Source organism: Balaenoptera musculus, chromosome 10, assembly GCF_009873245.2.
Source record: "Balaenoptera musculus isolate JJ_BM4_2016_0621 chromosome 10, mBalMus1.pri.v3, whole genome shotgun sequence".
NCBI lineage: Eukaryota > Metazoa > Chordata > Mammalia > Artiodactyla > Balaenopteridae > Balaenoptera > Balaenoptera musculus.
The window spans coordinates 16641083-16713171 of record NC_045794.1 but is presented as its reverse complement, the minus strand read 5'-3'; the positions used below and the strand labels follow the sequence as shown (position 1 = coordinate 16713171).

The window sequence follows — 72089 nt, the reverse complement described above, 5'->3', positions numbered from 1 at the left end:
TCATAGCACTCCAAATCAAATGATCTCTACTTAAAAGATATACAACTAAAACAAAACAGCATGGAAAAGGAAAACAGAAAACAATGGGTGTCAGTGCATTAGGAAGCATCAAGAAAAATGAGACAAACAGCTATATTAATTTGAACAAAGTAAAATAGAAAGTAGATTTTTTTAAACATGGACAAAAGAGGATCATGAAAATAATAAGAGGTAAAACTCATAAAATGTATCAAAATACATAAAGAAAAATCCTTGGCATTTAGTGATAATTTGACATAGGCATTATTTAACACACAGTCCTCAGCCCTTAACCAATTATATAGAATACGTATGATGATATAAAAAAATTAGAATAATAGAATTCAGAATTTTATATATATCAAATTTTGTAAACCTTTCAACAGAAAGTTAACCAGTGCACATGACTCTTCAAAAACAATATATACCTTGTGAAAAAACTTAGATAAATTCTGAAGTGTCAAAAATATGCTACCTATAGTCTCTCTCTGCAAAAGAATAAAACTAGATATTTACAGAAGAAATAGTAAAGAAGGATCCTAACTATTTAACAATTCAAAACCATCCTCTTAAATATTGGACCAAAAAAAATCTACAATTATAAACAATTTAGGAACTAATGATAATGAATGACCTATATCCAAAATTCACAGGAGATGGTCAAGGCAATGCTCAAAGGTAATTTTATATTTTAAAATAAAAATTTTAAATAGTTTTAAATGAATTATTTGTCCTTTATCATATGATCTTAAATTCATGTATTTGGGAAAAATCCATAGAAGTCTAGGGAAAGAAAATATTAATAATTTTGAGCCTTTGGACTATGATGCTGAAAAAGAAAAAATATCTACCTTTTTATTTATTAAAAAATACTGGCTGCTTAATTTATGTTTGGCATTTTTCTATACATAAAATAGTGAACAAGTCACAGGTCTTGTCCTCAAGAAATTTAGTCAGTAGAGAATGAAGTCATTAGATAATTAGAATACAGGAAATACTAGGAGTTCTTTGATAGTAGTAAGTACAATACAAGGGGCCAGGGAGTAGGTAGCTGCACCATCTACAAGCCATAAGGTGACAGTGAAGGTCTTATGAGGGACCGGATACACAAACGAAGTCCTGAGAGTAAAAGGCATTATCCATCAGGGAGAGGAGTGTGGTCAGCACAGAGAGAAGCATGTGGAAGGAGAGAGAACAGAGTGCATTTAGAGAACTGAAAATATTCAACACTGATAGACAGCAAATGATGAAATGTGGTCTTGGAGAGGTGAGCCTGGACCCTATCCTGGAAAACCTCATAGGAAATGTTAGGGAATTTCAACTTCATCCTGAGAAGGGATGAAAGTAGGGGTGTGACATAAGAAGAGGTACATTTTAGAAATATGGCAGGGTGGGGGTATGGCATGCTATCCTCTTCTTTCTAGGGTGAAACCTATGCCACACTAGGAGCAGAGGGGCTCAGGAATCTTAGTTAGTAGAGCCAGGCATAGATGGGAGATGAAGTCAAGCAAGGAAATGAACACTGAAAACCCAAAATGATGTACAGGGAGCCAGAAACTGAATACTAACAAATACTGACTTCTTAAAAAACAGAAGATCCAAAAGTGAAGGACAAAGTAAAAGCAGCCAGAGAGAAGGGCACAAAGGAAGGATACCAAACTAAACGAGAGTGGAGGTGCAATACTAGAAAATTAACAGAGACATTATAAACTATCAGAACTGAGGAAAATTGGCAAAGCCTCCACTGGTAATCTTAGGGAGAATAATTTCAGTAGAGAGTTGCACCACAGTTCTACTGGATTTTCTTTAAGGTCAATTGGCAAGCTACCTTTTACAAACTGGCCATTCAGTCCTACTATGTAACTTTAATTCTCCAGTCAGTTAAAAACGCATATTATACTCCCATTCCCAAGATGCCTAGGTAGGCTGAATGCGAATGCTTAGAATCCAGGTTGTGATTCCTTGGAATCACAGAGCAGTGGTTACTCTACATAAGGACTTTCAACAAAACAAAACAAAAGCTTTATGGGAAGCTTCAGAGTAATCTCGCAAGTGGATCATTAATTTTAATAATACTTGAAGCTTTTAGTAAAATAATGTTAATTTCCTTAATGTCATTTCCAGCAATGATGGTGACATCATATCAAATTATAACCAAAGCAGTATATGTTAGAAGTGAGAGGCTTAGATCCAAAATGTGAATGATGGGAATGTATGAAATTGCAGCATAAAGTTCTTAGGGGGTGTGATTAGTGAAACATCACTTTCTCTCCACAGATTAGGAAATCTCTTCCCAGCGCCACTGAGCCCTTCTGATTCCATCAATTTGGTTACGGATTATTTCCCAACATCCATCGATGGCAACCACTGATATGTTTCTCCATGGTATTTTAAAAGTAATCTTAAGGATAAAGTGGAATGAAAATGAGTCATCTGTTCTTGCTGTAACAATTGGCCAATTCAAAATGTTAAGTTCCAGCTCTGTCATTATGAATATCACATAAAATAAACCAACTGCCAAAACTGATTATGTTGATACACTCATAGATGAAGTTAAAATTTGCAGAATTTCAGTAAATTGAAGTTCTAGGATTACATATGCATCTAATTAGCTTTTCAGTCATTTATTCAATCAATCATACCCAAATACTTATTGAGCATCTACTATGTGCCAGGTCCTGTTCCAGGCGCAGGGAGTAGAGTGAACAAAACAGACAAAATCATATTCTCAGTGATCATCGTAGTGTTGCTTTCTCTAAGTATTCATTTCTGAAATAAGAAAAATTCATTACACGTGACATTTTGAAGAGGTGTATGTTCTTTGAAAGCTTTGGAAACACATTTGTGATATATTTTTTCCCTTTTCCCCAAATCCATTTAAAATATTTCATCTCTCTCTGAGAAAAAAATGAAATAATGTTTCTTTTTTGAAGGCAAAGAAAAAGCATCTTTAATAAAATTTGTTTATTGCTTATGAGAAAGAATTCTAATAACAGCACAGAATCTTTTTAAAAAACCTTTTTCAAAATTATAATTTTAAATTTGGACTCTGTCAGCCAAATACTTGATTCACCAGCCACCTGAATATTGGAAAACTCAATAATCTCCAGATGTGTCTCAATTACACCAAGAATAAGACGAAGTACACGTCAACTTTTGCAACTTTCGCAACTTTCATAGCTCCCTCCTAATGCTTTTGTTCTGCTTACATATTTTGGAGAATTATTCATCCTTTTGCATATTCATGAGTGGTGTCATATAAAGATATGGCAGAATTGAGAGCTTTCATAACGTTTTCACTTATTCACAAAACATTATCACTTATAAATTCAAACAGTATGCATAATGATAAACGCATAAACTTCTGTGCTTTTCTTCTTTAAATTCCGCAGCTACTTCATTAAATTTCCTGCAATTTCATGACTCTGTTACAGGCCAGGTCATATATTTTATTGTAATTTTTTTTTTTTTTAATTTTTTAAATTTATTTATTTATTTTTAGCTGTGTTGGATCTTCGCTTCTGTGCGAGGGCTTTCTCTAGTTGCGGCGAGCGGGGGCCACTCTTCATCGCGGTGCGCGGGCCTCTCACTATCACGGCCTCTCTTGTTGCAGAGCACAGGCTCCAGACGCGCAGGCTCAGTAGTTGTGGCTCACGGGCCTAGTTGCTCCGCGGCATGTGGGATCTTCCCAGACCAGGGCTCGAACCCGTGTTCCCTGCATTGGCAGGCAGATTCTCAACCACTGCGCCACCAGGGAAGCCCATTTTATTGTAGTTTGCTGCAGAAAATTTTTACACTCTATGTAAGTTGATCCCCGTCATTTTTTCTACTTTGATGAAATTTAGGAGCTTTTAAATTAGGATATATTTTGACATTTTCAGTGGGTCTCATATAGACTTAAATTGTTCTTTTCTTACAGCTTTCTCATAATATATTATTAAATAAGTTGAGGAAGTGATCTCATTTACCGTGTTGATTTTTTTTCATTTAGTATCGACTATATTCCCCCCGTGGTAGGAATCTACTTGTAATTCATATATTGAAATATTTCTTGTCTTTCATTCTAATGTAATCAATCAATCATCTGATAACTCAACAAACATGTATTTAACCCTTACTTTGTTGGAGGCACTCTTCTAGTTTCCAAGAATATAACAGTGAACAAAATAATTCCTGCCCTCATACAGCTATTATGCCTTCCTAAGAGTAAGCGATTTTTTACGAAATGTATTCTTTTAAAGATAAAATTTAGTTGCACTCTTTTATTCAACCTCTTCTGAGTAAAGTTTCGGTCATTTATGAGCACAGTTTTCCCACAAAATATACTTTAAAATCACAATAATTTAAAATATATTTCATATCTTTCTTGTATTTTATTTTTCCAGGGCTCTCTTTTCAATTTTTCTTTCCAACACCTTGTGTTATAAATGTCTCTTCTTATAGCTAAACTGTGTGGTAAAATCATTGGCACAAACAGCAGAATGCTCTATAGTTTTACCATTGAAAATACGAATATCAATGTTTTTAAATACTCAGTCTTGTACCTTTATGTTTGAGATAATTTGGGTTGATAATCTTGTGGCTGAGATTGCAAGTTGTCCCAAACATACATTTCCCCCCCTCTTCCTTCATAGTTGAAGCTTGCCCTTTTGGGGTTCTTCTTTTTTACTGGCTGGACCATAGACTAGACACTGAAGCTTAATCAACCATATGTGACCATGAAGTGGAAGCCATATAGTGACTATGGCCCAGCAGCAAGAGAGAAGGCATTTGGATCCCTAATGATTATGCAGGTATCATGCCAGCCCTGGGCAGGTAGCACTGAGATTCTATTTGCCTGAAAGAGAAAACCCCTGTGTTGCTTACAACATTGTCATTTGCAAATTTCTATCAGTTGCAGACAAATCTAGTCCTCTGTGATGCATAGTCCATAATGTATTTTCATAAATTTAACAGTCTTTGCTAGATCCTATATAATTCTGACCACCCTGATTATTTACTGAAGATGATGAAAATTTCAGCTATGTCACCTGACTGTTACTGACAACAGCATGATTCCCCAGTTCAACACCTAGAGATTTTTGTGAAAAATGAACACACAACCTTTTTTGACATCATTTTCACATAATCATAGATACCTAGAAGAAAAAAAAAACAACCAAATGAACCATGTGCAAAATAGCAAATGACTGGTGATAATAAAAATATTCGTATGAATAAAGGCAAAATTAGGAAAGTGAAACAACAGACAAATATGTTGGTACAGGCGGCTACCACCAAGCAGGCAGGGAAAAGATGCAACTAGAGTGTTTGATTAGTTAAGTCACATTAAGTTGCCCACAACCTTTACTTATTTTTATCAAATAGGATGTTGAGAAAATGTTCACTTCGTAAAAATTGTGACTCAGAGTTAAATTTTGCCTCCCCTCACTTTTCTGGGAAATCAGGATTCACATATTCCCCACTCTTCCTTCTTTCCCCCTTCTGATTGATGCTGTCTTAGGCATGAAATTGTACAAGGGGTTCATCTTCATTTTCTAACCAAGAGCTTGTACATTAAATACTAGATCCATCATGTGTCATGCAACTCTCACATGATGCTGATTATTTTTCCAAATTCCAGGGATTTACAACCACTGCTTAATTGCTTGAGAGCATTTTTAATCCAGGGTGGTTAACATTACTTCAACGGCGACATCATTTAATTGGCAACACTGTAGGATTACAAGCAAAAGCAAGCCTTGCACCAGAGACATCAAGTCTACCAAAAAAATAAATAAAAGAGAATGAAACCATCAAGTTTTAAAAGCTGATGTGAAAAGTGCCTTATTTAATTCAAATAAACTACGATAAAATAATCCTTTAAAACATGTAAATTAAGAGCCAAGCACCTAAAAGTGAAGATAACATCTAGCTGAGAGAGATTGTTTATATTCTGTTGGATGGTGGGATTAAATAACACGAAGACTCAAAATATACCTATGTATAAAGAGTTTGGTTCCCAAAACAATTTTGAAATATTTACACCATCTCTAAGGGAATGGCTGGAATATGAACAAAATACCTTATTTAAAAGAGCTTCAAAGAGTATATCTATTGTTGCAATTAATTTATTACCTGACATGTTGAAGAAATTACAAATGTAGAAGTCTATGGTACTAGATAAGTCTAGACCAGAAATTATATTACAATTTTTGATTATCAATAAACAAAACTGTTTAAGAGATTCACATGGGGGAAAAAAATGCTTTTAGTTTGGATGCAACTGAGCAAAAGTACAGCCCAAACTTTTTTTTAGCAAGACAAAACAGAAGTTCAAGTTACATATTAAATCTTGATTTTGACTCAAAATTTTAGGAGGTTTTAATAGACTACTAAAACAGCATAGCAAGTGTCATACCCTGATACCACATTAACTAACAATATGATCAGAAACCCATTTATTCCATAAATGCAAAGTATTAAAATTTTACTGACTTTATTTTAGCTTTCACTACTTTCATTAACTTTATTTTTTTTAATTGTGCACAATTCAGTACACAGAGTTATGTATGGAATTGCTTATTGGTAGTATGGTATTGTGAAAAGTGGTTAGTCAGACTGTCCTGGGTTCAAATCAAGGTCTTTGCCATCTGTATGATTTCGAACAAATTGTTCATCTCCACTTGCCTTAATTTTTTTAAATAAGAAGAATAATAATATTTCCTTCATAAAGTCATGCGAGGAGGAGCTTATAAGGCTCAGAGTCTCAAATGAGAAGTGGGCACAAAAGTCAACTCTACCCTCACTTACTCTCACTTGCTTACTTTCTTTTATGTCTTTGAGCAGCAGCCCAAGGAAGAAAAAACAAGAAGACACATTTCTGGATGAATTGCTAACTTCTTCCCTCTCTTTATCCACCAGTGTTCTTGATACACTGCAAGGAAACTTAAGGAATTTGAAAAACCTTATTTTCCATGTCAGAAGCTATTACATCATCTTACTTGCAACAACATGTGCTAATCTTCTCCAGGTGTGATGAATTCTTGGGCCAACTAGAAGAAACGTCATAGGCTTGGAAAGCTAGAAAAGAACGCATATTTAAGTTTTTCAAAGTATTACCTCCATCACAACAATAAAGAAGGAAATGCAGAGTGATTGAGTTGGAAGGACAGGAGGTAATATGGCTATGCTTTTGAAAGGATACTCAGTCAAACAATGGGGAGGAAATGGTATTATCTGGATCCAAAGCCCTTGCCAAGCAGACCTTGGCAGACACGGTGAATCAGTCCCTTATTAGATCTGTCCGTCTCAGCTGCACCCTGTGCTTTAGAGTTTAGATACATCTACTCCTCCCACAGTCACAATGAAAAAAATCTATAAAAAGAGGCTATTTAACAATTAGATTCCCTGGGATGTGCCCATGAATAATCTCCTTCAATTCTTCACAGTTTCCTCCCAATACATTGGAAGAGTGTCTACATCTAAGTTACAGTTTTTTAATTTTAAAAATTAATTACATATTAGGTTCTGCATTACTATGAGCTTCACTACTCTTTATGGAGAATTAACATCTAGTTCAAAACAGCAGCCTCACTGATTTAACCTCCAATGGCCCTATATGATTGATAGGAGACTCGTTTACACCAATACTTTCTTATTCTGTTTGAGGAATATCAAAGGTTTATGAATTCAATTTAGAAAATTTTGATCTCTAACCATACTTTTTAAACACCTTCCCAAAATCAATTAGCTCATTTTCAATTAACTAAACCCATGAAACCAGGAGAAACATTAATGTTGATCATATCCCAAGAAGCTGATACACTTCAAGAAGCTGATTTTTGGCTTCCATGTGTCTTCTCTTATAACACTAATCTCTACCCTGCTGTTCTAAATATTAATGCTCATATTTAAAGGTAGAGGCACATACGTCTTAAAATGTATTTTAAAATTTAACCTGTGAAATCAATGTTTTAAAGATTATATTATGTCACAGTAAAATGTTTCTTTTGCCCATGGAGCAGTTCCAATATGACACTAAGGACATTTAGCATTTGAGCAAACCAAGTCTTGTAAAGAATGCTAATATTGTCTTCAAGCTTCCTGGAAAGCATAGTGTGTTCTGGCTCCCTTTTCAGACACAAGTGATAGATTCTTAAGCATTATTCTTAGAGAAATGACTTTTCTTGGCTCCCTTTTTGATCCCAGCTCTGGAGAGATAAAGATGCATCTTACCCTAGTATACACTGGGTCATACCTTTACCAGATCGCAAAGCCCAGGTAAGACCCATATGTGTCCCAGTGTGTTACCGTCCACCAAAAAAACCAGCTATCACCCCCTCCACCCTCAATGTGCTTCTTCTGAGGGAATAAAAAGAAGGTGAGATGGTAAGGGTGGCCACTGCTGAATGCTTTAAGTGGGCAAGTGACCTTCAACAGGTTAGAGTAGCATAAAAAAGAAACACTGGATTAGCACTGAAAGGAGAAGAAAACCTAAATTCTCCCAACAACATTTATTCCCTAGCTATGTGACTCCTCTAGTCTCAATTTGTTCTTATGCAAGGATAGAAAGCCAAATCATCACTGGTGACATCCTAAAAGCTAGCAGAGGGTAAAATGAGAACATCTAGAAGGGCAATGATTTAGACCGGGCAGGGGAATGGACTTTTAAGAAGTCTTTACTCCAGAGACATAGGACTCAGTTGAGTGATGAAGATGTTGGAACAGACAGAAGAGATGGTATATGTGCAGAGTTATTGTGAGGATTAACAAGGTGATATCCAAAACAATTATCCCCAGTGCTTGGTGCTCAACATCAATTCTTTCTCTCCTTAATCCAACAAGACAGAGTTTGCTTTTGATAAACGTGCTACCAACCTCATTCTTAGCACACAAAAGAGCACCTTAGAATTATGGAAAAGGATGGTCAGGGCCAGCTTCATGGGCATATAATCTGTGCTGTTGAACAGAACCCCACACTCACAAGGGTCCTGAGCTTGGTTTAATGTTCTGCTGTCGCCGTCTTGAAATTCTTAATAATTTTGAACAAGGTACCCCACATTTTCATTTTGCACTGGGTCCCACAAATTATGTAGTCAGTCCTGGGTACGGTATCAGACAATCCAGATTTGTGTTGACCAGACTGATTGACATCCTGGTTTTCTTACTTCCTGACTTCATGAACTTCTTGAGTTTCTTTTTCTATAGCTTTAAAATGGAAATATCGATGAAACCTATGCGTTTGTGGGGATCAAATGAATTATGACTGGAAAACTAATTTTTATTCTGTAAAGTATTGCAGAAATCAGTAGGCAATCGGTTAGCTACTGAGACCCTTGTGTATAAAGTTACTATTTTGAATGACTTTAAATATCTGGAAATTAGTACATGACTACTGCTCTTGCCTCTCTCTTTTTTCTTTTTCTTCCTTCTCCTTGTTTCCTTTTCAGTTGATCTCACACTATATGCCAAATACTTCACATAGTGCTGAAAATGTAGGTCCAGGAAGACAGAGGTCCTTCCCTCAACAAGTCTGTACTTATACAGAGGAAAAAGAAACATAAACTAACAATGACAGTGAATTGTAATAGGTATATCATAGAGATACAATGAGAATAGTGATTCAGATAAGGGAAGTGATGTGGGTAGAGATGGCTCAGGGAAGTCTTTCCCAAAAGAGTTGACACTAAGAGAGGGGAAGGATTCAGATGCAGGAAGGAGGCACTGGGAGAAAGAGAAAATGCATGTGCAGTCATAAAAGCTTGAAACACATGTTGATTATGGAGAAGCAAAAGTAGTCCTATAAATCTGGGCAAAAGATGTACATGGAGAAGTGGAGGATGCCAAACAAGACAGACAAAGGCTGGAGGCAAAGATATGAAGGGATAAACCAGAATTTTAACTTCATCCTGAACTTTCCTTGAAAATTATAGGAAGGTAATGAAAGTAGAGAAATGATATGGTCAGATATATGCCTTAGGAAGATGTGTAAAGATGAATGATAATGGAACCTGAAGGGAAAACCTTTCCTAGAATAGCTCATATCTTGGGCAAAGGTAAGAATTATATGTGGAAGCACAGCCGACTCTGCTGATGCTCGACAGTGGAAATTCAGAGCAAGCTTCAGGCCCTCACGGAAGATTTTATTGAACAACTGTTCCAGCGCAGGTACTCTGTTATATCCAGAGAATATAGAGATAACTAAGAGGCTCCCTCTTCTCAAGAAAGGCAGAAAGCAATGTAGCGAGTACAGTGAGGGTGCTATACACATGATATTGAGAACAGATGAGGTGCCCCTAACCTTCCTAGGGACATAGGTAGTCTTTCCCGAAGACCTGACACGAAGTTTCAGAGGAATCTTCTGAACTGAGATTTACAGGATCAAAGGGGTTAATCAGACATGGCATAAGGTTAAATTAGAGGAAGAAAATGTTCTAAGCAAAGGAAGTAACGTATGAGAAGTGAGAATTTACACTGACCGTGTACAGCCTCGTCTAGGGGGGAGGTGATAAGGTACTGAGCCAGGACACCGACTACAGGGACAGAAAACAAAAAGAAAAGCCCGATCTATGAAATGTTTAGGAAGTATTGGCAGCACTCGGTTGTTATTTGGATGTGTGCAGTGGCGGGAGGAGGGATGCAGTACTACTCACAACACTTCTGACACCAAAAGTGTGCTCTTTTTTTCCCCCACACCAATCAATGCTTCAACTCTCTGAACACCAGCTGGGGGTCCTATAAGTTACTTGTGACACCTGGAGATAGTGCAGACCCCTCAGGTTAAAGGCTCAGTCCCACGAGGCTGTCCCCCACTTTAGACACCAGTCACGAGTCCAAGCTTCCGATCCTTCTGACCACCCAGCTATAAATCAAGGGTTCCCACGACCCCCTCCCAACATTTGATGATTTGCTCACAGAACTCAGGAGAAGTTTACTTATTATTACAACTCAGGAACAGGCAAATAAAAGAGATGCATGGGCAAGGTATGGGAGCAAGGACACAGAGCCTTCAGGCTCTCTGGGAACACCCCACCCTCTCAGCACCACAAGAGGTTCACCAAACTGAAAGCTCTCTGAATCCTGTTGTCTAGGGGCATTACGGAAGTTCCATTACGTAGGCATAATCAGTTACATCATTGGCGGTAGGTGATTAACTCTATCTCTAACCCCTCTCCCCTCTCAGAGGTTGGAGAGGAAGTGGGGATGCTGAAAGTTCCAATCTTCTAATCATGTGGTTGGTTCCTCCGGCAACCAGCCCCCATCCTGACGCTATCCAGCGGTCCACCAAGAGTCACTGCACTAGCATAAACTCAGGTGTGGCTGAAAGGAGCTTGTTATGAATAACAAAGATGCTCCTCTCACTGCTCTCAGGAAATTCCAAGAGTTTCAAGAGCCCCGTCTGTACCAGGAACCAGGGAAAAAGACCAAATATGTCCTTATTATATCGCAGTATCACAGGGCAGGGTGGGGAGGAGATTTCTTTTCCATCTTGCCTTTTTCACTCCCTAATGCCAACAACCACAAATAATTTCCCAACCTATTAGTTTAGGTAAGTTCTTTTCCTCCCCAGGTTGTACTTTAGGCAGAGGAACTATGATTTAAATGTATAATCACTACAAATTTACATATCTATAGTCACATTTATCTTGAAATCCCAGCATAACCTTAGTTGTTCAAGGGTAGCTCTAGGGAATTCCCCGGTGGTCCAGTGGTTAAGACTCCACCTTCCAATACAGCGGGCACGGGTTCCATCCCTGGCTGGGGAACTAAGACCCCACATGCCACATGGTGAGACCCAAAAAAAAAAAAAAAAAAAAAAGAAAGGTAGCTCTAGACATAATCGTGGACAAACACATCCTTTTGTCAAACAACTCCTTACTATTAACTTGAGACATCATATGTAAGGCATGAAGGCATCTCCTTTCTCACAACAATTTCAAGGGGTTCCACTGTGGAATCGCAGAACTTCAGGGCTGGAAAGCATCTTGTTATAAAACCCAAATATTGGGACACTCTGCAATTTAAGCTGTATCCACATTTTCATGAGACCGATAGGCTAAAGAGCAAGGGTCACTTGCTTTGACAAGTTTATCTTCAATTCCTGGTTCTGAGAAATAAGATTTTGAGAAGCTGGGAACAAAAATACGTGACTACTGATTTCACAGCTCCCTGCGCTTTCAAATTCGCTTTCCTACTTTGTCAAACAACTGTCAAATCAAGGTTGATTTTTTTTTCCTCCTCATTTAAATGTCTCTCATGCTTTCTGATATGAGAATCATGCTAAAATGAAATTAGTCACTGTTTGTTCTCATTTTGCCTAGCTTTTTTGACAGGAAAGAATAATATCGCCTAAAAGGAATACACACTCAAATGGGTGAAGTGGGAATATATGAGTCATGGGGAATGAAACTGTTCTATCAGAAACAATAAGAATGACTGCTATATAGTTTATTAACTAGAAAGTTACAGATTATCTTATGAAATTTCATTTTTAATATTGAGAACATTCAATGGGGGGATGACATAATATTTAAAAGCCCTAACTCCAGAGGTAGAATCGGTGTAGTTTAAAAAAAATATTCAACAAAACATAATTTATCAACTGTACATGGGACAAACCAAAACCTCCTTTTCTCTTCTAGAAAATGAGTTACTTGACTGGAAAATGATTGCTTAGAACATTCCTTCTTTTAGAATCCAAAGGAATCTGTAAGTATAGAAAGTCACATGGACTTATTCAACCTAGAATACATGTACACACACAAACACACACACACTCACTCCACTCATATAGACACCCATGTCATACCAAATTTAAAGCCTTTACCATTTGGAGCAAGGAAGAAGAAGGAAAAGGCTTTACATGTTGAAACAAAAGGAAAATGACAAGTCATTTTTTGGTATTTGATAAGCTAATCATAGATTTCTGACATAAACTCACGATTATAAATGCAAGGTATCTTTCTAATGCATCATACCAGATATGCCGTAAATTCTGAAACATGAGATCAACCAATGACTAAGGTCTGAATAAAAACCATGGCTGAATACATGGGATGACAGCTGAAGAACAGACTCCTGTGAATAAATAATAGTTAAATGTCACGTGTTTAGTTACGTTAATGTTGTAGTTTACTTACTTTCCAAAATTACATTCATTCAATGAATATGTGAAGACCCTACTACATGCTAGAATTATTATTCTGTTTGTAGCAAGTTTAGGGTCATAAATAGGTGCTGAGAAATAATCTCTTCCCTAAGAGATTTGGTTTCACTCACTACTGATTTTGTGCTATTATCTGTTGTTTTCAAAATTGATAAATGTTTACCACATTCAGTAACATTTTCCAGACTTCCAGACAGATGAATTCATAGCATACACATTCACTTCCTCTGGAAAACACAATTCGAGCTTTTATTTCCAGAGAATATAGAGTAAGTTTATTTTTAAGGAGAATTAATGAAATAAGAAAACGATTGCTTCATCCAGGAGTCTAGACTCAAAGCCACGATAATCTAGAGAACTTCAGGGACGTATGTCTTTTTCCACAGGGACCTGTTCCAATTAAAATGAATCTACTCTCCTGTAAAGCTCTCTATCCAGATACCACCAAATTAATGAGAAATCCACTACCTGCTCTGGCCTCATCAAACAGTCTTTCAGGACAAATTCCTCTATGTTCGCTGTTTTATATGTTGACTTTGTAATGAATTTTTGTACAGATATTTTAAAATAATAGTCATTTCTTTTTACCTGTTCTACTATAGTTTACTGGAAAAGAGGAAAATTATGTTAAGAATGTAATTTCCTGGTTTCCTTGTCTTGTTCATTGTGGGTATCTATGTTTTGTTCATCTGCCTTGTCCTCACTTGAGGGCAAGGAACATATTTATAGTTTTATGTTGCACTATAACTAAAATATCTTTTAAAACCATAATTCATTTGTTTACTACTCCTCTGGGATTATATAGATTTATTTAGATATGTTTATATTACACGTATCTACTAATATTAATGTAGACATTAGTGATTTTATAGTGTGTCAAATAGCTACTTAATTAAGGCTTCCAAAGATTGACAATATGGAATTGGAATTCTCTAAATTTGTGTCTACAGAGATTGCTGGTGAAATTAGATTGTGACATATACTAACTAGTGTTAAAGACTCAACAAAAGAATCTTGTTAATGTTAATTCTTTCTCAATTATTCAATGTTTTATTAAGTAACTTGATTACTGTATCTATTCCTAAAGAGGCTATTTGATCCCTCTCCCAATTTGACTTGATTTCCTCAACAACTTGTCCAAAGTCACACAGCCAAGGACAACCTAGAAGTGGGCTTGAATCTGTATATCTAAAAAGCTTGCACTTTCACACTGGGCAGAATTACATCAATGCTTTGTTCTCCCATCTCCAGTCATGACCTGCTTCTTTTTCTATATTTTAAACATAAGTGAATAGCAATCTAATCTACCAAGTCACCCAAGTCAGAAATCAGGAAGCCATCTGGGGATGCTCCCTCTTCCTCAGAGACCATTTATAATTAGTCCCAAAGATCAGTAGAGTTTGCTTCTTTAACATTCCTGGTACCTGACCCTTTCTTCTCCCTCTACTGCCTTAGATAAATTCCTTATCTAAATTAAAGTTCTCCTCTCTCTCTCACCTACTCCCCACTACCAAACCTCCCTATCATAAACAAATGATCTGTAAGGCAAAACTAACTTCCCAGACAACACACACACACATACACCACACCATAAAATTCAAGGTAAAGTTCAATTTCATTGGTATGCCATACATTGTTCTCTATGACCCAATCCCTGCCTATCTCCCCCTGGCTTTTTCCAACATATTACACCCTATTCTTTATTCTCCAATCATATTAAATCACTCCTTTTTTCCCTGAGTATGTCAAGGGTTTTTATGTTTCTGAAACTGTGTTCAGCTACTCCAATTATCTGAATGTGCTTTGCTTCCCCAAATCTTTTCAGGTCAAATAGTGCTTCCTGTGTGAAGCCTTCTGTGAGTCTCCCTTTTGGGGACATTGTGATTGACTGCACAACATTAATCTCACCCCAAATTATTGGCTTAAATTAGTATCATCTCATTGCTGTATTCTATATGGCTTCAGGATAATGTATGACACAACTCCAGCCGAATTTAGTTTCCCTGTTATTTTACAAGATTAACATCTTTTACAAAGCTTTAATTTCCTGAATGGCAATAAACCTATGACATTCATTTTTGTAGTGGCCATATATGTAACTCTTATATGGTAGGTACAAGACCATATATGTAATTATTTATAATAGGCACTGTCATTTAGTAAGCAGAATCATATTTGTATTTGACATATGATAGACTGTCATGTAGAAGACTCAATCATAGTTGCAACTGCCATATAGTATGCACTTAATGTTCACATAGTAAATTGGTATTTGAATAGCAGTATTTACATGATAATTTGTACAAAGGTGTGAATTAATCTTAACATTTTTTAGCATAATGCACTTTCACCATGCTATTATCATAGTTAGTGTTTTCACTTAGTGACTTTATCCAGTGTTTTCAGATTCTTAACATTTTTTACAGTAAACTTACCATTTTTCAGACAGCACCATCCTTAAAAAGATCTCCTCCATCCATGCCATTATACTATTTTCTACTTTCATGAAATTCAATTACTAAATCAGATTGTATCATGTTTGCTTCAATGTATCAGTACTTTTGATAGCTTTACTGAAGTATAATTGATATATTAAAAACTACACATATTTAATGTATACAGTTTGATGATTTTAGAAATAAGTATACAACCACGATATCATCACCATAATCAAGGTAATAAACATATCCATCACCTTCCAAAGTTTCTTGTGTCCTTTGTTTTTGTTTTGCCTTTGTTTTTGTGTGGTAAGAACACTCAACGTGAGATCTGAACATGAGGGTACTCTTAACAAATTTTTAACTGCACAATATTGTGTTGTTAACTACAGGTACTACGTTAAACAGCAGATCTCTAAACCATATTCATCTTGTGTAACTCCATAACTTTATACTCATGGAGTAACTACTCCTCATTTCCCCTTCCCCCCATCTCCAATCACCATTCTATTTTTTGTCTCTATAAGTTTGACTATGGTTGGTTTTTTTTTTTTAATTTAACAATTTATTTAAACTAAAACAAATAAAACAAAACAAACACGGTTCATCCATTTCTCCCACCCTCTCCTACCTCAGCTGACAACCAATCTGTTCTCTGTACCTATGAGCTTGTTGTTTTTCTTTTAGATTACACATATAAAAAAATCATACAGTATTTGTCTCTGTCCGACTTATTTCACCTAGCATAATGCCCTCAAAGTCCATCCATGGTGTCTCAAATGGTACGATTGCATTCTTTCTATGGCTGAATAATATTCCATTATATATATGTGTGTGTGTGTGTGTGTGTGTGTGTGTGTGTGTGTGTGTGTGTATGCAACATATCTTCTTATCTTCTTTACCCATTCATCTATTGATGAACAATTTAGGTTGTTTCCACATTTTGGCTACTGTAAATAATGCTGCAATAAACACGGGGGTGCATATGTCTTTTCAAGTTAGTCTTTTTGTTTTCTTCAGATAAATACCCAGAAGCAGAATTTCTGGATCATATGGTGGTTCTATTTTTAATTTTTTGAGGAAGCTTTATATTGTTTTCCATAGTGGCTACACAAATTTTCATGCCCAGCAACAGTGCACAAGTGTTTCCTTTTCTCCACATCCTCACCAAAACTTACTATTTCTTGTCTTTCTGATAACAGGTAACATAAAACATAAAATGTGGTGTGGGAAAATAAAAATGTTAAGCTATAAAATGGGATTAAACTTGTTATCAACTTAAAATAGACTGTTATAAATTTTTATATGTAAGTCTTATGGGAGGGACTTCCCTGGTGGTGCAGTGGTTAAGAACCTGCCTACCAATGCAGGGGACACAGGTTTGAGCCCTGGTCCTGGAAGATCCCACATGCTGTGGAGCAACTAAGCCCATGCGCCACAACTACTGAGCCCACATGCCACAACTAATGAAGTCCATGTCCCTAGAGCCCATGCTCCACAATAAAGAGAAGCTACTGCAATGAGAAGCCCACGCACTGCAATGAACAGTACCCCTGCTTGCCACAACTAGAGAAAGCCTGCATGCAGTAATGAAGACCCAACACAGCCAAAAATAAATAAATAAATAAATTTATATTAAAAAAATCATTCCTAACAAATATTAAAAAAAAAACCTTATGGGAACCAAAAAACAAAATGTATGGTAAATATACAAAAGATAAGGAGAAAGAAATATAAGCATACCACTAAAGAAAGTCATCAAACCACAAAGGTAGAGAGCAAGAGAAGAATAAAAGAACAGAGTGGAACTATAAAAAATAGCCAGAAAACAATTAACAAAATGGCAATAAACACATACTATCAATAATTAAATGTAAAGATATTGAATTCTTCCATCAAAAGACATAGAGTGGGGGCTTCCCTGGTGGTGCAGGGGTTGAGAATCTGCCTGCCAATGCAGGGGACACGGGTTCGAGCCCTGGTCTGGGAAGATCCCACATGCCACAGAGCAACTAGGCCCGTGAGCCACAACTACTGAGCCTGCGCGTCTGGAGCCTGTGCTCCGCAACAAGAGAGGCCGCGATAGTGAGAGGCCCACGCACCGCGATGAAGACTGGCCCCTGCTTGCTGCAACTAGAGGAAGCCCTTGCACAGAAACGAAGACCCAACGCAGCCAAAAATTAAAAAAAAAAAAGACATAGAGTGGCTGAGTTGATAAAAAAAAAAAGACAAATCTATATGCTGCTTACAAGAGACTCACTTTAGATGTAAACACACACAGACTTAAAATGAAGGGATGGAAAAAGATATTCCATGCAAACGTAAACCAAAAGAAAGCCAGAGTAACGATATTTATATCAGACAAAATAGACCTTAAAACAAAGACTGTAATAAGAGACAAGGAAGGGCATTACATAATGACGAGGGGGTCAATCTCATAAAAGGACATAACATTTGTAAATATTTACTCACCCTACAAAGGAGCACTTAAATATATAAAGCAAATATTAACAGACCTAAAGGGAGAAATTGACAGCAATACAATTATACGGGATTTAAATATCCCACTTATATCAATGAATAGCTCATCCAGACATTGAATCAATAAGAAAACATTGGACTTAAATGACACATTAAACAACATGGGCTTACCAGATTTTTACAGAACATTCCATCCAAAAGCAACAGAATACACATTCTTCTCAAGTGTACATGGGACATTTTCCAAGATAGATCATATGTTAGGCCACAAAACAAGTCCACAAATTTAAGAGGGTTTTAATCCTCTTAAATCATATCAAGCACATTTTCCAACCACAATGGTATGAAACTAGAAATTAATGACACAATGAAAACTGGAAAATTACATATGTAATATGTATAGATTAAACAACAACAAATATGTATAGATTAAACAACATACTAATGAACAACCAATGGGTCAAAGAAGAAATCAAAAGAAAAATTTAAATGTATCTTGAGAAAAATAAAAATGAATATGTAACATACCAAAGTTTATAGGATGCAGCAAAAGCATTTCTAAGAAGGACATTCATAGCGATAAGTACATACTCCAAGAGACAAGCCTCAAATAAACAACCTAACTTTATACCTCAAGGAACTAGAAAAAAAGTAAAAGCAAAGTTTGAAGTTAGTAGAAGAAAGGAAATAACAAAGATCAGCACAGAAATAAGTGAAACAGAGACTAAAAAGACAACAGAAAAGATTGATGAAACTAAGAGCTGGTTCTTTGAAAAGATAAACAAAATTAATAAACATTTAGCCAGACTCATCAAGAAAAAAAGAGGGAGGACTCAAATAAATAGAATCAGAAATGAAAGAGATGTTACAACTGACACCACAGAAATACAAAGGATCATTAAAGACTACTATGAACAATTATATGCCAACAAATTGGACAAACTAGAAGAAATGGATAAATCCCTAGAAACATACAATCTACAAAGACTTAATCATGGTGAAATATAAAATCTGAACAAATTGATTACTAGTAATGATGTCATATCAGTAGTCAAAACCTCCCAAGAAACAAAAGTCTATAAGTTTGACTATTTTAAACACTTCATATAAGTGGAATCATGCAGTATTTTTCTTTCTGTGACTGATTTATTAGTTCAATTAGCATAATGATAAATTGAAACCCTGTTCACTCTTGGTGGAAATGTAAACTGGTGCAGTCACTACAGAAAACAGTATGGAAGATGGTAAAAAAAATAAAAACAGAACTGTCCTATGATCCATCAATTACAATTTGGGCATATAACCAAAAGAATTGAAATCAGGATCTCAAAGAGATATCTGCACTCACATGTTGATTGCAACATTTTTTAGAATATAAGATATGAAAACAACCCAAATGTCTATTGACAGATGAATGTGTAAAGAAAATGTGATACATACATACAATGGAATATTATGCAGCCTTCAAAAAGAATAAATTCCTACCATTTGCAACAACAGGGATGGACCTAGAACACATTATACTTCAGTTTATTCTTAAAAAGTTGATTTGACACTATGCTGCCCCATTTCAGTTATGTGGAATTCTAGCTACTGCAGTACCTACCTAGCACTAGTGGTATTGCTCTAAACATTCATTCATTCAAATGATAGTTTTTGTGCACCCACTATTTACTTGACAGGCATCATGGGTATGTGTGTGTGTGTGTGTGTGTGTGTGTATATATATATATATATATATATATAGAGAGAGAGAGAGAGAGAGAGAGAGAGGTCATTTTGGTTCTCAAATTTCTTACAGTATAAAAGATAAGAAAGAAATAGAACAGTTTGGCATTAGTAAAACCATATAAATGTTGGAGGTCGATATACTTAGATTCAAACCTTGGTCTTAACTTCTTAACCACCAGATCTTGAGCACATTACATCAGGTCTGTGAGATTCTCAGTCTCTCCAACTGTAATCTGGGGTGAATGCTAGGGTTACTATAAGATTGTATGTCTGTGAAAAGTACTTTGCATTGTACCTGACCCTTAGAAAGAAATCAGTAAGAGGTAACATTACAATAGAAATATTTACAGGCAGTCATGTGACACAAGAAGAAGATGGTCAAGGGAAGAAATAAGAGGCTTTATGGAGGGAGTGTTATGGTAAAGTAGTGGACTTTTCCAGGAAAGGAAGGGAAAAACTCAGGTGGAGAAAGCAACATGAGCAGAGGCATAGATACTCACATGAGTGGGGAGCAGACAACAATTTGGTGTGGCCAGCATTTATGCCAGCAGATTGGCTAAGTTCTAGTACCTTATTGTTGGGCATTTATATGTGTCACCTAATGAAAAGTAGATAAGGTTTATGCATAATTAAGGAAGTTAACAGTGACCTTTACCTAATGCCCAGGCCTCAAATACACAGAAAATATGGAAGGCTATCATCTCTCTTAAGATGTGCCACGTGATATAGAGTTCTGTGTCATATTAACCAATATACCTTTTTTTAGACATCTAGAGAAAGTGCTGACTTGCTTGGTTTATTTATTTATTTTTTTCTATTTCTTGCTCAGTCAGTCTCCAGTCTTGTCCTCTCAAATTCATTCTCTACTGCAGCTAAAGTGGCCAGCCAATCTAAATTACAAACATGGTATGTTGACCACACTATTTAAAACCCTTTAATGGCTTCTCATGATTTTAAAAATATGAAATTTAAACTTCCTAGCAAAAATGTCCTCCATGGCATATTTGTTACATCTCTCTCCAGCCATAAAGTTTTTGCCTTTTCTTGCTTTTGCACTTTGCAATAAAGGACCAAACTGGGCTCTGGCAGTTCAAGATGGCGGAAGAGGAAGAGCCTAAATTTACCTCCTCCCATGGATATAACAAATATATAGCTACATATGGATCAGTTCCCTCTGAAAGCAATCTGAGAGTTAGCTGAACACCTACTCCACTACAGAGGATAAAAAGGACCACATCAATATGGGTAAGAGAGACAGAGAAATGCTCTTGCCAAAAATCCCACCCCCAATGTGGCAGCACACAATAGGGAGGGATCTCACCAGACAGGTACTTTTCTCGGGGGAGCAATGGATTTACACCCCAACCTCTGGGATCTGCACCAGAGAAATAAGTGCCTAAAATTTCTGGCTTAGAAAACCAATGAGGCTGACATCCAAGTGCTATAGGAAACGGAAGACTCTCCTCTTAAAGGGCTCACACGTGGTCCCACTTGCCCCAAGACCCAGAGAAATAGAAGCAGTTGAAAAGTGCTAAGACTACACAGGAAAAAGAGTCATTTGCAAATCTAAAAGCGTTGGCTGGAAGATCGGGGTAAGATAACAACACTTCCCGGAGACAGAGGTGCTGGTTGGTGCCACTTTTGCTCCCAGGAGGCGGGGAGGGGGTCCAGGAGTGATTGTGACACTATCTGGCCCCCTTGCTGAAGCTGGAGGACTCCAGCAGTTGCAGCATTCCCCTGCTCCCTGACTAGGGTGAATGGGTGTGAACAGTCACAACATTCCCCTACTCCATAGCCAAAGTCTCTGTGCAAGTGCAGGTGGCTGCAACACTACCCCATCTCCTGGCTGGGACTGGCAAGTGTGAGTGGTTGCAGTATTAATCCTCTCCCAACCTAAAGCCAACTCAACACTCCCCTGTCCCGTGGCTGGGGCTAGTGAACGTAAGCAGCCACAGCATTCTCCTGTTCCTGGCTTAAAGCCAACACATGCACACAGACAAAACACTCTCCTTCTCCATTGCTGAAGCCCACGGGTACACACATTGAAGTCATTTTCCTGCTGCCTTTCTGAAGCAAGAGAGCAAGTCCCACCCACTCTCCAGCTACCTAGTTAAAGCCAGTTGGTAAGCCCAATCCTCAGGGGACACCCCTTGATTGCCTGGCCCTGGTGGCCAAGGGGGCTGGTGTTCCTGACCTCTATGGGAATGCAACAATGGGAAAGAAAGTTCTTGGTAGGCCACCACCCCCAGGGCACTGCACAGACAATAGACTGAAGCACAACCCCAGTCTTCCTATGAAAATGGCCTATTTACTTATCCTGAAGCTTTATCCTGAGAGACAGGCTACAGGTTTCCTACACATCTAGAGGCTGAGGAGGCACTTCCAGGAAGATAAGCAGGAAGGCACCAACCATTCAAACCCACTTGATCTCACTATACCTTGACGAGACTTCCCAGAAAAAAGCTTATAATCAGGAGCCCCAATTTTTGCAGCTATTGTCTAGGGGACATCTTGAGATCTCTTGATTGGTAGGCCATCAGGAATTAGGATTGTGGCTCCACAGAACTACATATATATATATATATATATATATGCATACTTTAAAAGTTGATGCCTGAGGGCCTGGCTTCCAATCACCCTGAAACTAGGTGCAAAATGAGATTCCTCTCCTTGGAACACTGACAGATCTGGGCACACTCTCAACAACAAGGACATATCAAGAATAAATAAGGTTATACAGACAACCACAAAGACTCTAGAGACAAAGTGCTAGGGCAGGGTTGAATGAAAAGGATCATCACCTACACAAGGCCACTCCTTCAAGACTGAGAGAGATAACAGTTTTGCCTAGTATATAGAAACAAACAGAGAGAGCCAAGCAAAATGAGGAAACAAAGAAAAATGTACCAAATGAAAGAGCAAGAGAGAACGTCAGGAAAAGACCTTAATGACATGGAGATAAGTAATCTACCTGATAAAGAATTAAAAGTAATGGTCATAACAATGTTCATCAAATTCAGAAGAAGCATGAGTGAACACACTATGAACTTCAACAAAAAATCAGAAAATATAAGAAAGAACCAATCAGAGCTGAAGAATATAATGACTGAAATGAAAAATACACTAAAGGGAATTAAAAGCATATTAGATGATACATAAGAATGAATCACCAATCTAGAAGGCAGATTAGTGGAAATCACACAATCACAAAAGAAAAAAAATAGAATTGAAAAAAATTAGGATAGTTTAAATAAGAGACCAGTAGGACAACATCAAGCATATTAACATTCACATTATAGAGATCTCAGAAGGAGAAGAAAGAAAGACAGGAAAAGAGAGGGAGGGAGGGAGGGAGAGAGAGAGAAAGAAGGAAAGAAGGAAGGAACGAAGGAAGGAAGGAAGGGAGAAAAAGAGGAAGAAAGGAGGAAGGAAGAAAGGGGCAGAAAAATTATTTGAAGAAATAATGTCTGAAAACTTATCTAACCTGAGAAAGGGGACAGACATCCCAGTCCAGAAGCACAGAAAGTCTCAAACAAGATGAACCCAAAGAGATCCACAGTAATATACATTATAATTAAAATGTCAAAAGTTAAAGACAGAGAAATTTAAAAGCAGCAAGAGAAAAACAACTAATTATGTATAAGGGAACCTCCATAAGCCTATAACCAGATTTTTCAGTAGAAACTTTGCAGGCCAGCAGGAGTGGCATGACATATTCAAAGTGCTGAAAGGAAAAAACTTACAACCAAGAATACTCTATCCAGCAAGGTTATCATTCAGAATTGAAGGAAAGATAAAAGAGTTTCCCAGAAAAGCAAAAAACAAAAGGAATTCATCACCACTAAACCAGTATTACAAGAAGCGTTAAAGAGACTTCTTTAAGTAGAAACAAAAGGCCATAACTAGAAATAAGAAAATATAAAAGAAAAAATCTCACTGATAAAGGCAAATATATAGTAAAGGTATTGAATCAACTAACTATAAAACTATTATAAACGTTAAAAGACAAAAGTAGTAAAATCAGCTATAACTATGAGTGGTTAAAGAATACACAAAATGAAAAGGTGTAAAATATGACATAAAAACATAAAATATGGGGGAGAGTAAAAATAGAGTGCTTTTAGAATGCATTTGAACATAAGCAACTATCAACTTAAAATAGACTGCTTTATATAGAGATTATTAAATATGAACCTCATGGTAACCACAAACCAAAAACATAATAGAGACAAAAAATTAAGAGAAAGGAATCCAAACATAATGCTAAAGGAAAACATCAAACTGTAAGGGAATAAAACAAGAGAAGAAGAAAGGAACAGAGAAGAATTACAAAAACAACCAAAAAACAATTAACAAAATGGTGATAAGCACATACCTATCAATAATTACTTCAAATGGAATTGGACTAAATTCTCCAATCAAAAGGCAGAGAGGCTGAATGAATTAAAAAAAAACAAGACCCTCTTATAGGCTATGTATAGGAGACTCACTTCAGATCTAAAGACACATACAAGTTGAAAGTGAAGAGATGGAAAAAGATATCCCATGCAATGTACATGAAAAGCAAGCTGGGTTAGTAATACTTATATCAGATAAAATGAACTTTAAAACACAATGTAACGAAAGACAAAGAAGGGCATTTCCTAATGTCAATCCAACAAGAGGATATAACATTTGTAAATATTTATGTGACAACAAAAAACTACCTAAATATGTAAGCAAATATTAACAGACATAAAGGGAAAATTGACAATAAAACAATAGTAGGGGACCTTAACACTACACTTACATCAATGGATAGATCATCCAGAAAGAAATTCAACAAGGGAAAATTGGCCTTAAATGAACGTTAGATCAGATGAACTTAATAGATGTATACAAAATATCCCATCCCAAATCTGCCAAATATACATTTTTTACAAGTGCACATGGAACATTCTCCAGGGTAGATCACATGTTAGGTCACAAAACAAGTTTCAATAATTTAAGAAGATTGAAATCATATCAAGCAGCTTTCATGACAACAGTGGTATGAAGCTAGAAATCAATTACAAGAAGAAAACTGGAAAAAACACAAAGAGGTGGATTAACCTCTATTAAATAACCAATTGATCAATGAAGAAATCAAACAGGAAATGAACAAAAACCTTAAGACAAATGAATATGGAAATACACCATTCCAAAATCTGTGGGACACAGCAAAAGTGTTCTAAGAGGGAAATTCATAGTGATACAAGTCTACCCCTGGAAAAATCTCAAATAAACAACCTAACTTTATACCTAAAGGAACTAGAATAAGAAGAATAAACAAAATCCAAAGGTAGTAGAAGAAAAGAAATGATAAAGTTCAAAGTGTTCAACTGACACCACAGAAACACAGAGACTCATAAGAGACTACTACAAACAATATACACCAACAAATTGGACAACCTAGAAGACATGGATAAATTCCTAGAAACACACAACCTTCCAAGACTGAATCATAAACAAATAGAAAATCTGAATATACTTATTACTACTAATAAAATTGAATCATTAAACAATAATTAAACAATTCCCAACAAACAAATCTCAAGGACCAAACAGCTTCACATTTGAATTCTACCAAACATTTAAAGAAGAGTTAATACCTATTATTCTCAATTCCAGAAAATTGAAGAAGGAAATCTTCCAAACTAATTTTACAAGGCCAGCATTATCCTGATACCAAAACCAGACAAAGACACAACCAAAAAAAGAAAATTACAGGCCAATATCCCCGATCAACATAGACGCAAAAATATTTTTAAAAATATTAGAAAATCAAATTCAAAAATACATTAAAAGGATCACAAACCTGTTCGAGTGGGATTTATTACAGTGATGCAAGGATGATTCAACATGTGTGTAAGTCAATCAAAGTGTTATCCCACATTAACAAAAGATAAAAATCATATGATCAGCTCAATAAACACAGAAAAAGCATTTGACTAAAATCAATATCCACTTATGATAAAAACTCTCAAAAAAGTGGGTATAGAGTGAATGGACCTCAACATAGTTAAAGCCATATATGACAAAGCCACAGCTAACATCATACTCAACAGTGAAAAGCTGAAAGCTTTTCCTCTAAGATCAGGAAAAAGACAAGGATGCCCACTATAATCACTTTTATTCCACATAGTATTGTAAATCCTAGCCAGAGCAATCAGGCAGGAAAAAGAAATAAAATGAATCCAAATTTGAAAAGAAGAAATAAAACTATCAGTATTTGAAGGTGACATGATACTATAGAGAGAAACCCCCAAAACTCCACCATAAACCTATTAGAACTACTAAATGAATTCAGTAAAATTGCAGGATACAAAATTAATATACAGCAACCAGTTGTGTTTCTATACACTGTCATCATAATAATGAACTATCAGAAAGGGAAATGAAGAAAACAAATCCCATTTACAATTGCATAAGGTTGTAAACTACATAAGGTTCCCTGTACACACCAGGCTCTTTCAAACTTTGTGCATTTTCTCATCTCTCCCATGCACCTTGAATACCCTTTTCCCCATCATTGTCAGCCTAGCATTCTTCAAGACATGTTCAGATGTCTTTTCCTTCCCTGAAACCCAACTTGGATTGAAAGCATTTCCTCTGTGCTCCCTTAGAACTTGTGTCGAAGTTACTTGTTTTCATTTCTCCCATTAGAATGTAATTTCCTGAAAGATCTTTTTTTTTTTTTGCTTTGAAGTATAGTGATTTACAATGTTGTGTTAGCTTCAGGTGTACAGCAAAGTGATTCAGTTATACATACATATATAACAATTTTTTCAGATTCTTTTCCCTTATAGGTTATTACAAAATATTGAGTATAGTTCCCTGTGCTACCTAGTAGGTCCTTGTTGGTTATCTATTTTATATATAGTAGTGTATATATGTTAATCCGAAACTCCTAATTTATCCCTTCCCCCCCTTTCCCCTTCCTTAACCATAAATTTCTTTTCTATGTCTGTGGCTCTATTTCTGCTTTCTATATAAGTTCACTTTTATCATTTTTTTAGATTCCACATATAAGCGATATCCTATGATATTTGTCTTTGTCTGGCTTACTTCACTTAGTATGATAATCTCTAGGTCTATCCATGTTGTTGCAAATGGCATTATTTCATTCTTTTTATGGCTGATTAATATTCCACTGTGTATATATATACCACATCTTCTTTATCCACTCATCTGTCGATGGAAATTCAGGTTGTTTCCATGTCTTGGCTATTGTAAATAGTGCTGCAATGAACATTGGGGTACATGTATCTTTTCGAATTATGGTTTTCTCTGGATATATGTCCAGGAGTGGGATTGCAGTTTCTTAATCATTTCTGAGTAAGCCCAGAACAATTACTGCAAAATAGCAGTTCCCAGACTATCTTATTTATTTATAGCCTCTTGAGTTGAAAATATTTTCCATTGAAACCATATATATATATATACACACACACACACACGTATATATGTGTGTGTATGATTATATACATACATATGTATATAATCAAGCTGTCACTGAATAGGTTAAAATTAGACCTTCTTGCTGGTTTTGATTTCATGGATTATTGTTAACAGGATGTATAGAGAAAATTAGTTTACAGCTAATAATACCATTATGAAACACTTCAACAACAACATTTTCACACACATTAAAACGTCTACCATATGACAGACCTAGGAGCCTGGGAGAACCTTCCAAGGTAGATAGCCTTGCTTAGCAACTGCTACAGTCCTTTTCTTCTGAGGACAGTATATATTTTGAAATGACAGAATGTGGTTAGTTCTAAGGTCTCCTGATAGCATTTGCATCTCATTATCTGATAAAAGGCAAGAGCACACCTTTATCACACTTGGCCTGTGATCTGATGTAATGCTAGGAATTTGTTGATAGAGTTAAGCAGATGCCTATCCAGAAAGTCTCTAACTATGATCTTGGCAAGAAATATTCTATGAGAAAGCTAGCAGTTTTGCCTCATAATCAATTTTGCCTTCAGGGCTCCAGCAACTCTATTTTTACTCCCATTTTTGCTCCATCTGCACAAGAGTTGAGCTGCTGCCACCAAATCCACCTGATACAATTCATACCATTTTTCTCATCAGTCAGTCATTCCCCATTTTTGTCCAACAGCTTTATAAGAAACTGTATTCTTTGGAAGCCAAGTGCAGTGACTCTCCTTTGTTTTTAAACACTCTTCCTCTGAAAGCCATCTGAGTTTTTCATTTCTTTCTACCTTAGTGCTTCCCTGTGTGTGTGTGTGTGTGTGTGTGTGCGCGCGCGCATGTGTGTGTATGTGTAGGATTGTACATTTCTGAGCATTATTAAGACCCTTGCTAGTGTCTCCTATGAGTATGTCTTCACTGAGAGAGTTGTGATATCAGAAATGCCATCTAAACCAGAGTGCAGAAGATATTATCAACCGAGTTTAACCATAGATTGGTTTATCCTTTTGTTCGTTTCTTAGGAGAAAGGAAAATATAAGCATAGTATTTCTACAGGAATTGCACGATAGTTCTTCCAACTCTAAATGAGTGGTTCATCTGCCTGCCAGCAGGGGAATTTATACAAACTGCCCAGTGAGACTCCACCTCTAGACACAGCCTTACTTGGATAGCTCCCCCCAGAGGTATTCAATATTGTAAATATCTCATCCTTTATAACGAATATAAACTTAAGTTTTCTTTGTAATAATTTGCAAGAGAATACTTGCTTTGAAATCTGAAAGAACTGGGTTTAAATCCCCGGTCTGCACTGAAATTTATTATCATAGAAATGATAATACTAACTTCATGTTCCTTCAAGGATTAAATGACAGAATGTATCAAACATAGCAATATATGAGATTTTTTATAGTTGTCTATAAAATGCCTTTTCCTTAAAATGGAATATGAGGGGAGTCTTTAATTATTTGCAAAAGTCAGAAAACACAAAGGCAAATGAGTTTTGTTCACTAAGGCCAAAAGGTTCTCTGAACCTTAAGCAATATGGAGCAATTACAAAAGACGCAGCAAGAGCCCCTGCATGGTCTAGCAGTCACCGAGGCTGAGCATGGTATGTAGCCAGGAGTCTGCTGTAAGTGGTGAAGAAATAGGCTCTGGAGTTAGGCTACCAATTATAGTCATTTGATCTTGGGCAAAGAACTTTATCCCTCATGTGCTTTAGTTTCCTTATCTCTGAAATAGCTTCTGCCTCATAAGTTTCTTAAGAAGGTTTAGAGTTGATACGTTAAAGCATAGGCAGAAGAGGAACAGGGAAGCAGAAGAATAAAGATGTCATACTGACCAGCTCTCTACACCTAACAGAGTTTACCCGGACCTGAGCACCGATCTTTCATTTTCATATGACTATTAAGAATAACTATGAACTTTCCACATGCTGAAATTTCATTGGTGTATACATTACAAAACCGTTCCTCCCAAGTGGTTTCTCTTTTTTTAAAATTTACTTTATTGAAGTGTAGTTGATCTACAACGTTGTGTTAATTTCTGCTGTACAGCAAAGTGATTCAGTTATGCATACATATTCTTTTTTGTATGCCTTTCCATTATGGTTTATTACAGGGTATTGAATATAGTTCCCTGTGCTATACAGTAGGACCTTGTTGCTTATCCATTCTATATATAATAGTTTGCATCTGCTAATCCCAAATTCCAAATCCATCCCTCCCCCACCCCCACTCCCCTTGGCAACCATATGTCTCTTCTATATATCTGTGAGTCTGTTTCTGTTCCTTAGATAAATTCATTTGTGTCATACTTTAGATTTCACATATAAATGATATCATATGGTATTTGTCTTTCTCTTTCTGACTTACTTCACTTAGTATAATAAACTCTTGGACCATCCATGTTGCTGAAAATGACATTTTTTCATTCTTTTTAATGGTTGAGTAATATTCCATTGTGTGTGTGTGTGTGTGTGTGTGTGTGTGTGTATACCGCATCTTCTTTATCCATTCATCTGTCAATGGACATTTAGGTTGCTTCCATGTCTTGGCTATTGTATATAGTGCTGCTATGAACATAAGAGTGCTCGCATCTTTTTGAATTATAGTTTTGTCTGGATATATGTCCAGGAGTGGGATTGCTGGATCATATGGCAACTGTATTTTTGGCTTTTTGAGGACCCTCCACCCTGTTGTCCATGGTGGCTGTACCAATTTACATTCACTCAAACAGTTTCTTTTGCTTAACCCTCTCTTCCCAACTGTTTTTCATAAAAGGTACACATTCTTCCCTAGAAACTTCTAGCATCTACACATTTGATGAAAACTGGGCTCGGAATTTAACTCTTTATTTCACTGGTTCATCTTTTCTCTTGCTTAGTTTTTAATCATGATGACTTACATGTAAAAACCTACCAGGGATATTTCCATTCTGTTTTTCATTCTTATCTTTTGACATATTTTTAAAGTTTCAATTCAAATATTTTTGATGAAACAAAAATTCCAAGCTTTTAGATATTCCTTCACATCCTATTCAAATCATCTCAAATCATAGAGACTTGTGATTCTTAAACCATTCATTCTAAAAGAAGGAAAAATAGATCAGTGTAGGGAAAAAGAGTTGGAAGCAAATATTGGTGCAAACGCTTATCTTAAATAAGTTCTGATTACATTTCTTGTAAAATTATAGTTTTAGGAACCAACAGATTTTGACTGATAGCTTCTATTCTATTTAAATCTGATACAGCCAACAATGTGTCACAATAGCGCACATTTTTCTTACTGTAGTTAAGTCAAGACATGACTTATTTGGAACAAACATATCTTTATACCTCAGCAGCTGACTTCAGCTTTATTTAAGAGAACCAACAGTCGGGCAAAATTTAAAGGAACTGACCAAGACCAAGCAAGAGAAACACGAGGCTGAATGCTCTCAAGATCCTCCTGCAGAGTAAGTTTTGTTTTAAATGAATGTGGTGTCTCAGTTCAAATCTCTGAGTTTGGGGATCTACGATAGTTGGTAGTAATCCCACCTTCCCCCTTTTATGTCTTAATTATATTTCATAATCATTCTGTTATATGTTTTGTTTTAACATGTAAGCCCTAGGTATCCCTGTGCCACTGCAGAGAAGGTAGTCTCATGAAGGTTATGAGAAGGCTGGTCAGCAGGGCATACCATTTCCTGTTATAAGCTGTTTCTAAGATATAAATAGAAGCTTTTCCAGGACTGCAGCTTGATGCTATATTGGGAATCATGTAACATTTACAATATACTTCCATGTAAGACAATCTTGTGCTAAAGCATCGCTAAAAGAGACAGAGCCTCTGGGGTTCACCACATATGATATTCAGAAGTAGTGGCAAGTCCAATCTCCTATTTTGATCCTCACTTCTTATTATGGTAAGTAGCTTCCTGATTTTCTGCCTTGTCCAGCTAGCATTGCAGTATTTTGCCCATTAGAAGTATACAGTGAACATTCCTCCTAAAATTCCATTTACTTGATCTGTAGCTGCTGCAATGGAATTTAAACTAAAGATTTTAAAATATAGGATGAAATATTTAAGCTCTTTTTGAATGAAAGAGATAGGTTTAATTCAAAAAGGGAAAGAAATTTAATTCAAGTATATAAAACAGTACCATCCAATGATCTAGAAACTTTCATGAAGAGCTACTAATACCACAAATTCTAAATTTAGATACTCATTGTACTATATTATAGTTTACTACAAATTTTTACTCATTGTTTTCCTAAAGAATCTGCATATTTCAGTATCTCAAGTTTTTTTGCATAAATTCTAGATGATGTTTGACATTTTAAACAATTCCTGGGAGGAAATCTTATAATTCAAATGGAAGAAAGATGTGCATGATTAAGATATTTGTGAAGCTAATTAAAATAATTTTGTGAACTTGTATGCTGATGTCATTGTGGACATATTTCCTTAACACTCTGAATTTTATCATATGTTTGAGTTATAAATGTAATTCTTAACTTGAAGATGAAGAAAAAAGTAGTAACATGATGCCACATGTAAACCTGAGGATCAATGATAAACATAGGGCTATAGACAAAATTCTTCTCAGAGACATCAATGAGCTTAAAGATACCCCAGGATTTGCTGGCCCAAGATCTGGAAGAAGACAAGAAATCAGAGACAGAGATATAAGCTCAGGTACTCAAAACACACTTATCCTAAGAATATTGTCCATTCCTGTAGGAGTAGTTGACAGGCTGAGCAGTGCTTTTGATGGCCTTGTGGGACTGCAGAAATAAAAGTCAAAATCAGGAACTTGCTAGAAGAGGGAACATTGATAATGTACCCACTCCAAAGGGTGATACCCATAAAGTAAGCTGGAATAAGCAAACCCAACCCTCTCTTGAACATGCAACCTATCATCTGTTGGGCCCAGGAAGCTTAACTCTTGACTTTAAGTATTTCTGAACCTGTAGGACCCTTATGCGTCCTGAGAAAGCCAACGAAAATCCTCTGTGAAGGATGATATCATATGAAAGTCATCAAAACTTTTTCCAGACAATTTTTAATATATCAATACTATTATCACAAAGTTGGATAAAATCAGGTATACAAGTAAAGGCAATATCATGAGTGAAAACCAACAGACAAAAGATAAAGAGCTTTCCTTGGCTTGAGGGTTCCCCTGCTCTGCCCAGGCAGGAGAGCTAATTCATAGCCCCACCCACTACTGGCCTCATCTGACCAGAAAATGTGGCCAGAAAGCCTAGAGGCTGTGTAGCCCAGCAATGCTTGAGCAGAGTCCAGACAGGCAGAGATAATTGTCTGCAGAGCAAAGCCAGTGGCCCTGTTTGGCCAGAGAACTTGGGTTGCAGATTGGCTTGAGTCAAGACCACAAACAAAGAGCCTTCCTGGCCTTGGAGCTGGTTTTCCTGCTCTGCCCAGGAAACTAATTTGTAGCCCCACCCATTGCTGAATACAGCCTTCAGCCTCTCAGACCAGGGAATCTAACCAAAGCACACAGGAAGCTGCATAACCCATCTAACCATGCTTATAGTGACACTTGAACAGAGAGCATAGCCTGTGGCTTTCTCCATCTGCAGAGCAAAACCAGTAGCCCTGTCTGACCAGGGAATTCAGTGTATAGGTTTGCCTGATTTAGGTCCCCAAACAATGAGCCAGGCAGGTCATGGGGCCTGTCCTGGCAAGCACAAGTGCAGGGAAGCTAATTCATAGCCTTGCCTACTTCTGGATAGTACCCATGCCAGTTGTCTAGAAAGCCTGACCAGAGAGCCTAGACAACTTCAGAGCCCATCCTACAGCCTCACTTAGGCAGGGAAGCAAGCCAGTAGTCCTATCCAACTGTTCTCAGCCAGGAGCTACCCCATCACCTAAGAGCTCAGACTGTGAGCTTGTCTCAAAACAGATGCTGATAATGAGCTCCACCTGCCAAAGGACATTACCAGTAGATACATCTAGAAATTAAAGCTGAGCTGACTGGCGAAGAACTGTCTCTGCCAAATCAAACTTGTAAAGTCTGGAAGAGGAAACCACTTACTCAAATGTACAGATACCAATGTAAGGAATCAAGGATCACAAAAAAATCAGGTAAGCATGACACCAACAAAGAGAACTAATAAAGTTCCAATAACTGACCCTAAAGAAATGGAGATCTATGAACTGTCAATTCAGAATAAACTTCTTTGGGTCCTCCCTTCTTTGGGAGGACCCAAAGAAGTTTAGTGAACTACAAGAACAGACAGACAACTAAACAAAATTAGGAACACAATGCATGAACAAAACAAGAAGTTCAACAAAGAAAAAGAAACCATCAAAAAAACCAAAAACAAAACAAACAAAAAAAACCAAACAGAAATCCTAGAGCTCAAAAGAACAATGACTGAGCTGAAGAATCCAATAGAGAGTTCAAAAGACTCAACCATGCAGAAGAAAGAATGAGTGGTCCAGATGATAGGACATTTGAAATTATCCAGTCACAGGAGAAAAAAAAAAAAAAAATACATATACACATTATGGGAATTCCAAAGACAGAAGAGAAAGAAAAAGAGACAGAAAGTATATTTAAAGCAATAATGGTTGAAAAGTTCCCAAACGTGGGGAGAAAAATGTACATCCAAATCCATGAGATGCAAAAAGGTTAAACCTAAACAGGGTTACACAAAGACAAATTATAATTAAATTGTCAAAAGTCAAAGATAAAGAAAGAATTTTGAAGGCAGCAAGAGTAAAGAGAGATGTTATATACAAGATAACCTCCATAAGATTAATTAATGGTAAATTTCTCAACAGAAACTCTTCAGGCCAGGAGAAAATGGGATGACATATTCAAAATATTGAAAGAAAAAAATTGTTAAAAAAGAATTCTATACCTGGCAAAAGCTGTTCTTCAGAACTGAAGGGAGATAAAATCTTTCCCAAGCAAACAAAAGCTGAGGGAGTTCATCACCACTAGATCTGTCATACAAGAAATGCTAAAGGGAATTCTTTGAGTGGAAGTAAAAGGATGCTAATTCCCACCATAAAAACATAAGAAGGTAGCATGAAACTCACTAGTAATGGTAAATATATAGTCAAAATTAGATTCTGTAATATGGTAATAGTAGTGCACAATTCACTTACAAATCTAGTTTAGAAGGTAAAAAACAAATGTAGTAAAAAATAACCATAACTACAATAATCTGTTATTGAATGTACAATATAAAAAACATGTAAACTGTAACATTAATAACCTAAAATTTGAGGGGAAGAAGTAAAAGTGTAAAGTTTAGGAATACTATCAAAGTTAAGTTGTTATCAGTTTAAAATAGAGCGTTATAATTTTCAGATATTTTATGTAAGCCTTATAGTAACTACAAGGGAAAAACCTGTAATAATTATTACACAAAAGAACATGATAAAGAAGTCAAAACATACTAATACCAGAAGGCATCAAAATACCCCCCCAAAAGATAGCAGGCTAAGAAACAAGAACAATGGATCCACAAAACAACCAGAAAACAATTAACAAAATACCAATAGTGAGTCCTTACCTATCAATAATTCCTTTAAACATAAAAGGATTAAACTATTTAATCAATGGCATAGAATGGTTGAATGAATCAAAAGCAAGATTTTACAATATGGTAACTACAAGATGTTCACTTTAGCCTGAAAGACACACATAGACTGAGAATGAAGGAGTGAAAGAAGATGTTTCAAGCAAATGGTAACCAAAATAAATTACGGGTAGCTATACTTGTATCAGACAAAATAGACTTTAAACTAAAAATGGTAAAAAGGAATATTATATAATAAAAAAGTGTAAATTCATCAAGAAGATATAATAATTCTAAATATTTATGTACCCAATATCAGAGCACTAATATATAAGCAAAAACTAACAGAGCTAAAAGAAGAAATAAACATTAATACAATAATAATTGGTCACTTTAATTCTCATCCAGGCAGAGAATCAATAACAAAACAGCAGATTTGAACGACACTATAGACCAAACAAACCTAACAAACATATACAGAACAATATATCTGACAAGAGCAGAATACACATTCCTCTCAAGCATACATGGAACATTTTCTAGGAGAAACCATACGTTAGTCCAGAAAACAATTTTTAGTATATTCAAGAAGACTGAAATCATATCAAAAAAACAGAAACAAAAACAAAATAACAAAAAAAGAAATATCAAGTATCTTCTCTGACCACAATGGTGTGAAACTAGAAATCAATAACAGGAGGAAAACTGGAAAACTCATGAACACATGGAAATTAACAATCTCCTAAACAACCAATAGATCAAAGAAGAAATTAAAGAGGAAATTTAAAAGTATCTTGAGACCAACAAATGGAAACACAGCACACCACATCTTATGAGATGCAGCAAAAGCAGTTCTAAGAGGAAAATTTATACCAATAAACAGCTACATTAAGAAACAAGAAAGATTTAAATAAACAACTTAACTCTATGCCTTAAGAAACTAGAAAAAGAAAAACAAACTGAGCCCAAAGTTAGCAGAAGGAAAGAAATAATAAACATATATACAATGGAATATTACTCAGCCATAAAAAGGAACGAAATTGGGTCATTTGTAGAGATGTGGATGGATCTAGAGACTGTCATACAGAGTGAAGTAAGTCAGAAAGAGAAAAACAAATATCATATATTAATGCATATATGTGGAACCTAGAAAAAATGGTACAGATGAACCAGTTTGCAGGGCAGAAATAGAGACACAGATGTAGAGAACAAACATATGGACACCAAGCAGGGAAAGCGGCAGGAGTGGTGGTGGTGGTGGGATGAACTGGGAGATTGGGATTGACATGTATACACTAATATGTATAAAATAGATAACTAATAAGAACCTGCTGTATAAAAAACAATAAATAAAATTCAAAAAAAAGAAATAATAAAGATTAGAGCAGAAATAAATGAAACAGAGAAGAGAAAAATAATAGAAAAGAAAACAAACATGAGAGTTTGTTCTTTGAAAAGATAAAATTGACAAACTTTTCGCTACACTATCCAAAGAAAAAAGAGAGAGGACTCAGAAACAACAAAATCATAAATGAAACAGGAGACATTACAACTGATACCACAGAAATACAAAGGATCATAACAGGATACTATGAACAACTATACATTAACAAACTGGACAACCTAGAAGAAATAGAAAAACCTTTAAAGATATAAAACCTACCAAGACTGAATCAGGAAGAAATAGAAAACCTGAACAAACTAATTACTAGTAAGGAGACTGAATCACGAATCAAAAACCTCTCAACAAAGAAAACCCCAGGACCAGAAGGCCTCACTGACGAGTTTTACCAAACATTTAAAGAAGAATTAATACCAATTCTCAAACTCTTCTAAAAAGCCGAAGAGAAGGGACTATTCCCACACTCATTTTATAAGGCCAGCATTACCCTGACACCAAAGACAGTAATAGACACTATAAGAAAAGAAAACTATAAGCCAATACCCTTGGTGAATATGGATAAAAATTTTTCTCCATAAAATACTAGCAAACCAAATTCAGAAGCACATTAAATGGATCATTCACCATGATCAAGTGAGATTTATCCCTGTGAGGCAAGGATGGCTCAACATTTATAAATCAATAAATGTACTATATATAGAATGAAAGAAGACAATAATATGATCATCTCAATATACACAGAAAAAGCATTTGACAAAATTCAACATCTGTTCATGCTAAGAAGTCTTAAATTAGGTATGGAAGGAAAGTACATCAACATAATAAAGGTCATGAATGACAAACCCACTGCTAAGATCATACTCAACAGTAAAAGATTGAAAGCTTTTCCTCTAAGATCAGGACCAAGACAAGGGTGCCAACTCTCACCACTCCTATTCAACATAGTACTGGAAGTTCCAGCCCAGCAACCAGGCAACATAAAAAAATAAAAGGTATCAGAATTGGAAAGGAAAAAGTAAAATTGTCTCTATTTGTATAATAATTTTATGTGTAAAAATATCCCAAAGACTACACACACACACACACACACACACACATACGCACAGATCTAATCAACAAATTCAGTGAAGTTGCAGGACACATAATTAACATACAAAAATCGGTAACATTTCTATATACTAACAATGAATTATCTGAAAAGGAAAAAAAGAAAATGATCCCATTTACAGTAGCACAAAAGCAATAAAATACTTAGGAATAAATTTAACCAAGAAACAAATTTCTCTACAGTTTTCAGTGATCTCTACACTGAAAACTACATGACATCAATGAAAGAAAGTGAACAAGACACAAATAAATGGAAAAAATCCCATGTTCATGTGTTGGAAGAATTATTATTGTTAAAATGTTCATAGTATCCAAAATGGTCTATAGATTCAACGCAATTCCTATCAAGATTCCAAAAGTATTTTTTAAAGAAAGAGAAAAGCAACCCTGAAATTCATTTGGAGCCACATAAGAGTCCAAATAGCTAAAGCAATACTGAGAAAGAAGACCAAAGCTGGAGGCATCACACATCCTGATAAACTATATTACAAACTAGAGTCATCAAAACAGTATTATACTGGGATAGACAAATAGAGCAATGGAATAAAGGGCTTAGAAGTAAACTCATAAATACATGGTCAACTAATATTTGACAAGAGAGCCAAGAATAGTCAATGGAGAACAGACAGTTTCTTCAATAAATGGTGTTGGGGAACTGAATATTTACATGCACAGAAATGAAACTGGACCCCTATCTTACACCTCTTACAAAAATTAACTCAAAATTGGTTAAAGACTTAAATATGTAATACCTGAAAGTATAAAACTCCTGGAAGAAAGCATAGGGAAAAATCTCCTTGACATTGGTTTTGGCAGTAATTTTTGCAACAAAAGCAAAAAATAAACAAGTGGAACAACATCAAACTACAAAGCTTCTGCAAGGCAGAAGAAATCATCAACAGATTGAAAAAGAACTAACATATGATCCAACAATTCTACTTCTGGGTAAATATCTGAAGGAAATGAAATTACTATCTCAAAGAGATATCTGTACTCCCACATTCATTGCAGCATTATTTACAATAGCCAAGACATGGAAACAATCTAAGTGTCCTTCAGCAGATGAATGGATAAAGAAAAAAATACAATGGAATATTATTCAGAATAAAAGAAGCAAATCCTTCCATTTCTGACACCATGGGTGAAGCTTGAGACAATTATGCTAAATGAGATAAGTCAGAGAAAGACAAATACTTTATAATTTCACCTATTTGTGGAATCAAAAAAAAAAAAAAAAAGGCCAAATGTTTAGAAACAAAGAGCAGATTGGTGGTTGCCAGGGGCTGGGGGTGGAAGGGTAAGAAGATGAGTGATGGTGATCAAAAGGTACAGACTTTCATTTATAAGATGAATAAGTTCTGGTCATGTAATGTACAGCATGGTGACTATAGTTAACACTACTGTATTATATACTTGAAAGTTGCTAAGAGAGTAGATCTTAAAAATCTCACCACACACACACACACACACACACACACACACACACACACACACACACACATAATAACTGTGTAGGGTGATGGAAGTGTTAACTAACCTTATTGCAATAATTATTTTGCAATATGTACAGATATGAAGTCATCACGGTGTATACCTTAAACTTACACAGTGTTATAGATCAATCGTATCTCCATAAAGCTAAAAGAAAAACATTTAATCAATATTAAAAAAGTATTAAAGAGATACTTCACATCCTTTTTACTAAATCTTTGTAATCCTGTGTATATTTTAAATAACAGCACATGTCAATTAGGACCAGCAACATTTCAATTGTTCAGTAGACACAGGTGACTTGTGGCCAATGTATTGCATGGTCTAAACACTCCAAGACATGAGACTTTTGTGCAAGAGATAAGCAGATTTTGCATATGGAATTACGTAATTGTAGCCACGGGATGGATTGTAACAGATTAAATATGACCACAAATATTTTGCAGCTCACCCATTAAGTAGTGGAATCTATTTCACCACTCCCTGAAGCTAGGCTCACCTTCTACTTGCTTTGACCAACAGAATGTGCCAAATTGGTTTTGCATGAGTTCCAGAGCCTATTTTAAGAGTTCCTAATTCTCAAGAAGATTTCTAGCTTTTCTTTCACAGTCTCGGAAAATACCCCTGCTGTTTAAGGAGGCTGGGCACCAACTACTGAAAGACGAGAGATTTTCTAGGTCGATGATCATAGGCAAGAGGGAACACCCAGACTGCAGGCATGTGAGTGAGGTCACCTTAGAACCGCTGCCTCAATCAAGCCACCAGAGGACTGCTCTGTGTAAGCCCAGGTGAGACCAGCAGAAGTGCCCAACTTCTCCCAGCTACCCTTTGTCCTTTCTGTCATTGATAATCTCCAAACAGCCCTCTTCACTACCTACTGGCATTTATTTGGCAAGGACACATCTGTGAGGCTACTACTTCCTAACATTCCATATGGAGAGGCATTCGATCTCTCTATTCTCAGCCTTACATTCCTAAACTGAATAAGAAATGCTGTAATATTTTCCCTTTTCAATGTTAGTTCTAAGACCTCTCTGATTCTCTAGCTCTCTATTCCCCTCCACAGTTTAGCAATCTTAGCTTATATGGTGGTGGGGTAGGCAGCTGCTTCTGCCCTATTACTTATTTTCCCAGTTTTTTCCTGTCTTACAGCTATTCAGTGAGAGCCTTCCTTTGAACAATGCCTAGCTGGCCACAGTGGGATTGGATCCCAGGTCTAAAGCAGACAAATGAAAGCGGAGGCAGAATAGGAAATATATCCATTATAATCCTCACATTCATTTGTCCAAGTAAATCACAAGTACATGGAACGCAATTTAGCTTATAAACCTTATATGCACTGCCACACTGCAGAGAGTTGCATACATGGTAAATACCAAATATGTAAGTTTCATTTGTTGATTGAGTCAATAAATCCATCCAGAGAGAATTCATTCCTTTCACATATCTGACTTTTCTCTCCTCAGAGGAAGGTTAGACTTCCAACCCTTTTGAAGTCAACAGGCATAAATCCTTCCCAAAACAGCTACATAGACCACTAGTGCCTACCGGGTAATTTTCTGCTCAGGGACAAACAGAAAAGAGGATACGGAAGAGGGAGAGAGTTACTGTGTGCTACACATTCATGAAAACATACTCTTAGTTCCATTCTGGCTGGAAACAGAGAATTAGGCCAAGCAGTTCTTAATCTTTAATTTTTTGATACGTTGATTAATTCGATGGTATAATAACTAGCGTTTGTAATCTGCTTCAATCAAATAGATCTTATAGCTTGCTGATTTTCTAAAATATACTTATAAATAGATTCTTTGATTTTTACTGTAAGGCTTTGATTATGTCAGACATTGATATACTATATGTGGGAATCGGTGCAAGACCGTGGAATGTTGATTAGCATGAACCATAAATCAGATATCATTTGTTATGTGAATGAATAAAAATATGAATTTTCTACTCATTTCCAAGTTATCAGTGTGATTAACAGATAGCAAGAGGTCATATTTTTCTAAAATGCAGCACTGGTTCAAAATCCAAATCATTAACTATTTATCTCTTTCCAAATCCTTAATTGAAACTTTAAGGCAAAATAATAAAAATATTTTTTGAAATAGTATGAAATAAGTATACAACATATTTTCTTTATACATGTATGTCAAAGTTTACAAAGTAAGGAAAACCTGTTACACAGTTCTAGAGAGACAAAAATAGAATGGCATTGGCAAAAATGGGAGACACATAGAAGGTCCCAATAAAAATTCTGAATAAACCTTTATGATTTTGGAGAGCTAATTTCAAAGTTTAGATGATTAACTTTGCTTCGTAAATTACTATTTGCAAAACAGTAATAATTCAGGCAAATGAGCATCTAATAACTAAGAATCCATTGCAAATGACACTGTTTCTAAGAAAAAGTTCCTGCCTTTTATCAAGTGTTTTATCCAAAATGAAGGAAAAGAAAAGGGAAGGAAATAATCCATAGTGTGAATTTTGGTTTTTTGTTTGTTTGTTGTTGTTGCTCTCCCTATTCAGTTTATTTTCTTTCTGAATCCAGATATTTAACTTATCAACCCAGATAGTTTCATCAGTATACTAGATTTTTATTTTAAATAATACTGGATTTCATGGAACCAGTGACTCTAAATAAGTTCAATGAAGCACAAGGACCTCTCAGAGAAACACTAAAAAACAAAATATAAATCACAAATTTAATTATTCTGCCTTTAAATATTAGATCATTTTTAAGTCGAGATTTTTATTCCAAATATCCTGATTAAAATTTATTATATCAGTAATTTTGTTGAAAATATCTATTGAGCCAAGTTCTCCCTGGTGCCAAAGTTACTCCCTAACAGTAAACATAACAGTTCCAAAAAGCAAAGTTCCAGTAGCCTCAGAGAGTTAACGCTTTCCTTGAAGGATTAACTTAAATCCAAAGAAAATACAAACCCATAAATGTAGAGATTTTCATTAAATGGAAATTAAGAAGAGCACTTTGGAGGACTGGTACAGAGAAGGCCACGTTAGAAAATATACTTTCAGCTGGAAAGAGTAATAACCATTTAAAAACTACTAAAAGGTCATTTAAACACAAATATTATATGAAGTCTATTTGACCATACTTTTCGAAATGGTTAAGAAAATTGGGGATTTTTAAAAACACAATATGCAAACTTTTTAATGCATATATATTTTTTTCCCCTCAGACTCTTAAAGCAAGCTGAATTTCCCCCTAGAGCTCTTGTATCTATGCACTTTAAAAAAGCCTTTAAGCCTAATCTCCTTGGCTCAGAATCCCATGGATGGTTTGCATGGTGTTAATAAAGTTAATTACTCAACCTGTGGTCAGGATGCCAAACCACCTCATGTCCTCGGGGACCTTATTCTATCTGTGGCAATCTCTTTCTTCAATATCTTCAACATCTTTATTTACCCAGCCAGGTTGGCACCCTTAATTGTTCCTTCTCTGCAGGGCAACAGGAGCTCTATAAGAAGCATGGTGGCTATGTTCCCAACGCACAGGCAATTTCTCCAGGATCTAATTCCTATGGTCCATTTTAATGCCTTTCAGGACAGCTTTATTTACACTGTTTTTATCCTGTTGCCTTGAATCAGGAGTCTCCCTTTAGATTCATTAAAGTTGAAAATCTGCCTGCCTTTGATTTTCTCTCCCCTCTCAGAGGACTTTTTTCTTTGTTCTGCAGCCCAGAGGCCAGCCCTGCTCAGCCCTCCCCTAGCTGGTGCTTCCTAACTCTTGCACCCACCTCATGGCCTGGTTGGCCCCTATTTATCTACATATAGAGTTAGCCAAAACCGAATCTTTTCTTACAGCTTTTAAACATATTCAGGTATATCCTACCTAAAAAAAAAGAAAGAAACTTCCATTACTTATCCCAAATCCGTCTGTATTCTAATTCCTCTCTCTCCTTCCCCTTTTGACCAAGCTCCTTGAAGGTGTAACCTACCTTCAGTCTCTACTTCTTTACCCCACTGGCCCCAGAATACTGTTCCCCACAGCACACTGAACTTGCACCATCCTCCTAATCACTAGCTCTGATGCATATTCTTCTGAATTTATTTTACTTAAACTCCTTATGGTCTGAGAATCTATAGACTGTTCTTTCTTTCTTGGAATTCTCTCCTATGATATGTGTGGCCCTTTTTTCTTTTGGCTTCCCAAGCAGGTCAGAAGGGGGAGTGAGAATGGCTTTAAATACTAAAGAAAATGATCTCAAACATAAATAAAAGCATAAAATATGAATGTTCATATGACTTGTAATCTGTCCAGAATATTCTTAATTATTCTCAACTGATTATTTTTCAGTAAAAATTTACCAAAAAAATCCCTTGTCAATTTATCCCCCAAATACACATATTTTAATTAGTATCATCTTATACTTGTGGATTAATTTCAAGGAAAATTGACCTCTTCACTATATTGATTCTTTTTATTCGAGTAAGGTATTTTTCACTGCTCTTTCAAATCTTTCTCTATGTCCATCATTAGAGTCGTGCATAATAATAGTTAAACTTATTTCTAGATATTTTGCCTTTTTTGTTATTACTATATGAACTTTGAAACCTTGCCAAATTCTCTTACTATTTGCAAAAGTTTTTCAGTGGATTTTCCGAAGGCCTTCCAGATGTAAATTATATCATATCATTCATTAATTTATTCAATAAATAGTTATCAAGTACTAATATGTGCTAGGCATTAATCTAAACACTAGGGAAAGAGCAATGATCAAAACAGACAAATTCTTGTTCTCCTGGAGCTCATATTCTAGTAAAAAAAAAAAAAAAAGCAGGTTAAAAATTAAATATGCAATAAGTCAAGTGATCATAAATACTTAGAAGAAAAATAAATTAGGGCAAGGGAATAGAGAATGACAGTGGCAAAGAGCAATTATTATTTAAATTGGGTAGTTACTAAACTTTGGCCTGAATAAAGAAGGAAGTGAGCCATTTCAATAACTGGGGAGAGGAGAGAAGCAGGAACAGCAAGTAGAAAGGAACTGAGTAAGGGATGTGCTCAGTGGAGACCAGTTGGCTGATTGTAGGTGGGAGCAGTAGCAAGAAGGACCACATAGTATCTCATGGGTTTTGCATTTTATTCTGGGAGACATGGGAAGCCAAGGTTGAGATGTGTGAGGGAAAATGGCATAACTGAACTATTATTTTAAAAAGATACCTCTGGCTGTTTTGTGGAAAATGATTGGAAAGTAGGAGGCTAAAGCTAGGCTGCAGAGGGAAATGGTAGAGGTGAGATGGTGGTGGCTGAAAAGAAGAGGTACCAGGGAAGGTGGTGAGATGTGATCAGATTTGAGATGTATTTAGGTTTAACAGGTAGATTCACTGATGAATTGTAAACGGTATGTAAGAGAAATTGAGGAGTATAAGAATATATTTTTTTTTCAGTAAAGTATTTGCCATTCTTATAATTTACTTTATCATTGGTTCTGTCCTTGTCATTTCTAAATTTGTGTCTTTGTGATTTCTCCAACTTTCTATGAGAGCTAGGCAAATAGTTTATCTATTTTATTGTTATTATTTCTCATCAATTTTAGAATTTATTTATTGTTTCTAATGTATTCTCTTTTACTAATTTATGCTATTTTTATTCCTTCCTACTTTAAAAATAAATTTTGCCATAATTTAAAAAATATTCCTCTGAATACCTAATAATATTAATTTAATTTCTTCTTTCAGAGTAACCTAAAGATTTATGGCTATAATCATTTCTCTAACCACAGTTTTTGTCATGTAGCATAGGTTTTTCTGGATCTAAAAGCTTGTTTTTACTTTCCAGCTATGAAATTTTGGCCTAGATTTTCTCTTCAATGCTAGAGTTAATACTAGAATTAAGAAAGAAATTAGAACTTCAAATTATTTTCTTATTTAAAATTTTGTTATAAATTTCTATTTTTATTGCATTATAGTCAGAGAATATTGTCTGTAATATTTCTACTTTTTAGGATTTATTGAGATTCTCCTTGCACTCATCTAGACAATTTTGGGAAACAACCCATAGAGACTTGAAGGGAAGGAACATTCTCTGTTATCAGGCCACAGAGTTAAACAGTCAACTATTAGTTCTATTTAATTAATGTTGTTATTGAGATTCACTATATCCTTGTTTGTTTTATTTATTTATTTATTATTTTGCCTGTCGTGTCATATGATTTATAAATCTCCTACTATTATTGTTCCCATATATTGCCTCTTGAAGGTGCTAAATTGTTTGTGGTTTTGATGTTGTTTTATCTGGGACATGAAGATTCATGATGGGGCATGATGGAGCATCTGGAATTAGACAAAGCATATGTTAAACATAAAGAGAAAAGCTGAACCAAAGAATAAGTCTGGGTATCAGATTGCTGCTAAAGGCAACCAGGGCATGAAAGTATAAGATCCTGGGGAGAGAGAAATGGCTCAGGAAGTCAAGTGGATATTTTGCAGTGTTTTTTCCCTTGGTGCCCTTGGCCATTCAGAGCATGGAACAAGAGGCTGGGGAATCCAGGAAAAGGCCAAACAGATGTCCCTGCTAAGAGGTAGAAAAACAAACAGAACTTTTGACCATCCCACAAGGCTGGAGAGACATAAATTAGAGACCTGAGCTGTGAGCCCAGTGAGAAAGGAGGGGAAAAGAACAACATCCACACTCTGCTGGTTTCCCCTCATGACATTGATTGATTTCTGCAGCTACATGGGGAAAGGGATCTAAGAAGCCAAGCAGAACGTCTTCAAAAAACAAAGAGAGTTTTTGGCAGTGTCATAGTACTTAGGAGACAGGGACTTGAGTTTTGGACACCCCGGAAGAAAGGGGCTCAAGTGTAGATCCTGGGCTTTCAATTAGATTAGAATTCCTTGGGAGATACACCTTGGGAACAGGGTTCAGAGAGACCCAGATGGAGCCTTAGAAAAACTGCAATCCAGCCTTGAATTTAATTTCTGATTGGATTCTGAAGGGAATCCACTCTTTCTGCTCTTTGAGGAAGATGATATAAGCAAGCCTCTACATTTTTCATATAGGACATCAGACACTGAATCAAAAAACACTATCTATGCCAAAAAAAACAAAAACAAAACCTAGGACTATCTGACCTCACACCAAGAAAAGAAGTAGTTACTAAAAAGAGATCCAGAGGTTATCTAGATATTGAAATTATCAAATAAGGACATTCAAGTATCATGACTAATATGTTCAAGAAAATAGAAAGAAAGATGAAGAAAATAGATGAAAAAGTGGAAAATTTCACCAGGGTATTTAAATCTTAAAAAAAGTCAAATGGAAGTTACAGAAATGCAAAATGCAATAATTAAAATTACAAACTTGATTAAAGGACTAGACAGAGAACAATAGTTAACTGGTGAAGTGAAATACAGATCAAAAATTTTCATACTGAAACACAGAAGAATAAAAAAAGATTAAAAATAAAGAAATATATATAAGAAAAATAATTAAAATGTCCAACATATTATCAGAGTACAGAAGGAGAGGAGAGAGAGAATCAAGCAAAGCAATGATTACAGAGAAAATGGTTGAGGGAAGTCATCAAGTCGCAGATTCATGGAGCTCTTGGCACACCGTCAGGATGAAAGCAAGGAAGGTGAAGTCTCCACATATCATTCAAACTGCTAAAAGCCAAAAACAAAGGGAAAATCTGAAAGCACCCAGAGATGTAGGGGGTTGGGGGCATGGGAGAAATACATTACTAAAAAGAGCAATAATAAGACTAACAAGTGATTTCCAACAGAAGGAATGAAAGCTATAAAAGAATGATACAACACCTTGAAGGTACTCAAATCAATATCTACCCATCGGAATTCTATATAAAGTGGGGGAAAAAATCCAGAGACCTGCACTAAAAGAATCACTAAAAAGATTTCTTTGGCAAAAATAAGATGATCCCTGGGACTTCCCTGGTGGTGCAGTGGTTAAGAATCTGCCTGCCAACGCAGGGGACACAGGTTCGAGCCCTGGTCCAGGAAAAGCCCACATGCCACAGAGCAACTAAGCCCGCACACCACAACTACTGGGCCTGTGCTCTAGAGCCTGCGTGCCACAACAACTGAAGCCCGCACGCCTAGAGCCCGTGCTCCGCAACAAGAGAAGCCACCGCAATGAGAAGCCTATGCACCAAAACTAGAGAAAGCCCACATGCAGCAACGAAGACCCAATGCAGCCAAAAGTAAATAAATAAATAAATTTAAAAATAAATAAATAAATAAGATGACCCCGTATTCAGTGAGAAATAAAGAACAATTGAAATGATAACTATGTAGTAAGTATAACTTAATATTGACTGAGCAAAATAATAATAATTTCTTTTAGGTTTAATTATATATGCAGAATTGAAATTATGGCAATAACACAAAATAACACGAATAACACAAAAAGGGTAAATGGAATTTAAATGGTCTAAATTCCAAGCATTATTGGGGAATGGTAAAGTTATATTTTATAACTTGACTATATAAGCAAGGTATACATCTTGTAATCTCAAAGTAAATAGTAAAAAGATAGAAAAACAATATATAATTAACAAATTACCAGAGGTGAAGAAGGAATATTAGAAAAAATTTGATTAATCTGAAAAGAGGAAGATAAAGGAAAGGAAACAAGAACATAAAATTGGGAGAACTAATTTAAAAAATACAAAGATGGTAAATATAAACTCAAATATACACTAATTAAATAAAAATTAATGAAATATTCCCAGATTATGAAAAACAAAAACAAAATCAAGAACAATACAAGCACATGTTCTAATAAAATATAGGAAACTGAACGGCTGAATGCAAAAGGCCAGAAAAAGATGTGTATGCAAATAGTAACCAAAAGAAAGATGGTGTAGCTATGCTAATATAAATTTTAAAAGACTTTAGTAAAAAAGCATGACTAGAAATCAATAGAGATGATTCCTAATGATAAAGAGATCAATCCAGCAGCAAATGTAACAGTGCTAACAATCTACATATACCTCATAAAAAAGGATGGAAAATATATACACAAAAGTGACAGTGAAAAGGAGAAACACAAATCACAATCAATTTAATATAGCTCTCTTCGTTGTGATAGAGCAGGCTGACAAAATCAGTAGGGATAGAGAAGATCTGAAGCTTATCTATGGTGACAGACTCACCTTACGATCCACCATATAACAAACTGTGCTAAATATTCTATTGCATCTCAAAGGGATGTGTATTAGGTAATTTTTGCATGCACTGTTCTCACTGTCAATCTGGTCATACAGAGAACACTGCACTCAAAAGTTGCCCAAATTTACCATAGACCATAAAGTGAGTCTTGACGCTTTTTTATAAATTAATGTTATTAGTGTATAATTTACATATAGTAAGATGTATCCATTTTACATGTACAGTTGGATGAGTTTTGTTAAATGAATACAGTCATGTTGCCACTACCGTCCCGATTAAGGTACAGGATATTTCCATGATACCAAACAACTAATTCCTTCATGCCCCTTTGCAGTCACCCTCTTCCCAATCCCATGGAACCATGGATATGCTTCCCGTTTATTATATTGTATAGTGTCATGGATAAAAGTAAACTTACGGAGCCAGACTGCCTTGGTTCACCAAGCTCCACCACAACTTGTTGCGTAACTGTCCATAAGTCACTTAAACTTTCTATCCCTAAGTTTCCTCATCTGTAAAATGGAGAGCATGATAATAGTAACTTCCTGTTAGGGTTGTTATGAGGATTAAATAAATTAATGCGTATTAGGTGCTTACAACTGTGCCTAGCACATATTAAGTGCTCTATAAGCATTAGCTGAGTTCCTACCACTGCCCAGAGGAACTTTCCTTAGAGACCTATTGTTACATAAAGGAGGCGTAAGGATGGTACAGACAACTACTTTCTCTGTGAATTATTTGCTGTTCAGAATTTTAATAGAAAATATATTTGTAAAAGCAACTTCAATTGTTAAGCAGATTAGAAAATTCAACTGAAGATATAACGCTGCAGTTACATTTCCTTTACAAAGGCAAAAATGTATTGGAAAATCAGGATAATTAGGAGAATATGTTCATTCAGAAAAGAGAAAAATACTTTAACACATTCTGTAGAAAACAAGAAACCCCTTTGCTGGTGTAAGTAAATTACATGTCTGTTAAGCAATAATAACAGTAATATTATCTACTTCCAATTCTTACTTTTCATGCTCATTAGCAAATAAGGAAGCATCACTAATAAAAGGTACTCTTAAATGCTATCTTCATAATATATGTCCTGGATAAGTGAACTAAATAGTTCAAGGAGGAAAAAAAAATCCCAGCTCATTTCTAGTGAGTAGAAACTACTCAGTCAAAAGGCATTTTTAAATCAAATCCTTACCTAGAATAAAATCAAGCATAATATGATGATTTTTTTAAAAAAATAAATAAAATGATTAGTGGGTTACTTTGCTTTTAACTGATTTCTAACAACTACAGTCTCAGTTACAATTAATTATATAAATTACATCTAAATGTAAATGTCTTCTGACAGTTTTATATTCAACTTGCGTGGTTCAGAAAAAGAATCTTAATCGATAACCAAGATAAACTTGGAACCAAATTAAAGATCTTGATATAAGTAGGAGAAAATGTGTAATTAGAATGGCATATAATGTATCAGCAACCACCAATTATGGTTTTAATTGAGTATTTCAATCTGAAAGCTGTTTTTAAAAGATATCTATCAATTTCAAAACTTGTAAAATGACAAAATTTAAATTTACATTTACCACTTATTCCTGCATGTACACAATAAAAAATTTTGAATAAAAAGAAGAAATAAATCAACCAGGTGTTTTTGAGTAAACAATGCTTAGACTCAGATGCCATAAAATTGTTTTACTTGATACTACATAGATAAACTATCAGTCTTAAAACATTGTGCTTTACTTTAACCACCTCAGTAGTAAGGCAAAGGTCACTATATAAGAGAATATGTCTATGACCACCTTTATGCCAAAAATTACACTAAAGAAACTTAAAAGACATATTAAAAAACAACAGTGTATGTGCTTTATCTGATCCTATTTCAAATTTAAAAACTGGGGGAAAAACACGAGAAATGTGAACTGGATATTTGATGATTCTAGCAAATTATTGCTCTTTTTAAGATGTGACAATAGAATTATGGGTTTGTTTAAGAGTCTTTGTCTTAAAGAAAGAAAATGTTTACAGAAGAAACAATGTAATGTCAGGGATTTAACATAATGGGGCAGAGAGAAGATGACTAGTTGACAGAACAGATGAAAAGATCAGTCATATATTGACAACTGGTCAATTTGGACAAAAATTACACTGGGTTCATTTACAATTCTCTCCTTTTGTATATGCTTGAGATTTTCCATAATAAAATAATTTTTTAGAAGATTTTCTAATATTGTCTTAAAGAGAACTCATTCATTGCATGAAAATAGAGAGATGATAAAGATTTGGTGTTAAATGTGTAAATATTTACCCCCTTCATATAGAGTTCTTAAATGTTAATTCATTAAGTGTGAAAAAAAACATAATTTGTGGGTTAATTCCTCTTCATTAAAAAATATTGCATTGACTATTTACAATAGCCAAGACATGGAAGCAACCTAGGTGTCCATCAACAGATGAATGGATGAAGAAGATGTGGTATATATATACAATGGAATAATACTCAGCCATAAAAAAGAAATACTGCCATTTGCAATATGGATGGACCTAGAGAATATCATACTAATTGAAGTCAGAGAAAAACAAATATTATATAATATTACTTATATGTAGAATCTAAAAATAATACAAATGAACTTATTTACAAAACAGAAACAGACTAACAGAAGTAGAAAACAAACTTATAGTTACCAAAGGGGAAAAGGTGGGGAGGGGTAAATCAGGAGTATGGGATTAACAGATAGACCACTATATATAAAATAGATAAACAACAAGGATTTACTGTATAGCACAGGGAACTACATTCGATACCTTGTAATAACCTATAATGGAAAAGAATCTGAATATATATATATATAAAACTGAATCACACCTGAAACTAATACAACATTGTAAATCAAATATACTTCAATTTAAAAAACTGCATTAAAAAATAACTTCATTACAAGAGATTAGAATACTGTGTATCCTTTACTTTTCTTTTTGGTTTCTCCAAATACTGAAATAAAATCAACGATCCTACAATTTGGAATTTTATAATGATTTTGTTTAAAATAGAAGGCAGGGGAACTAGAAAAGATGGTGAGCTCTCAGAAAGCACTAAGATGACTCTGACTCTATCACTGACTTGTACCCAGTGTTCCTTTTTGTTATTCTCAATTTTCTGATGTTGGCACCCATTGGCATTTATTTCTTTAAACTCTTTAAACACTGATTATTAAAAAGTATTGCTTTGTAGTCGACTGTGTCAAGTTAACCCAATGAAATTAAATGTCATGTGCTTTAGTGTGCAAACACCATTGTCTTCAGAGTTTTAAAATGTACTTAAAAGAATACAAGTGATGACCTCTAAGAAGCTTATAAAGTCTTTCATGATGTTTGAGGTAATCATAATAGGACTACATGTCTTCCCAACCTCCTGCTAATCAAGCTTACAAGTTTCAAGACACTTTTGCTTACTTGGTGCCTAGAGAATTTGAGAAAAGAATTACTTTTCTTGTATCATGAATTCCTAATTTCTATATTTTGATGGTTTATTTTGAAGATTTCACAATTGCTGTCTCAGATCCAGTCAGATTTTTGCATCAGAGAAACTGGTACACTCATTTCCCTTCAAGCACTTTGATGTCATATGAGAGATACTTGCATCTTGCCAGAGTTTATCATGGTAAATTCAAGCTGTGACGGCATTGACAGAAAACCCAAATATCCAGATGAAGAGTGAAAAATCCAATGAATCATTTGAATGTTTCTATACAAGACTTAATTAGTTGAAAATGATTTCAGTTGCCTGTATTTTCAAATATGAAATCAGAACTCAAGAGATAAAATTCTGATTTTTTTTTCTTGTGGTCTATTTAAAGAGGCAAATGGCAATAAAATGATAACTGGAATACTGATGGCCTTTTGCATAAAAGGACACGAATGAGTATGAATATATTATGTATACAAAAAAAGAATGAACCTTTTTTTAATGGATTAAGTTTTTCCACTGCTTTTGTTTTTCGAGGAATTAGCTAATACAACTTCTTTTTTAAAAAAATAATTTAAAACTAATGTTTCTCTATAGTATCTCCTGAGATAATGATCTCTTACTTAATGATAATGAGCTCCTGAATTGCCTTAAATCCTTACTGTTAAATGCAATAAAGAATACATTTGCTGGGCATTATTTGAAAGCCTTTTATATGATTGCCTTAGTCACTTTAATATTAAATGTCTCCAGCCTGTTTTGCCAATAGAAGTTAATAACAACAGAAGAGCTGACAGGGGGTGTAAATTGTAGTTTTTCAATTCTGGTCCTTGATGATACATCCTCTAGAAATCATTCAATGGAGTTTTCCAACTTATACGGTAGCAGTTTGGTTTCCAGTGATTAAATAACTATTTAAAAGAGGTTAGTTGTGCTAAATAGGCCAAAATCCCCAACTCCCAAAACACATGGAAGGCTGGGCACCAACACAGCTTTATACGTCCATCATTAGGTGTGATAACATGACATCCATTTTCTTAAGTGGTTTTATTAGCTTCACTTACTTGCAATAATTAATATTTAATAGCAAGGGAGAATTGCCAACAATTAGCTCCTGGAAAGTGGCCAATCTAGCCACGTTAAACCGATGTTTGCCCAGCAGAGTTCCCCAGGCTTGGTTATTAACCAAAATGAATAAGAAAGTGAGATTGTTGTTATGAAGTATTGCAGGGACTCATCAACCCAGAGTGGTTGGAAGGCTTTCTTTGAGTCACTTGGACACAGCCTCAAACTGCACAGGAAAATGAGCATCTGCTAAGAAAACCCAGTAACATACCTGTCTGAACTTGAGCAATAAGAAATGGGTCTTCTCTTTTTGATCAAAGAAAACATACAGAGAGGTAAAATGGCGGCATTTTGTGAGTACCTCACCAGGTATAATGAATGACGACTGTAGCCAGAATCCAAATATCCAAATGTCACAGAAAGCCAGTACACATGTATTTACCTTCTCAGCCACAGACTCAGATTCTATGTGTAGATTTAAATAAAAGAGTGTGTTTGTTATTTAAGGCTCCAGGGTCAGACAGATCTGAGTTTGAATTCTAGTTCTGCCATTTGCAAACTATTAGAAAAGAATCTTTCAAGCCCCAGTTTCATGACTGGTAAAATGAGAACAATAGTTGTACCTCATTTACCAGTTGTAAGAAGTAAAATAATGCTCATTAAAATATATCACTGTTCCTGGAAGTGTTCAATAATTTTTAACTACTATTCATGTTATTATAGTCAGTCATATATAGTTTCCAGAATGAGAAAAAGCAAAAAAAAAACCAAAAAACTAAAAAAAAACCCAACAAGATACCCAGTTAAATTTTAATTTCACATAAATAATGGATAATTTCTTAGCATAAATACATCCCATGCAATATTTGGAACAAACTTATTCTCAAAATTTTATCCATTATTTTTCTTAAATTCAGATTTATCTGGGCATCCTTATTTTACTGGCAACCCTATTTATACATCATGTGAGCAAGAAAATTCATTTGTCTGTGACTTAGTTAAAAAGCTGGGCATATATCCAGAGAAAACCATAATTTGAAAAGATATATGAACCCCAATGTTCACTGCAGCACTATTTATAATAGCCAAGACATGGAAGCAACTTAAATGTCCACTGAATGGATAAAGAAGATATGGTATACATATACAATGGAATATTAGTCATAAAAAAGAAAGAAATAATGCCATTTGCAGCAACATGGTTAGACCTAGAGATTGTCATACTAAGTGAAGTAAGCCAGACAGAGAAAGACAAATATCATATGACATCACTTATATGTAGAATCTTATTTTTAAAAATGATACAAATGAACTTCTATATAAAACAGAAATACACGCACAGACATAGAAAACAAACTTATAGTTACCAAAGGGGAAAGTGGCGGGAGGGATAAATCAGGAGTTTGAGATCAACATATACACACTAGTATATATAAAATAGATAACCAGCAAGGACCTACTGTATAGCACAGGGAACTATACTCAATATTTTGTAATAACCTATAAGGGAAAGAATCTGAAAAATATATATATATACACATATATATTTGAATCACTTTGCTGTACACCTGAAACTAACACAACACTATAAATCAACTATACTTCAATTTAAAAAAGAACCCTGATAAATAAAAGAGATCAAAGTCAGTCAAACAAAATGGACACATTAAAATTCCTTTTTATTTATCTTATTTAAGGAAATAGTCCCTCAATCTTGACTCAGTGTCTCTGCACCTTAACTTCAGATCTAAAAAGTTTATATTCTGATTAAGCGATGCTCGTCTTGGAGAGTTGCACCTATAAAAAAAAATCAAAGTATACTTGTGGAAAAGCTCCAGGCCTCCAAAAGGAACATTAGCACACGCTGCTGGCTACAAGAAGTACTCCCAGTCAGGCCTGCCTGCCCCACGCCTCTGTGCTTTATCTTCAGCTTGGCTCCCGTCAGCTCGTAACCCCAGACTGAGCCGTGGACTTTGGCTCTCCCACTGGTATCTCTGCGCTACCCCAGTGTCTGGCCCCAGTCACGTCCCTGATTCTGTTTCAACTGCATGGGCTGTGCTTTGGAATGTTGTCCATGTTTTCTTAGCATTTCCACCCCTGTTTTGTTCCTGGCTTGACTTTGTACCTTCATCTCAGCGCCAATATCTTGCACAAGTCCATTCTGCTATGTTACCAATACAGGAACTGTTTTCTAAGCCCCAGCAGATTAGACTGTACAAATTAGTGAAAGAGCCAGATATAACAGGAACACTGAGAGCAGTGAGAAATGATGGTTAGCCACCTGACAGCAGTGATAGGCTATAATAATAGCGTGCTATTGGTTGAGAACTTGCTGCTCGCCAGTCAGTGTGGCAGACACTCAGCTACATTGTCTCTTTTCATTCTCTTCAGTGTAGGCAATACTACACCCATTTTACAGATGAAGAAAGTGAGACCACACTGCTAGTGTGTGTCAGAGCTAGAACTGAATACCTCTCTCTAACTCTGCAAACCACATGCTTTTGACCACAAAAGGCTACGTGCTCAGCAAAAGAGGGCATAGAAAAGAAAAATTTAAGTGTCATGAACCCAAACAGCATTGTAGTCTTGGGGCACTGAATGCAGATACAAACGGTGACTATTTGTACCTATCTTCAGTGTCTCAAGAGTACAATATTACTTTGGGATTGGCAGATACAAACTACTATATATAAAATAGATAAACAACAAGGTCCTACTGTAGAGCACAGGGAACTATATTCAATATCCTGTAATAAACCGTAATGGAAAAGAATATATATATGTATTATATATACGTATAACTAATCACTTTGCTGTACAGCAGAAATTAACACAACATTGTAAATCAACTATACTTCAATAAAAAAAAGAAAAAAGAGTATAAATTACAATGTATATATTGTAATATATATTGTTGTAGTATTGTGGTCTTGAGCCCAGATGGTCCCACTCTATTATGATGCAGGTCAACTCGACATTTAATCTTAGAAGGTAGAATCACCATGAAGACTTAAATTATTCAGAGAGACAATATATTGATGTGATTAAACAAGTTTGGGGGTAAGGTGGTCAGAGGACCAGTTTCAATCCTGGCTTCACTCCTTCCTAGTTATGAAAACTTGACCAAGTTCCTCAGGCTTGGTCTTCTTCAAACCTCAGGCTCTTTGGTAAAACGATGGTGATAGTACCTACCTCATAAATTGGGAGTGGGGATTAAATGACAACACAAGTGGTGTGCTTAACTCAGTGACAGACAAATCACCATCACCGAAAAATGTGAGCCTAAAACAGCAGCAGCAAATATGCAGTATGTTTTAGATTTTTGTCCAAAACATTAAAAAGAAAAAAAGGAAAAGTTGTTTTTAAAAAAGAATCCACCCCTTAGCTAACTGGAAGAGTCAGTTATTCTGAAGAGTTTATATCCTAAGGTCCCGGCCTGCAAAGCTGTATACAGTCGACCCTTGAATAACACAGGCATCAGGGGCTCCCACCCACTGCCAAGTTGAAAATCCATTTATAAATTATAGTCTACTCTCAGTATACGTGGTTCCTCTGTATCTCAGGTTTCACATCTGGGGATTCAAACCACCTCATATCATTGTAACACTGTAGTATTTACTATTGGAAAAGATCCGCCTATAAACGGGCCTGCTCAGTTTAAACCTCTGTTGTTCAAGGGTCAATTGTATATGTATATATTTATATACACACACACAGAGCTATTTCAAACTCTAACCTCTCTTCAACTAAGTTAAGATCCTGAAGAATGCTTATAGTCCTAAGACTGGTCTTTCTAGAATCTGAGGAACTGTAGTCTAAAGTGTGGGCACCTCAGCCCTTGTGTCAGTACTAGACCTCTGTATATATACTCTGTATAATCTCTCTCTCTATATCTATATTGATATCAGTACAGGTATAAACATCCAAGATCAATATATACTATACCTATAACCTATTTCCTGCAGACTTGCTCCTCATGTCCTAGTTTAGCAGATACAATCACACAAGGGAAAAATCTACTAGAGCCCATAGTATGCTCCAGAAAGGAATTATTCTTAGACTATAACAATTAAGATGTAATCCACCTCCACCTTCAGGGGTTGTCATTTTTAAGTGATGAACGCCAAAGAGTTAAAAGTGGTGAGAAAAAAAAAATAAAAGTTGTATCTGGAACATTCTCCTGTGTGCAGCATTTTGGGAGTCAGCCTGTGTGCTCTCTGCATCTGGATTTGCTTGGAAGAGACTGCAAGAATCTGAGAGGGTAGCTGTGGTGGGTAGCACCATCAGTGGGCCTGGAGAGCAAAGCTTTGGATTGAAATCCTAGTTCCTCCACATCCTGGCCAAGCCTCTTAAAATTGCAGAGCTTCAGTTTCCTTGTCTGTAACATGTGAATAATGCCACCTACATCAGCGGATTGTTGCTATAATAAGGGTTTTGTGTACAAATGCTTCTAACACGATGTTTGCTGCATGGAAGGCACTTAATGACTTGACTGAGAATGGTTCACCTCTGCCTTTGCTCTTCTAGAAAGAGTCAGTTGAAGCAGAATGAGACTGCTTTTGGAGGATTTGCCTAGTAGTTTTGATGAGTCAGAGAAATCTTCCTGAGAAGTTGACAAGTTCTCAACATCAAAAGAGATAAATACCGTTTCAACATCTGGAAACTTACAGATTCAAGCCTTATAACACCTTCCTCTAGTTTAACCAATTGCTGAGTGAATTAACAAAGTACATATTAAGGTCATAGAAAATCTTTAAAAGTGTGTGTAGGAATGAATATATTTAATACCACTAGACTGTACACTTCAAATGGTTAAAATGGTCAATTTCATGTGACGTACAATTTACTACAATAAAAACATGGGAGGTAAAAGTGTGTGTAGGAATGAGGGCAGAATATGAGAGGGGTTACTCTTATTATACACCCAAGAAAAAAAGGTTTTTTTCTTGTATTTTTGTTTTTCTTGTTTTCTCCTGTTTAAGAAATTTAAATTTAAAGGCTTCAAAAACAAAAGACTAAGAGTATTTATTATGAACTTTTTGATTTGCACACTATCACATGGGAAGGGTGGAGAGGGTCAGAGTACAAACTGATAATTCTATACATGGGTGAATTCTAAAACACCTGCCTAGAATATCACGGGACTAAGACTTTTACCACAGAGTAGAACAATGAAGTTAATTTACCTAATGGCATTATGCCAACCTGGCTCAACTAGCTTTTTTGAATGCCCAAATGCTCCCTTTTAGGTGTTTTCATTAGTTGTACAGCTATTACATGAAATTATGTAAGATTCCTTGAAAGCATATCTGGTGCTTTAGTGACCTCCCATCAGTGATTTTTAAAGTATGTTTGCATCCAATACAATTACAAAGGTCAGCTCCTTCAATAATAAGTTAAAATATAGAAAAAATTATATTTTAATGTAACTTTTTGCTTTTGTATATTACTATACAGCTGTTGCTTATATAGGTTTTTGTGTATAATTCTCTATTGTGTCTTTTTAATTTGATATACCATTGTAATTTTTGATGCTATTTATAAAAGCTTCATAATTATCACTCTGAACAGTTATATAAGTTTTCTTTGTTGATGCATGGGATTTGTGAAACTATTCTCTTATAGCTGGATATTTGGGTGGTTTCCAATTTTTGGCTGCTATTTTAAAATGCTATAATAAATATATTCTTTTATATTTTTTATCTTTTAAAGTTCTTTTGTATCATTTCCAGAGAACAAATTCTGTTAATCAAAATATTTGTCTATGTTTTACATATTGCGAAACTGTCTTCCAAAATGATCATAGCAGTTATATTCTGCCACAAAATATTAGAGTTGTTAACTGTTTTCATTATTTTGTTGACTTTAAGGATGAATAAATAACACTTTGTTCTTCTAATTTGCTTTTATTTGTTTACTAAATATATTGAGTTAAAAACCAACTTAGGGTATAAATTGTAAGAGACTAAAAGCAAACACACTCTCATAATAATTGATGAGCAAGAAGTGTGTGAATCATCTTTTCTTTACATATTCTTCCCAGGTTTAAAGATCTTTGTTTACCTCCCAGTCTTTACCTTTTTGAAACTCTATTTTGTAACGTTCATGGAGTACTTGCGTACATAATATGAACTTGGGTATATTACCATTGACAGTTACAAAATTCATTAGACATAATGAAAAATAGACATTTGTACAATATTTATTTAAAACTGAATACTGATTTAAAATTATATGTAAGACACTGATTCTTAAACAGTTTTTCATCATGAAAGAGTTTGGGAATCTTGTGAAAGCTGTATATCTTTTTTTCCTACAAAATTTGACCTAAACTGTAGGAGATTTGACAGTCCCCACGAAGAGCATCTAAGAACTCAACCTAAAAGCCTCTTATGCCCCAAATCCGGTCCCTTCTTCCTTAATAGCAGAACTTTCTATTTTAACTGGGCACATGGTTGCCCCGAATAAAGACTACATTTTGCAGCTTCCTCTTGCACATGGGGTAGCATATGATTTAATACTGCTAATGGAATGTAAGCAAAGTCTGATGGGCAACTTCTGTAATGTAAGTGGGCGTGGCCTTCTTCCCTCCTTCTTCCTTTCTGTTGCCTGCATGCCCCGAGTTATGGAGTTCAAGCAGACCAATAACAAAAAAGACAGCCACATAAGATTTCTGGGTTCTGGGGAAACCACATTAGAGGCCCTGCCATTTGAAGCTGGATCTGAGAGGAGTGAGGTAGGAGGTAGGGTGGCCATTGTAAACTGCCATGTGAATCAGTGACAGTTATTTGCTATTCTCCACTGATTACATAAATATATTCTTCTACAACATTTTCTCAAGGGAAAGAGGATAGGAGCTTTAATTCTTCAACAGAGTTTTATGTCTTTCTTATTTTTGTTAAATATGAGTTTTCTGATGCCCAAGAATATAGCTTTTATGACAGAAAATCTATTCAGAGGTTTACTTTCGTTTTGAACACTGCTGCTTAATTAGTTATGAATACATGTCTACCTTAAGCTTTAAGTATAGCTTACAAGACATCCTATGAAAAATTTAGCACATTTTAACAATTATAGGGGAGATTTAAACAATATTTGGTCTCAAACACTTAGTTAAACATGTTCAAATCTGCATCTATAAATTAATGTTTTCAGTTTCTTTTTTAAGTACTTAATTTGTCTGACTAGTGAATCTTCTCAGGTGCTTAAGCAGTTTTTATCAAGCTAATGACAAAACATTAAAATATGGTGTATTATATACTAATTAGAGTTTTAAACATATTTTAATACTGCTTATACACATAATAAAAATTTTAAATGAGAATTCCAAGGCTGACCTACTACTTCAAAGTCCAAATTACCTTAAATCTCTGTAAATATGAACAGACTTCTTAACACAAACATATTAACACTGCAGGTTTAATTCTGTTAAATATTTCTAAATTGAATTCTAAATTTCTTAGAATTGAAAGATATTAACTCAAGGAAAGAAGTATTATGCCATCCCAAACAATTCAAGATGTGTCTGTAGAGGGCAGGGGTGCTGTCGCATCAGCCAAATGAAAATGCATAATAACTAGAGATTTGGGCCAGAAAGGTGACTAGAGTCTCCTTGGAACAAAGTGAGCTCTAATGATAGTCTGTGACAGAGATTTCAGTCCTCCTGGTTTCACTGGTGCCCTGGGAAATCTGCTGCCTTAGGTCGCTTTAGGAACTTTGTCACCTCCTTGAATGGATTTTGCATTTCTTTGGTCCTTAGGATAAGTAATTGTCTTCCCCATTTAACTCTGAAGACTTTTATTTTAATGGACTTCTGTACTCTTTTCACATATCTGTTTTCCTTTAGGTCCAACAGCTTTCACAGATTTTTAAATGACATACAATTAATCTATCTTATAGGGTTATTATAAGGATTAAATGAGTCAATACATGTAAAGTCTTTGCATCAGTGCCTGATACAGAGGAAGCTCTTTATAATCTCATATGCTTTATCTGATTAATCAGTCACAATTTCCAGTGTCATTCTCCTGCCAACATTTTTGTCCCACAGTGGTCATAGGTGTGGTTCCTATAGTAGTTCCAAATGCTAAATCCCTGGCAGCAGCATTAGAACAAATCAGCCTTAGTCACTTGCTTTAATAGTTTGTGTTTCATCTTCCTGAAATTGGATCAAAGCCTGTACATATGGTTAAACTAGGTGATCCCAAGTTTTCTTATCAAACTTGAAGCTCTTCTCCCTTTCCTCTTTCCACACATGCCACCACTAAAGAGAAGAAAAATGGTATTATCTTTTCAAGGGTCAGAAAAGCACTTAATGGACAGTTTGTTAGCGGGTGAAATTCTAAAGAGAAAAGGAAAAAAAAATAGATAGGAACAAATTCTCTTTGGCTCTCTTGGTTGTCCTTTGCTTCCCATTGCAGTACTTTTTTTTCTTTCCTGGGTTACCTCCAGCTAATCCTTATAAAGCTTAAAAGTCAGGTACTGCAACAGAAAAGAGAAAATATAGACTGGGAGGAGGGAGGTTTCACCTGCTTTACTACCATGGTTTCCAAAAGCCACTGCCCAGCAGAATCAGCTAGAGAGCTTTTTAAAAGTATAGATTCCCAAGCCCTTCTTCCTTCTACTGAATTGAAATCTTCTAGGCTCTCTGTGGCAGTGTCTAGGGGGCTGTTACCTAGCCAGTTGGGTACTGGATCACAACTTTAGTCTAACCACCAAGGCAGGAGACCGGACAGAATTTGGTACCAGCTTAGTAACAAGAGAATTTCATTGGGCTCATCATCTTATGTGCAAATACAATTTGAGTACGCCACAGTCATGGTGTACTCAAATTGTATTTGAGGGTTATTATGAGGATTAAATGAGTTGATCTGAACTTGTAGATTTAAGTTTCAGGTGTATCAATCTCCTTTTCTGAGATTAAATGAAGAAAATGGAGACAGAACTTAGTATTGGTGAAATTTGATTTTTGGAAACTGAAAATTATAGTCAAATGTGCAGATTTAATCTTACCAATAAGAATATTACAGTATCTACCATTTACTATGTGAATTCTATGTGTTGTGCACTGTGCAAAATTCTGTTCACGGTTTATCTTATATAATCTTCACAACCACCTCTTAAAGTAGATAATTACACCCATTTTACAGGCAAAAATTAAAAATTTTAGAGAGATACAATAACACAGCTCAGGAGAATACTCAAGTTCATTTGCTAGCAAAGACAGTGATGTTAATTACTTTGTCAAACTGCCCCCTTATATTTATTCTGGATGATGTAAATTATCAAGGTATCCAGATATTTTAAAATAATTGACTCTTCTATTCAGATATTTCATCTATCACAACCACAAAATATGTATTGATATACATACATAGTAGAGTATAGTTCATTAAAGTTGTCATAATTATATTACATTTAAAGCACTAATAAATTTTTACTTTCATATGTTTATTTTCAAATTTAATAGAAAGGCAGCAAGCAGAAATAGTGACAGAATTAGAATTTAAACAGTCTATATTTCTCTAATTCAAAGAATTCCTAGACATCAATAAGAAAAAAAAAGCAACCCAGTAGAACACTGGACAAAGTACATAAACAGACCAATCACAGAAGGAAAAAAAAAAAAAAATTGACCATATATATGTTAAAGATGATCAATTTTATTTACCGAATATAATTTAAATGTTCATCATAATAAAATGTTTAAACATAAGTTTGCCCATGCTCTGGAACACTATACAATCCTTCAAATGAATGAGATAGATAGATATCAAAGTCATGAACGTCTGGAAGAATATTTGCCAAACTGGTTTCCTCTAGAAGGAGGTTGGGTCTGAGAATCTGCCATCATGGGCAAGAGGGTGGAGAAGTAATGTGCATGCTTGTCAAAGGATGTGCATTTTCTTTTTACTGCATATACTTCTGTAATGCTTGGCTTTTTAATAACTAAATGGTATTGATCTTGAATTTTTAAAAATTGAATATTAAAAAATTTATTTGACTAAGATGAAAATAAGGAGTTAAACACTGGATTGAATTCCCACAAAAAACCACAAAAGAAATAGAATAATTTTAGAAACATTTATAGTATTATCCATACTAATTATTTTGGAATCTTCCTTTAACAGAAAACCCACACATTTGCATATTCACATTTATAAAATTGGGTTGGCCAAAAGGTTCGTTCGGTTTTTCCATAACATCTTAACCAAAAAAAAGAACGAATCTTTTGGGTAACCCAATACTATAACAATATCATATATATTTTTATATCATTTTACAGTTCACAAAATGCTCTTACATAGCATAGTGGGTTGAATGATGGCCCCCCAAATGATATGTCCATGTCCCAATTCCTGGAACCTGTGAATGTTATCTTATGTGGAGGAAGATTCTTTGCAGGTATAATTAAATTAAGGATCTTTAGATGAGGATATCATCCTGTAAAATCCAGACGTTTGCTAAATCCAATGACAAATGTCCTTATAGGAGAAAGGTAGAGAGAGATCTGAGACGAAAAGAAGAGGCAGTGTGACCACAGAGGCAAAGATTGGAGTGAGGCAACCACAAATCAAGGAATACCGACAGCCATCAGAAGCTACAACAGGCAAAGAATGGATGCTCCCCTAGAGCCCTCCAAAGGGCATGCAGCCCTGCTGGCAGCTTGATTTAAGACTTCCCATCTGCGGAATTGTAAGAGAATAAATTTTTGTTCTTTTAAACCACCCAGTTGGCAGTAATTTGTTATAGCGGCCACAGGAAACTAATATACACAGTTTATGTCTCATTTTGGTTTTGTTTTTTGTAGCAACCCTTTGAAGCACCTAGAGTCAAATGTTATTTTCCAATCCTTCTCAAACTTTTCCAAAAATAGGATGAAACAATTCCCAACTCATGCTATGAGGCCAGTATCATCCCAATACCAAAACCACACAGACATTATAAGAAAAGAAAACTACAGACCAATGTCACATACAAAAATCCTCAACAAAAACTAGGAAACCAAATCCAGCAGCATATAAAAAGGATTATAAAACATGACCCAGTGGTATTTATCCCAGGAATACAAGATTGTTTCAACATACGAAAATCAATCACTGTAATACATCACATTAATAGAATAAAAGAAAAAAAAACCTGATTGTCTCAATAAACACAAAAAAACACTGGACAAAATCCCACACCCTTGATATAATATAGTATGATATAATATATAATACAATATGATATAAGCAGTCCACAAACTAGGAATACAAAGGAACTTCCTCAACCTGATAAAGGGAGTCTATGAAAAACCTACATCTAACATTATATGTATGATGAAAACCTGAAACCTTTCCACCCTAAGATCAAGAAGGGATGTCTTCTTTCACCATTTCTATTCAACATTGTGCTAGAGGTTCTAGCCAGGGCAATGAAATTGATGACATACAAATTGGAATAAAAGAAGTGAAAGTATCTCTATTTACAAATGACATCCACTTGTATCAATAAATCCTAAGGACTCCACGCACACAAAAATGTTAGTGATAATGAAACAGGTTCACTGAGTTTGCAGGTTATAGATCAATATATAAAAATTACTGTATTCAATATCTTGTAATAACCTATAATTGAAAAGAATCTGAAAAAGAATATATATATATACACACATATATATAACTGAATCATTTTGCTGTACACCTGAAACTAACACAAACATTGTAAATCAACTATACTTCAATTTAAAAAAAATACTTGCATTTCTATATACTGCTATGAATTATCCAAAAATGAAATTAATAAAACAATTCCACTTACAATAGTCTCAAAAATAATAAAATACCCAGGAAGAAATTTAACTAATGAAGTACAAGATTTATACATTAAAAACTACAAAACATTGTTGAAAAAAATTATAGAAATCCTGAATGAAAAGAAAGACATTCCTGTGTATGGATTGGAAGACAATATTGTTAAGATGGCAATACTTTCCAAATTTATCTATAGATTCAATGCAATCCTTATCAAAATTCTGCTCTTTTTTGCAGAAATTGTCAAACTGATCCTAAAATTTATAAGGAAATGCAAGGGTCCCAGAATAGCCATAATAATCTTTTTTTTTTTTTTTGCCACACTGCACGGCTTGCGGGATCTTACTTCCCCAACCAGGGATCGAACCCGGGACCCCTGCAGTGGAAGCACGGAGTCCCAACCACTGGACCGCCAGGGAATTCCCCAAAATAATCTTGAGAAAGAAGAACAAAGTTGGAGAATTTACACTTTAAAATGCAAAACTTACTACAAAGCAACAGTAATCAAGACAGTGTGGTACTGGCATAAGGATAGACATATAGATCGACGGAACAGAGAGTCCAGAAATAAAACCTTAACATCTCTGGTCACAGATTTTCAATAAGGGTGCCAATACAATTCAATGGAGAAGTATAGTTTTTTAACAAATGTGCTGAGGACAGTGGATAACCACAGGCAAAAATAAATAAATAAATGAATTTGGACCTCCTCCCTCAACACTATATACAAAAATTAGCTCAGAATGGATCAAAAACTTAAATGTGAGAGATACAACGTTTAGAAAGAAAGCATAAGCAGAAACGCTTTATGATATTGAATTAGGGCAGTATTTCTCAGATATGACACCCTAAAGCACAAAGAAAACATAGATAATCAGACTTCACAAATTTAAAACTTTTAGCACAAACACTATTGAGAAAGTGAAAAGACAACCTATAGAATGGGAGAAATCACAGCAAATCTTAATAAGGGTCTAATACCCAGAATACATAAATACACATACAACTCAAAATAAAAAGACAAATACCCCAATTTTAAAATGAGCAAAAGATTTAAATAGTTATTTCTTTTAAGAAGACATACAGGGGCTTCCCTGGTGGCGCAGTGGTTGAGAATCTGCCTGCCAATGCAGGGGACACGGGTTCGAGCCCTGGTCTGGGAGGATCCCACATGCCGCGGAGCAACTAGGCCCGTGAGCCACAATTACTGAGCCTGCGCGTCTGGAGCCTGTGCTCCGCAACAAGAGAGGCCGCGATAGTGAGAGGCCCGCGCACCGCGATGAGGAGTGGCCCCCGCTTGCCACAACTGGAGAAAGCCCTCGCACAGAAACGAAGACCCAACACAGCCAAAAATAAATAAATAAATTAATTAATTAAAAAAAAAAAAAAAGAAGACATACAAATGGCTAATAAGCACATGAAAAGATGCTGAACATCATTAAGTGATTAGAGAAATGCATCGTTAAGTGATTAGAAAATACAAGACATCACTTAATACTTGGATGGCAATAATAATAAAAATAATAGAAAATAAGTATTGGTGAAGATGTGAAGAAATTCATACATTGCTGATGAGACTGTAAATTAGTACAATCATTTTGGAAAAAAATTTGACAGCTTCTTAAATACTTAAACATAAAGCTACCATTCCTACTGTATACCCAAGAGAATTTAAAACATATTTTCTCGCAAAAACTTCTTGCACATGAATATTTATAACAGCATTATTCCCAATAGCCAAACAGTGGGAACAAGCCAAATGTCAATCAACTGATGAATATATAAACAAAACATGGTGTATTCATACAACAGAATATTACCCAAAGGAATGAAGTACTGATACATGCTACAGCATGGATGAACTTTGAAACATTATGCTCAGTGAAAGAAACCAGACACAAAAGGTCACATATTGTATGATTCTATTTAAATGAAATGTTCAGAATAGGTAAATCCATAGAGACAGAAAGTAGACTAATGATTGCCACAGTCTAGGGGGAAGGGGAGAGGCTGTTAACAGGTATGGGGTTTCTTTCTAGGGTGATGAAAATGTTTTGGAACTAGACCATAGTGATGGCTGTACAACCTTGTGAATGTACTAAAACCACTGAAATGTACATTTTATGATATGTGAATTATATCTCAATAAATAATTTCAATAAATAAAACAAAAATAAAAGCTAAATCTTCTAGTTACTATGGCTGCATTAAAAAACAAAAAACAGGGCTTCCCTGGTGGCGCAGTGGTTGAGAATCTGCCTGCCAATGCAGGGGACACGGGTTCGAGCCCTGGTCTGGGAGGATCCCACATGCCGCGGAGCAACTAGGCCCGTGAGCCACAGTTACTGAGCCTGCGCGTCTGGAGCCTGTGCTCCGCAAGAAGAGAGGCCTCGATAGTGAGAGGCCAGCGCACTGCGATGAAGAGTGGCCCCCGCTTGCCGCAACTGGAGAAAGCCCTCGCGCAGAAACGAAGACCCAACACAGCCATAAATAAATAAATAAATAAAAAACAAAAAACAAAAAACAATTATGCACCAAAATGTGGTGGCCAAAAAATGACCATTTAATATAGGCATGGAATTCAAACAGACTAGAGCAAGATGGCCTTTCTCTGCTCTATGATGTCTGGAGCCTCAGTTGGAAGGCTTGAAAGAGCTAAAATCATCTCTAGACACCTTTACTCATATGTCTGATAGTGGATGGTTGGCTGTGGGCTGAGCCTTAGTTAGCAGTGTTGACTAGAACACTTTCTTATGGCCTGCCCACATGGCCTGGGCTTTCTCACAGCAGGGTGGTTAGGTTCCAAGGACAAGTGTCTCAACAGAAGGAGAAGAGAGTCAGGTGGGAGCTGTTTCACCTTTTATGACCTAGCCTCCCAGAAGTCACCTGGTCACTTCCAGCACTGCTATCCCTTAGAAACAATTCACTAAGTCTAGCTGGTATTCACTGGTGGGAATACAGAACTCTCACTGGAGGAATGACAATGTCAGATTGTAAGAAAAAAATAGGGAATAGGATATATTAGGGAAGAAAATCTGCCGTACTCTTTAACAACAATATCCCCCTGAAGAAAAAGTATAATCTATTCAAAGTAAATTTTGTAAAATAGAAAACCTGAGATTCTGTGGATAAGTCACTAGACTGCAGCAAAAACAATATAAAACAATGTCTCATATACACACCACTATATATAAAATAGGTAACAAATAAGGACCTACTGTATAGCACAGGGAACTCTTAATATTCTGTAATGACCTATATGGGAAAAGAATCTAAAAAAGAGTGGATATATGTACAGGTATAACTGATTCACTTTGCTGTACAGCAGAAACTCACACAACATTTTAGATCAACTATACTCCAATAAATTTTTTTTTTAATTAAAAAATAAAAAACATACAAATACACAAAAAAGCAAAAACAATGTCTCCAATAACACGACAATGAATGAACAAGCATTGAGAACATGTATATATCCTGAGCACTTTTTTGACTATGCATTACATCTTCAATCAATCACTCCTTCAGTTATTCATTCATTAAACAGAAATGTATTATTGTCAAGTGTTCTTTTAGGCTCCGGGACGCCTGAGTGAGCAAGAAAAGACATATGGCACCTCACCTGAGCAGGAAAGAATAATGACCACGGAGTCACATAAATGTGATCAAAGGGGAACTACAGCATTGGAAGAGCACAGCTTAGCGTCTGCTCAGACTACCCAGATGTGTAAATAGGCATTGTGTGATGTGTGGTTTTCAGGCATTAATCATAAACAACATGATCCAGAAAGAACATATTAGTTGCTGGAAAAAAAAAAAATCCTCTGCAAATGAAAGAAGATATCAGAGCAAGGCTTAGGCATCTTAAATAATTAACTGGAGAGTAAAACAACAATTCAGTAGAGAAACTTTTCCTTTTCCTCTCAATCTCCCTTTCCAGTCTCCAGTCCCTAAACCACCACCCCCAGAATGAACTTGAGGGAGGAGGCTATAAAATCAAGAATTTAGGTGATTATACAACAAGTTCCAGCAACTTTTTAAATCCTAGGGACAACATACATTTGTGGGTCATTTTAATGACTCACATAACAATTTCAATTTTTTTCACATCACTGTGTCCATGTTCATAGAGTTAAAATTTTTAGTAAATTTGTCACCTTTCACTGTGTTTAATCAAAGTACAGAAAGTTGAGTACAGCAGAAACTAACACAACAGTGTAAGTCAACTATACTCCAATAAAAGATTTTTAAAGAAAACTAAAAAATAAAAGAAAAAGAAAATGCAATTTAACTTTAACCAGTCATTTCCAGAAACTTACATATTCTGTAGTCACACTGATGTTAAGCAGGCATTTTCTTTAGAACACACTGAAAGGACCCAGGTTTTTTTCCCCCAAGCCCTAATTATTTGAGATAACAGAACATGAAAGTAGTGACGATGTAATTATAGTTTTATGCAGCTGAAATTCAATCCATTTCTCAAGTTACATAAAAGAGACAGGACACTAATTCACCCAGAGAACAGAATCAACAACCTTAAGTTTTCCCACCCAAGATAGTTTGTCCCTGGAAAAGAAGCTTGCGGTCTTGTGAAATGGCAGCTGGGATGGGAAGAAGTGACTCTTGCCATTTTGAACAGAAGAATATAAAACAACTACAACCAAGCAGCTTAGTCAGATCTTGAAAACACAGAATTTAATATTATTTTTAGCGTAGCTAAAATCCTTTTGGGTAAACTAACATTTTCTTTTCAAAAGTAAGCAAAACGGTTTAGGAAAGGTCTTTCTGAAAACTCACCTGCTTAAAAATTAAGCGTAAATATATTCCCACCGTCTAGAATACAGTCCCACCCTCTCCTGCCCCATCCTCCCTGAACCCTCCATCTCTCCAACCTCACACAAGCTCTTATCATTGTGTATTGTCATTTCATCTATTTCCAGTTCATTTCCAACATTAGACTGTAAGCTTCATGAGGGCAGGAAATGGGTCCTGCTGTCTGTATATACTGGTATCTGGCATTTGGTAGACACCTGAAGAATGTTTGATGAAAGAAAGGGAAGAAAATGAAGAAAGAGGAACGGGAGGGAAGAAGGAAGGAAGGAGGAAAGAAGGGAGGGAGGGAGGGAGGAAAGGAAAGGATGGATGGACTCTGAAGATCGAAGCAAAATTGTCAGTGACACATAATAGGTTCTGAACATTACTTAAAATTTTTCACTTTGATTTGTTTAGATTTGGTACTCTGCCTTTAACACTAACTAGAAAGGAAGTCTCATTTTCTCTCACATTTTTTTTCCCCGAACTACTTGTGTAAGTAACATCTGATTTACAAAGAATGTGTGACACATGTTAAGCCTTGTTGCCATTGATGCTGCTGGGAAATAAGTGTAGGATTCCATTTTGAGATTTTTCTCACAGACTCCTGTCTTCTCTGAATTTCCTCATGATTTGTCATACGGGAAATTAAAGGTCATCAAGATGAGTAAAGCACAAAACTACCAGACATTTTACTACAATCCTTCTCAGAACTCCGGTTAACATGTTTAATTGTACCATCCTTATTAGTCGCCATAAAAAGAGAGGTACCTTGAAAAAGAAATTACTTTTTTTTATGGGCTTATATCACCATCACACAATCACAGAGAACTTAACAGTGTTACTGTGAAAGCAGAAGGACACTACCATCAAGGGGATATCTTCGCAATTTGAGCTTATTGTAGTTTTTTTTAAAAAGTACTTATACTTCTCAGACTCCACTTTGTTCCTAGAAACTGTATGATACCTTTGTTGATCTCCACTTCTTAAAAATAATATTCTCAACACAAATATTATGGAATGACTTCTAAATAGAATTTATTCACACTGAAAGAAAAGCTTGCATAACTAAATGGCTTCACATGAGGTCAACTGACTATGATAAACCTTGACACAGAAATGTGGAAATAAGGGAAGGCTGTTCTTGTTTTTTTATGAATTGGAAATATGGATAAATTATCTAAATTTTTTTTGAGAATTAATCCAAATTGGGACTTCCTCCATAATTTGCGGGGGGGGGGGGGGGGAATATTCTCAGATAAGTATGTAAAGATGAGCAAAACCTTTTAAACTTTTGAAGACTTGAAGTCAATAGAGATATTTGAGCTCACTTCTGATGGTAGCTCTCAGACTGGGAAAAACATGCCAGTTCTGGTTACCAGTTTGCTGGTTTCATAGCAAAACTTATCTGCCTCAAGTGGAAAAGCCAGTCTGATATCAGGAGATTAAAAGACACTATTGATGATTTTACAGTGTAGAGAGTATCAGGTGTTATTGGTGAAAGTGATTTTCATTGTCTTTATTCCCTGAGGTAGTTCACACAAAGGGCACAACTTTAAAATCTACATAACGATGAGAGAAGTTACATGTAATACCTATAAAATATTTAGATTCTAGAAGAATCTATTCTAGCTAGTAAATGGAAGATTAAAGAGGTTTCAAATTTTTCATCCACAATTTGTGTATGAATCACCTAAGGAAAAGACAGCTTATTAAGTTTCCCAAGAACAGTATCATAACATATGTTCTTTTTTAAATAATAAGCCGCTGCTAAACAGAATGTGGATGATGTTATTTGTTCTAGTACATGGGTTCCTGTAAATTTGACTTCAAATCTTCGTAGGGAAATCTGACACATCATACTCTCTAAATCTTGTTATTCTGTGAGTTGGGATCCAAAATAGAATTGAGCTCAAATATTTGATATGACTTTTATGGGAATATATCTTATATTTCAAAGAAAGGCAAAACAATATCAGTTATTATAAGATAACAATAATCAAGAAACATACACTTAAAAATATGTCCAGGGAAGTCTGTTCTATTATCAGGGATGTGGACCTAAGATGAAAAAAACCTTCTTAATAAATAAGGGAAAATAGAAGAAACCTAGTGAACTTTCTTTTTTTTTTTTTTACTTTTGCAATGTTACTTAATTTTGTATCTCTCCAAAAGTGTTCTGAACTTACTCAGGGAAGAAAATACTAGTTCAAGACCATATGGTAAGAACTATAGTAAGTGCCCAATAAAGAATTCTAATTACCAGGTACATTAAAGAGAATTCAAGTTATCTTATTATCCTATCTGGTAGGATCTTGTAACTAAAACATGTGGATACTAATCTTATAGTCTACATACCTTGGAGATAACTCTATAAAATATACTAGGCAAATGTGATGGTTCAATTCACAGTGGATATGTGGCTAGGGTCTTTATTAAGGACTCTTATTTTGCATTGTCATAGAATTTTAAAATTTTCTTTATTTTTACATGCCAAAATAAAGTAAGAACTGATTTGGAAAGCCAATATGAAAGAGAAAATTGGGTATTATCTTGCAAACTATGCTGTTTTGATGGCTAATTCCCATCTTTCCAGATAGTTGGTTCTTAATGATCCAGAATCTCTACATTGTAGCAGCTTCTGTCATGATTACTATCAGAGTAACTATGGCTAATAATATCCAAGCAAATTTAAAAATCATATTTATTGGAATAATGAATCCATGGAAAGAAACACTCTGAAGGGAGAACTTATTCAATTAAAATTTTCAGTTTTAAGGATGTAAAGAAAATCTCTCAGAGCATGAAACTATGAAGGGGCCTTTACAAATCTAAAGGTTCCATTTTTCCGATATGGTCAAACATAACGTGAGATCTGATTGCACTGTGTCCCAGCCAAGTGAGTAAGTAAGACAAATAGGATCAACTTGTCTCCAGTAATATGTACAACTTATTGATTAGTTCTGAGGAGGG

At 35.5% G+C, this 72089-nt stretch overlaps 1 long non-coding RNA gene across 2 annotated transcripts; it reads left to right on the top strand.

Annotated features, from left to right (window-relative positions):
- The first annotated feature begins 31092 nt into the window (after window positions 1-31092).
- On the top strand, window positions 31093-58377 carry LOC118902356. Of its 2 annotated transcripts, none has more exons than XR_005021551.1 (3): window positions 31093-31176; window positions 39417-39595; window positions 57037-58377. It is a non-coding gene; the product is annotated as an uncharacterized LOC118902356 (long non-coding RNA). The 2 variants fall into 2 exon arrangements; XR_005021550.1 differs by lacking the exon at window positions 31093-31176 and adding an exon at window positions 33197-33359 and having other exon boundaries at window positions 39403-39595.
- The last annotated feature ends 13712 nt before the right edge of the window (window positions 58378-72089 follow it).